Genomic DNA, 72,089 nt, shown 5'->3' with positions numbered 1-72,089 from the left:
GGAAATCAGCACATAGACATGCCCACACATCCACATACTCACATACATGCATATATAAATGGAAGTGCCATTGCCCCAGTCAAATCATCAAGTCATCCCCTACTTGGCTACCTTACTTAGGCAGTGGCACATTACATGCTCAATCATCCAGGCTGAATCCTTTTTCATTCATGCATTAATTCATTCAATTCTTTTTGGATTCCTGATGTGTCAGATTGATATAGTGATAAATATACTGAAATTATAACTTTCTCATTAAAGCTTATTGTCTATTGGTAAAGGCAATATTTATCAAGGATGAGCATTATTTAAGTTAAATTACAGTGCTATGTTATGTGTTATCCAGAAATACTAACAGGAACACTTAGCTAGGGATAACTTTTTCTGGAGTTGGAAATGTCCACTTTAATTGGAGGGTGAGTTGTGTCTATCCAGGTGAGAGTTATGGGTGGGTGCCAAAGAGAAGCAAAACTATGGCACGTTAGAAAGAGAAAAGTAGCTCCGTATGGTGGGATAAAGTGTAGGAAAACAGGACTGGGGTGAAAGAAATAAGAAAGCCTAGATGATAAATGATGCAGGAGAGGGGCCTATCCAGTTTGTGGGCCATATAAGGTCTGCAAAGTCATTTGATCTGACCCTGTTAGGGCAACTCTAGGCAGGGCTTGAAATTGAATAAATCTATAGCAAGCTTCTATTTTTTTTTTCTCAGAGGAAAGCTATATTTAATGGGAAAAACTAAAAGATATGGCAAAATCATATAATTACCTAAACAAATTACCTCCTTGAGAAGCGATTTGCTAGGAGCTTTATATAAAGTGTTAGCAAATTGTCTAGAAAATAGAAAATGAGGAGCTGGATGATATTTCTTGCTTACAATATATGTATTTATACATTGTCTGTTGCAGGCTAATTTTCAAGTTGATAGTTTTGTATGGCCTGAGAATGACGTTATAAGTATCCAAATGATCCCTGGTAGAAAAAAGGTTCCCCATCCCTATCATGTAAATTATATTGAGATCCTCCAAATTGAAGTGGGAAACCATTGAAGGATCTGGAGTAAATGAGTATTATGATCAGATGTCTTAAGAGTGATCAATCTGATTTAAGAGTAAGCTGTAGACTGAAGCATGGAAATTTTAAAAGCAAGAAGAGCATCCATAAAGACTCCCCAGTAATCACTGCAAGAAATAATGAACAATGAAAAGTGTATGGACTTTCTTATTGAAGAAGAGAACGCAAATCCTACACGTCTTTAGGATCTAGACTCAAACTTAGATATGAAGTCCTGGTAAGAATTCTGTGTGGGCCAACTGTGAAACCTACCAGATGCAATAGAGTAAAAGTTTGCAAATTGAACCACTTTATTATCTAACATCAGGTTTACAGATTGACCTCTACACAGCACATAATGGAACAGGCCAGAGTTGCATGCAATGATTTTGAAAGCCAAATTGACATTCAAACCACAGTCCACAAAGTGAGTCAGGGTATAGATTCTGACCCTAACATGTTGTCTAGTTGCTAAAGAGGGAGATTTAAATAAGAACTGGAATTTCACTACTTAACACTCACAATGACCAAGATACAACCCACCAATATTCAACTTAGTAAGAACCAGGAAAAAAAATCTGAATTTGAATAAGAAAGTAAAAATTTTTAAAACATCCAAACTAAAATAACCTGTTAGAATTATCTCCTAAGTATTCTAAAGCAAATATAAAAATGCTCCAACAATTACAAATGCTCAAAACAAATGAAAGTTAGAATTTTCAAGCAAATGATTAGAAGAAATAAAAGAAATACACATAGACAGATTTCTTATTACTCAAAAGACAGAAAGTAACAAATGCTGGAAATGATGTGGAGAAAGGGGAACTCTCATACACCGTGGGTGGGAATGTAAATTAGTGCAGCCACGGTGGAAAACAGTGTGGAAATTTCTTTGAAAACTAGAAAGACAATTGCCATATGATCCAGCAAAACCACAACTAGATGAAGACATGAACACATTATATATACAAAAAAAATTGTATCACCATATTTATAGCAGCATTGTTCACTATAGCCAAAATAAGGAATCAATCAAAGTGTCCATCATCAGATGAATGGATAAAGAAAATGTGGCATAAATAATGGGATATTACTCAGTTACAAAAAGAATGAAATTGTGCATTTTTGCATCAAAATGGTTGCAATGGGAGGACATATTGTTGAGTGAAATAAGCTGGAAACAAAGATGAATAATGCAAGTTTGTCATTGTATGTGCAAACTAAACCTAAAAAAATAAATCAAAAAAGCAAAAACAGAAAGAAATGTCTGTGTGTACCAGTATTCTTGCAAATATAGTTTTACCAAACATTGTTTCATATTTTGTCAAACAAACTGGACCAATCCAGTTGAAAAATGGGCAAAGAACTTCAATAGACAGTTCTCAAAAGAGGAAATATAAATGGTCAACAAATATATGAAAAAATGCTCACTATCACAATCACTTGCCATCAGGGAATGCAAATCAAAACCACAATGAGATATCACCTCACCCTGGTCAGAGTGGCTGAACTGCAAAAGACAGTAACAAGTGCCAGTGAGGGTGTAGAGAAAGAGGAGCACTTACGCTGTTGGTGAGAATGCAAATTAGTTCAGCCATTGTGGAACACAGTTTGGAAATTTCTTAACTGGGTAGATACCCAAAAGACATGAACACATTATACACACCTGCGCCACCATGTTCACAGCAACAGTACAGGTTTCCCACATGGTGGCAGAAATGGAAGCACTTGGACCATCATCTGCTGCTTCCTGGGCACACACTGGCAGGAATGCTTGATCAGAAGCAAAGCAGCCTGGACTCACACCCAGTACTCGGATGTGGGATGCGGTGCCTGAAGTGGGGACTTTAAGCAGCTGTGCCACATGCCCGTCTCCAGAGAGTCATTCTTACCTTAGGAACTGAAGTCCCAGAAAGCCATCAAGCCTAAATAGTCCTGAATTCACCCATAGTGAAGTAGATTGTACAGATTAATGGCTGCTAAAGGATCCCCCTGCTTGCAATATTGATGGAATGATTTCACCATGGTTTGTGCAATGCCCACTTCTCACACTGTGGCTTGGGATGGAAGCTTTGACTATAATTGGGGTTGATGCATTTCCTTGTGAGACAAGATGAGGTGCTTCCTGGCAGAAAGTACATGAATTCCTGCCCATTGGCTCAGTAAGCTGTCCACTGTGCAGGAAGAGACCCTTAAGACACAGAGTTACTGCAAAGAACATAAATGAGAAATCTTAAAAAAAGAAAAAGGTAAGAAAACTCGGATTTGTGGTTGAAGGCACAACCTTGAAAACCCCAGCGATGGCACCTTTTCCTAACCCTGAAAGTCTGAGATTAAATTGCATATGTGCCTAATGGAAATTTTATGTTGTTAATAGGATTAAGGATAAAAGCCTTGGAATGGGGAGCTATTCTTGCATACCCCAGTGAACCCAGTCTAAACATTTGGCTTCTAAAAGGAGAAAGGACAGGCAGAAGGGCTGGACAAGGAGGTGTGACAGGATTCTCTTACTATCTGTTGCATCCTTTGAAGATAAGAAAGGGGGCCATGATCCAAGGACTTCAGTGCCCTCTAGAAGCTGGGGACAGATATCTACTCACAGCCAGCAAGAAAGCAGAGACCTTGATCACAAGGGAGTGAATTCAGACAAAACCTCAACAAGCAGGAAGCAAGTGGACTTGTAGAGCCTCCAGAATAGCCCAGGCCCTGGAGACCCTTGATTTTAGCTTGGTAGACTTCTGATCTACAGAGCAGCAAAATCTAACTGTGTGCTGCCTCAAGTCACAAAGGCTGCAGACAGCTGTTCTTTTGGCTACAGAAAATGAATGCACAGGAAGGCAGTTTAATGGGGTGGAGAAGATACAATGTTGGAAAGCAGTCTGCAAAAGAGTTCCTGTTATGTAAAGATAATAATCTTTCTCATGAATCAACCTGGCCTTTTCGCAGTGAGAATTGACTCTAGAATCAGGGTTATGCCGAAGGTAAGACGAGAGGATACTTACAGTGGAGGTTTAGCACATTTTTTTTTTGACAGGCAGAGTGGACAGTGAGACAGAGAGACAGAGAGAAAGGTCTTCCTTTACTGTTGGTTCACCCCCTAGGGGCCGCTGTGGCCGGCGCGCTGCGGCCAATGTACCACACTGATCCGAAGCCAGGAGCCAGGTGCTTCTCCTGGTCTCCCATGGGGTGCAGGCCCCAAGCACTTGGGCCATCCTCCACTGCACTCCCGGGCCACAGCAGAGAGCTGGCCTGGAAGAGGGGCAACCGGGACAGAATCTGGTGCCCCAACCGAGACTAGAACCCGGTGTGCCGGCGCCGCAGGCGGAGGATTAGCCTAGTGAGCCGCGGCGCCGGCCTAGCATATTTCACTGGCTTCATGGTGCCCTTCATTTCATGGAAGTCAAGAAAAATCCGGATCAATGCAAGATGTGTGATAAAGGATTTCATCTGATTTTATGGGTAACACAATTAAGACATTCTCTAATATCCACTACCAAGCTACATTTTCGAACTTTGAGCAGCAGAGTTTGTCTATGTTAGCAGGAAGTGGGATGAGGGAGAAGATATGAAGAAGAAAAATAGAACTTGCATTGTTTTTTAAATGCTTTGCTTCAAGAGACCCTGACATGGGGCTGGCATTGTGGCACAGTGGGTTAGGCTACCACTTGTAATGCCAATACCCCATATGGGTGCCAGTTCAGGTCCTAATTATGCCATTTCTGATCCAGCTCTCTGCCAATGAACCTGGGAAGGCAGTGGAGGATGGCTCAAGAACTCGGGCCCAGGCTGCACATGTGGGAGACTCAGATGGATTTCTCAGCTACTGGCTTCAGCTTGAACCAGCCCTGATCTAGCCATTTGCAGAATGAACCAGCAGGTGGAAGATTCTCTGTCTCTCTCTCTCTCTCTCTCTCTGTCTCTCTCTCTCTCTCTGTGTCCCCATCACTTTTTATAAATCTGACTTTTATTTATTATTGGAAAGGCAGAGTGGCATGGTGGGGTGGGGGTTGAGGGAGACACAGAGAATCTTCCATCTTCATTCCACAAAGGTTCTGAATGTTACGGACTGGGCCACGCCAAGGCCAGGACTCTGGCACTCCCTCTGGGTTTTCACAGAAGTGGCAGAGGCTCAAGCTGTTGGGCCATCTTTTGCTGCTTTCCCAGACTCATTAGCAGAGAACTGGATCTGAAGCAGAACAGATGGGACTTGAACGGACATTTTGATGTCGGATGCATGTGTCAAGAGCAGCAATTTCACCTGCTGTGCCACAATGCTGTCTCCACCAGTTCTATTATTATTTTTCTTTGTATAAAAATAGACTGACAAATTTTGATGATACAAGATAAAGAGAAATATAGCAGTGTTGCTAAAGAAGTTTGAATTCCTTCTTGCTGACTTCATATTTGTCCTCCAAAATTAATTTTAAAAATTCATCAGGTGACTTTTCATCAGATTCTCCTTCATTTTGTAGAAAATAAAATTTGGGATTACCTTACTTGCAAAACCTGGTATGAATAAATTAATTTACATTCTCTCTCTCTCAATATTGATATCTGTAACTGTTCTTTTATATGGGGCCATAGAAATTTTAAAATCTTGAACAACAAACCACAGGAAGAACCCAGGAATACTTTCCATTTTTATGAGTAAACTAAAGGCAATTATGAGAACAGAGGTAGGAAATGAGAAGTTAAAGGTTTCCACCATAGGCAATTTTTCAAGCATATTTCTAGAGAACTATTGTAAGTGAAAAGTGAGACTCTAGAAACTGGTTAGCATAAAAGGTGTTAGCATGGAGTGTTCAGGAAAAAGCAGCATTGGCCAGGGGCCTTCTGGAAATGTGAATTCTCTCAAGCTCCCACCTAAATCTGCTGAGTCAGAAACTCTGGGCACAGGGTGTCAGTAGGTCCTGCAGGTGGTTCTGATAGACTCCCTGATTTAAACGGGCAGGCCCCTGTCACCTTTGAGGAGTCTTCAGGACATGCTTTGCCCACGGTGGAGAGACTGGTGTTCTCATTGCCCCGAATTTTTTGGTTTGTTTTGAACATACTATGTAACTGGATGCATTTATGTTTTAGTCCAGCAAAATCATCTGGTTTCATTTAAAATTTTTATTTACTTGGGGGGGGGAGATAAACAGAGGGAGAGAAAGAAAGAGAAAGAGAGAGAGGGAGAGAGAGAGAGAGAGAGATCCCATCTGCTGGCTCACTCTCTAAATGCCTGGAATAATTGGGCTGAAGCCGGAGTCGGGAACTCACTCAATCCATGTCTCCCACATGAATGGCATGGCATTCCTCCTATTTGAATACATCTCACGTAAATACTTTGCATTTATTTACACAGAATTTATATACCTTTGTTTGGTACTTAATTGCATATCTTTGTGTTGTTGCTTTCTGCTAGCATCTTTCAGAATCCCAAGTCAAACGAATATTTACAGAATTCATGCACTTAGGAAGAGGAAGAGAATAACTTAAGAAAAATATCCTTTTGACCCAGTAGGAATATTTCTGTGGCTGAAAATATATGCTAGAAACATTTATCATTATGGATGCCTGGAGACATTCATACATGAATTTAATCCTCACTTCATGTATTAGGTATACTATCTACATTTTTCAAAGATTTGTTACCTAAATGAAACTAAAACAATATCACTTGTCCATAGATTACCATGAGAGTTTAATGAAAAAATGCGAAGTACCTACAATGTTGCAATCCAAAAATATTACTTTATTATTGTTGTCATCATTGTTACTAATACTAAAATCCATGCTGTGTGACACAGTCTGTATGACTATTATGACTGTTAGTATACATATATTCTTGTGTTCTTGATAATGGTGCACAAGATATTCTTTTTTTTATTTTTTATTTTTTGACAGGCAGAGTGGACAGTGAGAGAGAGAGACAGAGAGAAAGGTCTTCCTTTGCCATTGGTTCACCCTCCAATGGCTGCCGCGGCCGGCGCGCTGTGGCTGGTGCACCGCGCTGATCCAATGGCAGGAGCCAGGTACTTATCCTGGTTTCCCGTGGGGTGCAGGGCCAAAGGACTTGGGCCATCCTCCACTGCACTCCCTGGCCACAGCAGAGAACTGGCCTGGAAGAGGGGCAACTGGGACAGAATCTGGCGCCCCGATTGGGACTAGAACCCGGTGTGCCGGAGCCGCAAGGCGGAGGATTAGCCTAGTGAGCCGCGGCGCCGGCCTAAGATATTCTAATATGTACTTAGTGCAACTTTTTCTAAATATTGAGGTTGTTCACTGGTAGGGAGGAAAAATTACTCAAGATACCATCAAAACTTTGTTAGCTTAATCTGAATTGTGTTAAAAGCAAGAGAAAGGATAAGAGAGAAAAAGGAAGAAAAATATAGGCAGACCACTGTGAGAAAGCTTAACTAAAAACCAAATTTACAAGATAGGACAGACAATAAAAGTAGTGGAGAAAAATAATGAAGTGATAAAGGCACTCAAATTTGTAGCTTTTGTGACTTTTAACATTAACATTAACTTTCTCATCCATCATCTCATTGATTTTCTTCCCAATTCAATGAATAGATACAAAAGAAAATGAAGGTAAGAGATTTGATCACAAACAGCTAGTGCTTGACCATAGAGATTCTAAATGTTTTTTAAATGGCGTTTACAGGTCAAGAAAGAAATGATTTCTTTTTCTCTCCATTTCGTGGAGATAAATCCAGGGCAAACTAGGAATAAATACCTGCTAATCATCTCAGACAACTTTTTCCCTTGTCCCCTTAATCTCAATATGCAGTTATCACATCTGATTGTGTCCTTTAAACTTATTTCTGCTCATTCCATCCATTATCATCACCCTTATTATTTCCATTTCTTTATTTTATTGTTTTTAAAAATATATTTATTTGAGAGACACAGGGAGAGTGAAAGAGATCAACAGCTAGACAGGGAACCCCCAACCGCGGGTTCACTCCCCAAATGCTCCCAGTGGCTGGGGCTGGGCTGATCTGAAGCTGGGATCCAAGAATTCAATTCAGTTCTCTCTTGTGGGTAACAGGAACAGGAGCCCAAGAACTTGAGCTATCTATCACCCCTGCCTCTGAGTGTCTGCTTTCACAGGGGTTGGAGAGGGGGCATTTAATCCAGGTGGGATTCAGCTGTTTTAAATGGCGTCTTGAGGGCTAGGACAAACACAGGCTCCCCATTGTGATTTTCATCTCGAGTAACTGTCAACACTTCCTAAGCAGGTTCAGGCCCCTCCAAAATATCTTCTTTATTCCCACTAGATTGGTCTTGCTGAACTGGCAAAGCAAGGGTACTATTTCTTCCATCAATCCTTGTCGCATTCCGTATGAAATGCAAACTCCTTGTCATGACACGTAAACCGATTCTTGATAGTAAATCATTTTCTTATAGATTCCCCTTGCTCAAGTAACAGAGAATGAATTAAATGCCCTGGAGTAGCCTGTGTTCTAGAAACCATGTGCTTTACAGAAGCCACGTCCTCCCTTCTCCCACTAACTCTTCTGGGTCCTTCAAGACGCTGCTCAGCTGCAGCCTCAGCGCTCTTCTGCATCACCGCCGGGCCCAACAGAGTGTTCCACCATCCTTGTAAGACAGAATCAGAGTCGTTATTTTTCGTGGCTTTGTTTTCTAATGGGTTCATTCTTTCAACAAGTAGTTACTGAATGCTTGCTGTATTTTAAAATGCTCTCCCTTCTTCTGAGGCAAGCACACACCCATGAACCAGGGCACATTTTTACCTTACAAGGCTCATAACAGAAGGGGAAAGCGCTACCAGCAACCATTTCAATGGACTGTGTTACATGTCTGAAGGGAGATTCAGTGCCTGTCTGATTTTCCCTCAGAAAATGCGCTTACCTGGTAAAGTTCTTCTTGGTGGAATTCATTTGAGAGCAAGAACTTTATCCTATAATTCTTTTTCAGTGCCAGTATCTGTATGTTAATGTTATGGATTGTGTGTTCATGGAGCTAATCAATGAATATGTATCATTTCCAAATACGACTTCCTGGAAAGAAATTATACCACTAATCTCAGTAATTTCTTGATTATTATCATTAGAATATCATTTTCAGATTATTTTAAAATTTAGATTCCAAATTGAAAGAATTTTCTTTGGTAGTTTCAGAGCAAAAAGAAATGGCAAGACCCCTTCCATAATTGAGGACTATAGTAAGGTCTCTGAGAACTTGAATTTGGTACAGTGATCCAACAGCCATGACCCTGCACTACGCTTTCCCTGTCCTCTTTTGTGGTACTAGCTCTAGTCCTACCTCAGGCTCAGGTATTTGCTGATCCATGTGCCAGGAGCACTCTTCCTCTAGATCGGAGATGGGCAACTTCCTCTTTTCCTTAGATAAACCTTCCATAAACATAATGCCCTCGTGTTTTCACTACTCTTTCTTTATTTCCATAAACCACCACCTTTTCCTTCCCATCAGTAACTCAAATTAAATGCTTATTGTTCACTTCATTTTTCTGCCACTTCAATATAAATTCCATGACTGCAGGGACTTTTTTGTAATGTTGAATTTTCATTGACTAGAGCTTGTGGCAAGTGCTGAATTACCATCTGTTGACTGTATTGTTGAAACTGTAGCTAGAGAGAAAGAGACGGCTGAGGATGAGGAATCTGGCAGATACTGAGGGACTGAGAAACAGAGGAAAACACAAGAAACATATAAAAGAATAAGCATGTTGTATTCTCGGGACAGGAAGGTGACATTTGGAATCATTGACATCGAATGAAGCATGATTGATGCATACAGTTGCCTTCTGCAAATACTGAGAGAATAATTAACACATGATTCAGGGTCAAGGCTGTGCTGCAGTGGGTGAAGCAGCCACCTGCGACAAGTGCAGGTTTGAGTCCCGGATGCTCTACTTCCAATCCGGTTCCCTGTTAATGCTCTGGGAATGTCATAGAAGATGAGCCCCTAGCACCCATGTGGGAGACCTGGATGGTGGTCCTGGCTTCTTGCTTTGGTGTGGCCCTATCTCACCAGTTGCAGCCAAATTGGGCAGTAAACCAGCAGATGGAAGATTTTCTCTCTCTCCTTCTCGTTGTAACTCTGCCTTTCATATAAATAAATAAATCAGACTTTAAAAAGCAAGCTCTGCTGTATATAATGAGGTTGTTTTCTCTCCACTTATACTGATTCTCCTTGGTACTAGACCAACAGAGTGTTGTAAATGTCTATTTTTTTTTACTTCTTTTTGTTTTATTTAAGCATCTCAATTCCACAATCCTATCATTTTATTGCTATTCATATTTTGCAAACATTCATTTTTTATTCTTATAATTCTTTTTAAATAATTCAAATCTTTCGTACTGATTTTAAGGTATAGGCCATGGGAATTTTTTTTATAATTCTTTGATCAGGATTTGACACCAAACATTCATGGAATTTAAATGCATGCCCATTATTTAGATAGAAGATGCCCTTGAATACTGAGCCATTATGAAACTTGGACTTGCAGATGAAACGAAGTTTGTTATGCTGCTGAGTCCAGTGAATCACATTGGATCATTAAACACAATATTCAAAATACAGTAAAACAAGAGTTGGTGATGGAAGAACAAACTGTTTGTTCTCATAAACGTGAATGTTTTTCACTGTGTTAGAAAGCTAACTTTATGCCTTGCATTATTCTCTAAATGCAAAGGTTGGTGCAGGTATTTCATTCTTCATACAGAATTTAGCCTGTTTCTTGAGCTGAAAATCATAATCATGTCTTCTCTCCCTTAACATGCCCAGATTAACACATGATGTTTAATTTTGTTTTCAAAAAGCTGAGACAGGAAAATGAGTATTTGAATTTGGCAAAACTCAACAAATTTTCCAACTTCAGTTCTGTTTCTGAAGAGAGCTTTCACTTCTCCACAGTCCGATGGATTTGACTGCAAGGATTACTTGTCATATCCCCTCTGTGTTTATCAGTGACTAAAACCAATAGAGGAGAGGCTGTTAATGTCCCTCTCCTTATCTTCCTGCCAACCACCCATGAAAAGCATCCGTTAGGGACATCACGTAGGAAAGCTTTGTCACTTTTCTGTGACTTGTAACTGAAGGCACATAGCCTCTGGGAAGACTTGTATTTAGTTCTGTTTGCTAAAATTTTCAGAGTAAGAGGTTATCATATTAGAAAATTTAACCTAATAACCTAATTAATATTATCCAAAATAAAGTATATATTTTTATGAAAGGGGTGGCTTTTTGGTGTCATCTTTTCACCATAACAGCAAAATTATAAATTTCTAAGTCAAATGAGCAGGACCTGTTTTTCTCTTTGTCTTACATTAGGTTTGCACATAAAGAATAAATTAGAGGCAGGTGTTGTGCCATGGATTCAGCTGTTGCTTGGGACATCCACATCTTCAGTTTGAGTGCCTGGTGAGAGTCTCTGTTATTCTGTTTCACATCCAGCTCCCTGCTAATGCACCTGGGAAGCAGAAGGTGATGGCTCAAGTACTTGAATCCCTGCCACCAGTGGGGGGGAAAGGTCTTCCATCCGTTGGTTCACCTCCCAAATGGCTGCCACAGCCAGTGCACTGTGCCGATCCAAAGCCAGGAGCCAGGTGCTTCCTCCTGGTCTCCCATGTGGGTGCAGGGCCCAAGCACTTGGGCCATCTTCCACTGCCTTTCTGGGCCACAGCAGAGAGCTGGACTGGAAGAGGAGCCACCGGGACAGAGTCCAGCAACCCGACTGGGACTAGAACCCTGAGTACTGGCGCCGCAGGTGGAGGATTAGCCTAGTGAGCCGTGGTGCCAGCCAGTCTCTCTCTCTCTCTTTCTATCCTCTCTCTCCCTCTCTCTCACTCTCTCAATTTCAAATAAATAAGTTCTAAAAAGATTCTTAGTTTAAAAAATGGTAGTAGGAGAATATAATTTATCTAGACATTAAATGGAAGAGTTGGTGTATAGTAATAGAAGAAAAGAAAGGTTAAATAATACTTGTTACAAGTTATCGAGTTATCTTTTTTTTGTTTTTGTTTTTTGGACAGGCAGAGTGGACAGTGAGAGAAAGAAGAGAGAGGCACAGAGAGAAAGGTCTTCCTTTACCATTGGTTCACCCTCCAATGTCCACTGAGGCTGGCACTCCTTGGCCGGTGTATCGCGCTGATCCGAAGCCAGGAGCCAGGTGCTTCTCCTGGTCTCCCATGGGGTGCAGGGCACAGGCACTTGGGCCATCCTCCACTGCACTCCCGGGCCACAGCAAAGAGCTGGACTAGAAGAGGGACAACTGGGACAGAATCCGGCACCCTGACTGGGACTAGAACCCGGTGTGCCGGCCTCAGGCAGAGGATTAGCCTAGTGAGCCGCGGCGCCGGCCAAGTTATCTGTTTTGGAATCATCATATCAATTCGAGATGAAAAGCAGAGGAAGAAATGAGTATTTCAGAAAATAGTTTCCCTGATCCTACACAAATCAAAGCAGATTTATGAATTGTAATGTTTTTGCACAGAAATATGTGAATTCTATGCTCTCCCATGTTTGTCTTTTATTCCCCTGACATACCATTTTTTTCTTTTCATTATTGCTAGTGATTGGGTGAGACTGTAAGGAATTCCTTACCTAAACAATTCTTTAAGCATTTTTGGCTGCATAAAAACAAATTCTATAAGTACTTTTGATTCTGTAGATGTTGACACATTCAGCATTTAGTTTTTTCTTGTTTTGTATCTATCATCTATCTATCATATCTATCCATCTATTAGCCAGCTAGCTATCATCTCTCTATGTACCATATATCTATCACATCTAGCCATCTATAATCTATATCGATCTATCATCTATCTAATGTATCATCTGTCTATCACTTCTATGTCTATCTTGATTTGGAAATATGAAGGTCAAGGATGCCAGGAGGCTTCAGGAGGAAAAAGTCCTCCAGACTGAAGTTGAGGAAATCAGTAACCAATGAGAAGCACAGCAGAGGGGACAATCCAGGCTCCCACAGTTAGGGAAACTTGCTTTCCGATGTTCCCTTAGAGCTTTCCTAGCACTTGCATTTGAGCTGTATTGGCCGTGCCTCTGTTTCATGTATTCTTATATTGAAGAGGAAAAGCTCTGTGTTGAAAACCTCAATGCATTTCCCAGTCTATCAAAATTAATTGAATGTGGCCAATGAATACCAATACATTGGCGTCATTGTACATGTTCCAGTGGACAAAGAAAATATTTTAGAAACTTCAATATCACTTGACAAGAAATCTGTTTAAATGAAAACGTTGCTAGCACACAGTGGTATAAGAAATATGCTGTTTTCCTTGATTAAGTACACCCACAGTCTTTCATAGAATACCCACAGGAAGCCCAGAAACATAATGGGAAAAGTGCAAAATCTATCGAGTGCTTTATTGGCTCTTTTATTCTCTGAATAGTGGTGGATATAAATACTCTCCTTGGCCTTAGGGCTGCTTTAAAAAATGCTTGTCTATATTAACTCAGTTTGGGGGAAAAAGCATCAGTGACTGCATTAAGCTTTCACAGGCAGAGATTGAAAAATGGTGCAATAATATTCTAAGGAGTTGGTTGAGATCAGAGCTGTTAAGGGAGTGACAGGTGGTGCACACATACCCAGGCCCCGACTCACTGAATTCTCTGCAGCACTTACTCCGCCTACACTGATAACCGCAGCCGTCACATCACACCGGACAGTCCTTCTGCTTCTGATCTGTGGTTGCTGTTAAGAATGCATCATTTTTAGAACCTTTCGAAGAAGTAAAAATGATTAATTTGTACCCTTTCCAGATTTTAAGTGCTATAATAACTGCTGTACCATTGGTGGAAGCATAATTTGTTCATATACCTTAAGCTTATCGGCAATGCCATCCTTTGTGTGCCTGTGTCTCCTCTGCAGATTCAGCTGCCCTCCGAGAGCGGGGAAGCTGGCTGGTCCATCTCTGTGTCCATAGCACTCAGCCCATGGGAAATACAGTATTTGATACATGAAGAAAAAGTAGGACCTTATCAGTGATAAAAATAAATATCTTTACTGGAATTTTAGCAGGAAAACATCCTGTGACTGTGTCCTTGTCTTCAGGTATTTCAGAACCCAGTGAGGTTTCACACTGAATTTCTGGGGACACAACCCTATTTGCACATACTTCCCAAGCCCTGAGCTGCTGGAATTGCAGTTTCAAAGTGGGTGAAGTGAGAGGTGGTGGAGCAGGTCAGGTTGGGACAGGTGTCACCTACCAGAAAAATGGATGTAAGAGCCTTACAAAATTGTTTTCAGGTTTACAGAATATTTCTGGGAATATAAGAGAAAAAAGGAGGTGGGGCACATTGGTGTGCAGCAGGTTAAACTGCCGCCAATGATTGCTGTATTCTACATCGGAGTGTCAGTCGGAGCTCTGGCTGCCCTGCTTCCAATCCAGGTTCTTGCTAATACACCTGGGAAGGCAGCAGGAGATGGCCCAAGAACTTGATCCCTTGCAGCCAATGTGAAAGACCTGGATGGAGTTCCTGCTCCTGGCTTTGACCTGGCCCAGCCCTGGATGTTGTGGCTATTTAGGGAATGGACCAGTGCATGGAAGAGAGAGAGAGAGAGATGTGTGTTTTTGCAGTGTGATTCGTGTATTACAAACAATGAGTTGAACAGGAATTGTACAGAATTGAATGATCCCCAAAAGGCCCAGCAGATTGAACTGCTGGGCCATTTTCATTGGAAAGAGCTCCCTCTAGGGAAAAAAAATCAGTTTCCTGGAAAATTATGAGTGCATCCTAGACAGACTTCTTGCTTACTCCAAAATTAAATTGCTCTCTGGAGTTTGTGTACCTTCCAAGACAATTATGTCAGTGCTGGGTCCAAGGGGCAGAAAGAGCTGTTAATCCTACCCCACTCCTCCCTCCATGTCACCCACCACACTCTCCCTCCCTATGGATCCTGTCAGGTTGATGCAGCTGATGGGCTGGGTGGTTGTCCTTAGGATTAGGGATTGGCAGATGATGCCAAGACATTTTTGTCACCAAGTCTTTCAAATGGGCGTTTTCTTATTTTTTTTTTTCAGAGCAATTCATTTGAACTGATCTTTTTCTTCTATCTTTTTTATTTTCACATTTTTTTTCTTTTTCTTTATGGTCATGTGGAATGTGTTGAATTTTTTCAGATCCCTGAGCTCCTGCCAGTCAGAATTATTTACAGGCCATTTCATGTTCCCGGAAACAGCCTAACTATATATATTAGTACCTGGAAAGCATGTCAGAGATGTATTTTAGCTACAGATCTTTGGAAAGCAGGAATAGATTGGCTGAGCAGAATATACACTGTATTATGTTATATTATATTACATATTATGTTATGTCATGTCATGTCATGTCATGTCATGTCATATCTCTGTCTGAAATCCTTGCCTCATCAATCCAGAACTTGCTGTGTGCACAGAAGTGAGGTAAGAGACTATAGGAACATTAGATTCATCTGGAGGGAATTCAAACTACACACTTTGTGTAATATTCTCCCCATTATTTCAGACTTTGCTCTCATGAGGATGAGAGTTGGTTTCATCACATAAAACCTCCTAACATGGCCTTCCCCTGAACAGCCACTCCTCTGAGGAGTCTTGTGAATGGAAGGACACCTGGAGGAGCTCAGCTGGAGGTGGGGGTGGGCCTGGGTCTGTTTATGTCCTTGGTCAAAGGCATGCTGGGGAACAGACTCGTTGGAAGAGGAAGGCAAGACAGCGACCAAGGACCTCCTTTTACATGGCTAGAGCCGTATCTGGTAAGACTGTCATAAAACGTCTACTACCAAACATCATTTGTGGAAAGCTAAGAGTTGCCAATACTTTGAGAGCCATTTAGTCTGTATATATGAAATACATGACATTTGCTCACCTTGTATAAATTAAAAATATAACAAGTGAAAGGTAGCAATTTTAATTTTTATAAAAATTATCTATTAAAATATTTTCCAAATATCTACATAGTCATTCAGACATTTCTAATTTTATGATTTAAGCTTAGCACCACCTTTTCATTCACAAGCTAACACTGTCCTTTCTGTAGTGCATTGTGTCAACATAATCAACTGATATGAAACTTTGATCAAACCCAAAAGCTGAAAATACTTTATACAGGACACTGTTTAATATATTGGCATATACCACATTCACCAGTAAAGATTTTCATCTTTTTTGGTAAGATAATTATTTAATATTTCCCAATAGTTATTAAGGATTTATGAATCATTTACAGCAAAATGATGAAAAGGTTATCTTATTGATCATGTATAAAAATATACTTAGAAGGCTTTTATTTAATATATATATAAATTTCATATGTACAGCTTTTGGAATACAACAGTTCTTCCCCCCATACTCGCCCTCCCACTCCCACTCCCGTCCCACCTTCTATTCCCTCTCCCATTATATTATTCATTAAGGTTAATTTTTAATCATTTTTATATACAAAAGATCAACTCTATACTAAGTAACTATATTAACAGTTTGCACCCACACAGACACACAAAGTATAAAGTACTGTTTGAAGACAAGTTTTACCATTAATTCTCATAGCAGAGTTCATTAAGGACAGAGGTCCTACATGTGGAGTGCACAGTGACTCCTGTTGTTGATTTAACAATATTGCTCATATATATTAAATAAAGCCTGCCATTAATCTCAGGTGGTAAAAGTAACAGCAGGTAGGAAATGATATGAATTGAAATTTTACTCCTAAAGGAATGCTTCACAATGAGGCTAACTGCACAATGCTCATGTATGGGCATAACTGCAGCGGTATTCACAAAATTAGAGATTACAGCCAAGGTCACTTCCTAACATTTCCTTGATAAGTACGTCACTATTCTTGGGTTTATTCATGTTTATTTTTTTTATTTTTTTAGGGTTTATTCATGTTTAAATATAAATGCTCATGTTCTCAGATGGTCTTGTACTCATTTCTCCTTTTCATATTATAATACTGTGTACCATGTTATTTCTAAAAGGATGAAAAAGATATCCATTCACAGGGAAATAATTATATCAACAGACGGCTCTCCAAACTTCCAATTAACTGGCTGGACAAATGGGAAGAAAATATTACTTTAATCATTATGCTAAGAAATGCATAATGTTCCTATTTCCTTTATCATTACCAATGAAGTCTAATTTTTTGTTTCTAAATTTTTATCTTCTGACATGCTTAGTGATTGATTCAACTTGTTAGCAAATCATACATTATAATTTGATTCTTTAAAACTATTTTTGAAGCCATCTTCTATTCTTAGCTCACGGTAACATTAGCTAATACCATACAACTTCTACAGAATGGAAATTTCACACACTCCAGAAAATTCTCATCACCAGGCTAACGAATTGGCTTAATACTGGAAAGAATATATACAATATATACGACTGTCATGACTGAAGTATTCAGAGATGGTTCTCAGGCAAGGCTTGGTCCAGGGGTTCAGTCCAGGGATCCCAAGGATTCAGATTCTCTAATTCGTGTTGGTCTAAATTCTGCAGCGGCACCTTCATATCAAGCTCTTGTAGTTACTATGGAACAGAGTTAACGCTTCCTTTCCCCACAAAATTTTGTGAGCACTTATTGTCATTTGCATTATTTCTGATTGGAAATGGAAATAACTACCATGGCATGGAGGCTGATGACCATGGGGGCCATCCCTACACGTGTGAAAGAAATCAATTCTACCAGAATCTTACAGCTATCAAGACGTAGGAGTGTAGTTTCTTAAAAGAACACGGGGTATCATTCAGCAGAGAAAGTAGCCCAAACCCACCAGTGTCCTGGCCCACTCTCCTTTAATGAGCCTGTCTTCCAGGCTACTGGAAGCTCTCAGGTAATTATACCTCACACACTACAATCTCACTTGCAAGCATCCTACGTGCTGAGGGTTGTCTCTCCCTTAGTGTTAACAGTGTCTGTTACCAATAATCCAGCTCTCAGCTGATTCTGTTAACAGGTCCACAATCCTTGAATCTTGTTACCCTTTTGTTTCTCATATCTTGTGACTTTCCTTCCCTTTCTTTATTTGCCTTCTATAGGAAATTATTATTGATAATCCTCTATATAAATCTTTGACTTCATCACAATTCATCCTTTGTGGTAATGATCTGAGAAAATCTTCATCTTGATTAAATGCAGCTCTACTCCTATAATACACCTACACCTTCTCAGCCTAATATGGCTGGAGAACAGCACAACACTGAATTATCTCATCTCAAATATATGATGATTAAATCAAAACAACATAACGGAGTTCTGCAATATATTTTTTTGTTCATTCGTTCTCTTGTTTTCCCTATCTTTTACAAAATTTTATCAATTTATTTGAGAGAAAAAAAGGCAGAGTCTGAGAGAGAGAGAGAGAGAGAGAGAGAGAGAGAGAAGGGAGAGATAGAGCTTCCATCTCCTCATTCACTTTTCAAATGCTTGCAAATGGCCAGGACTGGGCCAGGTTGAAACTGGGAGCCAGAAACACAGTTTATGTCTCCCACATGGGTGACAGGGAGTCCACGACCTGAATCATTACCTGCTATCTCGTGGGGTGTGCATTAGCAAAGAACCAGAATCAGGAACTGGATCTGACACTCAAACTCAGGCGCTCTGGTAGGGGATACAGGTGTCTCACCTGGCATCCTATCATTATGCCAGATGCCAGCTCCTCTCTAGGTTTCCTTCTGTTTAATATTTTTTCCTTCCTTAAGCCTTTAACACTTTTCTCCCCCACCTCATGGACATGCATGATCAGTCTTCAATAAGTTCATGGAAAATGTACTACTATGAAAAAAAAAAAAAACAAACATTTTTGCACCAAAATAATAGTTACCTAATTCCATTTTCCATGAACTTTTTGAAATTCTCTCATATTCCTACAATGTTTTGGTCCTTTTAAAACACTGGAATCAGGGGCAGCGCTGTAGCTCAGTGGGTTATATGCCCTGTCCTGAAGCGTGGACGCTGGTTCGAGACCCAGCTGCTCCACTTCTGCTCCAGCTCTCTGCTACAGCCTGGGAAAGCAGTATAAGATGGCCCAAGTCCTTGGGCCCCTGCACCCACGTGGGAGACCTGGAAGAAGCTCCTGGCTCCTGGCTTCAAATCGGCACAGCTCCTGCCGTTGTGGCCAATTGAGAAGTGAACCAGTAGATGCAAGACATCTCTCTCTAGCTCTCTGCTTCTCCTCTCTCTGTGTAACACTTTCAAATAAATAAATAAATCTTTAAAAAAAAAAAAACCACAGGAATCAATTATTTTTACGAAAATTTCAGTGACAAGTTTACTACTTTAAATAAACACCTTAAAGATCAGTTAGGATAAAAGTCAAAATCTTTCAATGGCCTTAATTCCTTCTCTGAAATCATAGTTTCATCTATGCTGTTTTTCTGTGACTTTTGGAATATACCAGCTGTTCTTACACTTCAAGGCCTTTGAACCTCCTATTTCTTATAGTTGGAGTGGTCTTTCCTCAGCTATGGCTCTGACTCACTTCCTCACTGCCTTCATTGAAATGTAACCAACTCAGTGAGATCAATTTCAAGGCCCATTTAGAAATGAGATCCAGCCATAATCCTTCACATTTCCACACTTTCTCGTTCTATGCTTGGTTGACTTTTTGAATAGTATTTGTCATAGATGATAGGTAGATACTAGAAAGATGGAGTTGATAGATACAGATATAGGTAGACAGTTGATAGATACACAGATAAACAAACAGACATGCACTTATGTGCACCTAACCCACACCCAGATATAAATAAGCACCAAAGAGATAGAGATTTTTGGCAATTCTGTTCAATACAAAGTCCTCAGCATTTAATACAGCACTCAACAAAAGGCTGCAATGAATATTTTTGGAAAATAATTATAATTTGCTTCTTTTGTGTAGAGTTCATGTTTCATTTTCAATGTGATGATGCAAGGGAGCTTCAAAAATTCATGGCAAATATGTATTATGAGGAACTTAGACATGGTTTTCAAATACTTTTGTAAATAAATAAGTTCATTTCTAAATTATTTTTTCTTTAAAATTTTTAAAGTGCCTTCATAATTAGAAAATAGCGAACATTATTGGAAGTCCCTTCTACTAACTCAGATCTACTAAAGCAGGTTGTTCTCTAATACATAAGTTGGAAATGCAGAGGAGTAGACATTTTCTCTTCCATCACAAGATTTATGACCAAGTATAACACATGTCATATTAACAAGGACTAACACGTAACTTTATTTAAGTTTGATATGACATGGAGCCATCATAAATGAAGACCCAAAGACACTTAAAATCTCTTGGTTTTTATGGGTAGTCATGCAGAAATAATATTGGAAGACTAAAGGGTATGACTTAATGGTAACAAATTGAGGAAGGCAGACATGTGACCCAGGAGTTGAGAAGATGCTTAGAATGACCCATCCCGTATCCAACTGCCTGGGGTCCATAGCAGCCTTTGACTCCACTTCCAGCTTCCTGCTGATGTGGACACTGGAAGGCAGTGGTGATGGTTTAAGTACTTGGGTTCCTGCCATCCATGTAGGAGAACCAGATTGATTTCTGGTGTCTTGGCTTTGGTCTGGCCCTGCCACAGCCATTACAGGCATTTGGAGGGTAAACCAGCTAATGAATGATCTCTGTCTCTCTCTGTCTCTGCCTTTCAACTAAAGAATTACATTTAAAATACAACAAATCAAAAACAAAAATAATTAAGGGGGGATTATCATATCCTGTTTATTCAGATTATTCTTTGCATCTCTGTGTCTTTGTTCCTTTATTCTAGGGATAGGAAGAGTCCATGAGGGATTAAAGACCCATTATAGAGGAACATCGGAAAATTCTTTTCTGAAAATTCATTTCTACTGGGGAGAATGATGGGAGAAGGTCAGAGAGCTTTCTGCTTCTGGCAGTTCCTCAATTGTCAGTGTGAGTATTTGTGGCAGCTCTCCTGAACCCCATCAGCATATACATTATCATCCTGATTCTTGACTGTGTTGGCATTCAGTTCCATTATTCCTTTCTCCAGTTCTATCTTTTGCCACAGATCTGGACTTAGCTGGGAATATACTACTGTCACATGTACAGTCTTCCCCTCTTGTTCTCACTTCACTGAGCACTTGGAGTAGTAAGATCGCCAGAGATGTAAGGGGTTGATAGGGTAGAGAAAGTGGTGCAAGTCATGGCAACTGGGTTCATGTGGAGTGTGAAGATTTGATAAGGGTGAGACATCTTATACAGGAATCAGCTCTGCTCACATCAGTAAATTAAGATTATAAAGATGGAACATTATTGTCCCTGTTCTGCCGAATGTCAACCCCACTTGTTAATATGCAATCTCTCTACAATTTATATGAGGACTCTGCAAAATTGATTCAGAGGAACCTCCTTGTGATCTGAGCATGACTGTCAAATGTGTCTCTAGAGTATTTTTTTGCTGGCAGCATCTGCTGCTTTTTGAAGACTTAATGGCTTGAACACAGCCTCCTCTTTTCCTTTCCATTAGTATCATTCACATTTTGAGCAATTAAGTTTCTTGTGATGCCTCTCACAGATGAGTTATGAAGTGATGATGAGCTATGAAGTGATCAATTCAGAGACAGACATTGGAGAGGGGCAAATGCTTGAGAATAAGGAAGATTTATCTCTAGAAATACATCTTATCTACTGTTTCCTATCATTTTTCTCTGCAGAGTGGCAAGATAAGTTTTCACAGCCAAACTGTGAATAAAGATTATTACCCATAAGAACAATACAAGCACAGTTTTATTATAATGCCATATTCATTTATTTTCCATTTGGTTTTTGCAAAATAATATAATAAAGTTGGAGAGTGTCTAGTTCAAGAAAATAGAGATAGCAAAAGAAATTCATACATTTGGTTATCTGAAAAAAACCACAATTTTTATTTTTAAATATAACAATTTTATTGGAGAGTAGAGAGAAAACTAGTGCTAAGAAATTTCTTAAGCAAATTTTACAGATGAATGCTATAGGATTATCTAATTTATCTGAATGAAAGGAAATACTATTACAATTAGATAATAAGTCATATGACATAAATCATATATCTGGGCTTTCTGTTAGGTTTAACAAATACCTGACAAATATATCTGAAACTCACTAATTAGAAAACAAAGAAGTATAGCTGGGTATATAATATAAAGACTCCAGAAATAATAAATCTATTTTGTAATCCATAGCCTGAGTCAGAAGTACTACCTTCTACATGCACATTACATTGTAGTTCAGGGTTCTCTGCATAGGGAGAATTATAATTTAGGGATGTTCCATGTATATCTAAGATGCCATATGTATGTAATATCAGTATAATATAACCACAAAGAAAACAGGCAGAGCTAAAAGGAAAATGAAAATTGCTTAAAAAGACTTAAAAGAAAAAATACTATGATTTGATCCTTGGATTTAAATGTTAGAAACACATTAATTTATGGAACGTAAGTTTTGGAACTAGAGAGAAAATGAATTAAAGGAAGCTCTGTAGGAAGGAAGAATGGCATAAGGAGAAGGCGCATGAAGATGTTCTGGTTCAATTCAGGGGAGAAAGTATCTGTGAGACGCAAGATCAGGTGATTGTAAGCAGAATCCGATAGCTGTCGAAGAGGAACACAGCCAAAACTTCACACTGGTTGAGAATGGAGTCTGTGGGATAAGAAAACGAGGATCTTCTTTTAGCAATGCTAGAGCTCCTCTATGTTCCCATGGTCCTTTCAGCCTGACTACCCCCAGGAACTCACCTGAATCAGGAGGCATCCCTTTTCCAACAGACCCTGGAAAAGTCAAATTCAGTGAAGAAAAAAATGGAAAATCTACTTTGGAAATACAAGGTATCAGGCCTGCCACCGTGGCTTACTTGGTTAATTCTCCGCCTGCGGCACAAGCATCGCATATAAGTCCCAAGTTCTAGTCCCAGTTGGGGCGCTATTTCTGTCCCGGTTGCTCCTCTTCCAGTCCAGCTCTCTGCTGTGGCCCAAAAAGGCAGTGGAGGATGGCCCAAGTGCTTGGGCCCTTCACCAGCATGGGAGACCAGGAGGAAGCACCTGGCTCCTGGCTTCGGATCGACGCAGCACCGGCCGTAGTGGCCATTTGTGGGGGTGAACCAACGGAAGGAAGACCTTTCTCTCTGTTTCTCTCTCACACAGTCTAACTCTCTGTCAAATAAAAAATTAATATTCAAACTCAAAAAAAAGGAAATACAAGGTGTAATTAATCATTGGAAAATTACTATTCCCTACTTCAGCTTAAATTAATTTATTTCAAATTTGAGATAAATTTGTAAAAAATATATACAGTCAAATAAGCAGAATGATTTTAATTAAAAATTAAGAAAAAGGAAATTGCAAATATGTGAAATAATTCATTGAAATAATGCATATTACACCAATAATTGTGTTTATCTATATGAAAGGGAAGTGAATGAGTTCTATATTAAAAGAAAAACATAGACCAATTGAGTAGTTTGATTGTTAAAGGATTGGTGAATGATGCAGCATACAAAACCTGCAGAGGAATGAGGAACTCTATTCCACATTATTGGTAGTAAGTTTTTGTAGTCTAAATAGAATAGAGAAACAGCTTGATTAGTTATCACTAGGTATTTGTCTTATTTAGACTAATAGCATGATCATTGGCTGCCTGTGTGTGAAGCCTGTAATCGTCCAATACTCTGCTCTCTGTTTTTTGTAAAGCACTTCTAAGTTAGACTTTGGTTTGTTAGCATCCTAAATTAGGTTGCAGTCCAATATGTAGAATGTCAAAGCACTGGGCACTCTGTCCAATGGCAGTGTTCAGAAGCTTGGAGCTTGGTAACACTCCCTGTCATCATCATAATGGACTCATTTGGTCACAAGTCCTGAGGTTAGGTCAGTTGCATGACTCCTGTTTTTTCCATTCTAGTCAAAGCGAGACTAATGTACACTGGATGGTGGCACACAAATCTTTAAGACTCTTGAGGGGACAGAGTTGACCAGAGAGATGACTGTGATGATTAGCAGGAAGGTGATTCCAGGAGATTACAGTGCAATGCTTCACAAGAACGCAACGGAGCTCAACTGATCAAATTGAAAAAAATCAAATCTCCGGCTATGTAAGTAGTTTAACAGTATTTGAGTCTGGTTGGTCACAATCTTTAGGAATTTGTGGTGATTAAGGATTATTATCCACTGTAGAATGATCTGATTTGCCTAGGAATCTTTTCTTAAATTGTTTGTTTGAAAGGCAGAGAGAAAGACACACACAGAGAAATCTTCCATCTGGTGGTTTACTCCCCAAAATTCCACAACAGCCAGGGCTAATTCTGGAACTCGATCCAGTGGCAGGGACTCAACCACTTGAGCCATCACCTACTTCCTTCTGGGGTCTGCATAGGCAGAAGTTGGGGTCAGAAACAGAGCTAGGATTGCAGCCCAGTCACTGTGAAATAGAATGCAGAGAACCCAAGAAGCATCTTAACAGCTGCACCAAATGCCCAGCCAAAGAGGCAACCGTGTTTGTCATCAGCTTGGAAACACAAGCATAGTGACCTAGACACCTACTTGAGGAAGCCTTAAGCTTAGAAAACTTGGGGGCAAGTTAGCCACCACTTAGAATGCCTTCAAACTGTCATCCAGTATCACAAATACATTGTGTACTCCTTTTCCAAAAAGAATTTCTTCAATGCATTTGTTGGCAATGCCTAAAGAAAAAGTGGTATTACCACCTTTTGAATTAAACTTTAAACAATAGCATAATAAGTGGAAAGATACGTGCATTTAGATTTGTTCAGTGCCATATGCAAGTCCCTAGGAAATCTAAAGATGCCTGATAATATTCAGTAACTACTTTTGTTGAACACATATGCTGTCATACACCTTCTGGAGGGTGACTTCTACCTATACAAAACCCTAGGAATTCCAGTTAGTCAAAAAGTCTGACTTTCTCTCAATTTATGCATTAGTTTCAAATTCCACACAGTTGGCACCTCATTACCACCAAGAGTGAGCCTTCATTTGGAGTTTTTCTCCAGCTGACATTAGCTTATTTTTATCTGTTTCAGGGTTAATGCTAATTTCTACTGATGGTCATTTTGGCTTCTATTTATAGCAAGTATTGTATAGACCAATAGGAGAAGCGATTCAGAAGGCAGGAGGGAATCAAGCTAGAAAATAAGATCCAAACTAGTGGGGAGGCAGAACAAAGCAGGCAAACTCTCCTCAGATCCAATATGGATCCTCAGGGAATGGAATAGAGGGCTACATAATAGCATTTGAGCTTAGATCAGTTAAATCTGTCAGCCTATTTCTCAGCACACTTCTTGAAACAAGGTCTGGGAAGAAATTGACTTTTCTGTGGCAGGCTGTAAGGGTGTATAACCACATTTTGTGAAAAGGGACCATGCAGAATTAACCCAGTTATATTATACAAGCAATTACTTGACCCCACATAGATAGCCCCCAGGTTTTGGGTTCATGATTCTGGGAAGCATAATAAACTTTCCACAAGCATCATCCAGATAGGATTTGGTTAGAGTTTTGTTATCAGCTTAAAAGGTAGGGATATGACTTTCACTGAGTGTAAGAAAGTAAGTGACAGGATTGTGACAGCAAGAAACAAAAGAACAATGATAAGTTTTTCATGATGGCAGAGAAGGGAAGACTTGGTTGTTGATCTTTGGAACGTTGTACACATCCATGATTCCATCTACTTCTGGGAAAGATTTACCTAGTCAGCTGCACCTTATGACTTCAACAGCGTACATTTTCAAGAGTCCGGATCTGCTTTCTTGAGATGTATGTGATCAAGTTCCCAAGTATTGAAGTTTTAATGAGGTAGGGTTGGTAAGAAACTTTTTATCAGAATTTATAAGACTGAAAAATATGAATGCTTAAAAAGTTCATGGAAAATCAAATTAAATGATGGTTTTAAAAAGAATTGTTTTATTTACTTGAAAAAGAGAGAGAATAAAAGAGAGAGAGAACGAGAGAGAGAAATCATCTTGGTTCACTCCCCAAATAGCTGCAATGGCGAGGGCTGGGACAGGCTGAAGCCAAGAACTGTATAACATGATAATATGTTCTTAGTCCATAAGCCTTCCAGTAACTGTTTCATAAGGAGTAAATCTATATTTCCCAATGGGAGTGGATCTAATTGCCATCGGGGCCTATAGGAATACCTTTGGCCAAACCAATACAATCAATTCAATTAACTTTTTCAATTTTTAAATGCCATTTGTCCATTTGACCTTTACAGAAGAGTGAGAGTAACCGGGATAATGATAATGTCATTATTATGTTTGTAACACCTTACCTAACTGCTTTATAACTTGTCCATAAAATAGCTTGCCTATCAGTGAAGATTTCTCCAGCAATGTCCCATAAATGAAATACCTTTGTTATTAATTTGGTAACCATTGTCCTAGCACAAGTTTTCCTGCTGGAGAACCTACAAACTATTAAAAGACTGTGTTAAAACCCATTGAAGATGAAAATTGAATGAAACCCATCTGTAAATGCTCAAATCATAGATCATGTAGCAAAAATATACCATCTGCAGTTCCAATTATCTTGCTAGAATTATATGTTTGACAAACAATACATTAATTATAACCATTTTTATCAATTTTACAAGTGTCACTAAACCAGTTATTTGTATCACTTTGTTCCGTGATGAATTATGGAAAGTAAGCCCTTTAATTTTTAAGCATTTTATCAAAGTACAATATACATCCCAAGAAATGCACGTGAGTGTACAAATGAATGAGGTTTTTGCCATCTGATCACACTCATATCCAGCACTCAAACTAAGAAAGGGTTAATGATACCTCGAGAGTTCTAACTATTCTCCACATTTCTATTGTTTTGAACATGTGAAAGTGTATCATCATGTATGTGGTATGATTCAGTGAAACACAATTTATAACTATATTTCAAATTATACGACATCCACATAGTATTTATACTCTCTATATTCACTATTAAAAACAAGAATGCATGTGGTATTTTTCTTTTAGGGTAAGACTTATTTCACTTAGAATAATGGTCTCCAGTTGCATCCATTTCACTTTAAATGTCAGGATTTCATTCTTTTACAGCTGAGTAGCATTCCATCATGTATATATACCACATTTTCTTTACCCAATTAGCTGGACATCTAAGTTGATTCCATTTCTTAGCTATTGTGAATCGAGCTGCAATAAACATGGGATTTCAGGTCACTCTTCAATATGCTGCTTCCATTTTCTTTGGATATATTTCCAAGAGTGTGTTGGCTGGGTCATATGGTAGATTTTTTTTTTTTTTCAGTTTTAGAAGGGATCACCATACTATTCTTACATAATAATTGTGCTAGCTATTTTCCACTAGCAGTGCATTAGGGTACCTTGTTCACTACATCCTTGCCAGCAATTGTTATTAATTTTTTTTTGATGACAGCCCTTCTTACTAAGGTGAGGTGTGGTTTATATTTGCATTTCCCTGATGGCTAGTGATCCTGAGCATTTTTTCATGTGTCTGTTGGCCCTTTGGATTTCCTCCTTTGAAAAATGACTGTTCGTATCTTTTTCCCATTTATTGACTTGATTGCTTTTTGTTGTTGTTGAGTTCCTTGAGGTTCTTGTATAGTTTGGATATTAACCCTTTATTGGATGTTTGTGAATATTGTCTTTCTATCTGTTACTTCTTCACTTTGTTGCTTGTTTCCTTTCCTGTGCAGAATCTTCTTAGCTTGATGTAATCCCGGTTATCTATTGTTACTTTTATTGCCTCCGTTTCTGGTGTTTTATCCAAGAAGTCTTTGCCTACACCAGTGTCTTAGAGCATTTTCCCCATGCTTCCCTCCAGTAATTTAGTGGTTTTAGGTCTTAGGTTTAGATCCTTGATCCATTGTGAATTGATTCTTGTATAGGCTATAAAGTATGGGTCTTGTTTCATACTTTTGTGTGTGGAAGTTCATCATTTCATAACACTTGTTGAAGAGACTGTCCTTTCTCCAGAGAATGATTTTAGCTCATTTATTAAAGATTAGTTGGTTGTGGTAGGTTATTTTCTGGGGTTTCTACTCTGTTGCATTGGTTTAAATGTCTAATTTGTGCCAGAACCAGACTGTTTTGATTATAACAGCCCTATAGTATGCTTTAAAATTTGGTATTGTGATGCCTTTGGCTTTGTTTAAATTTTTTAGAATTGCTTTTGTTTTCCAGGGTGTTTTCTGTTTCCATATGAACATTAGTATTTTTTTCTAGATATTTGAAGAATTTCCTTTGTGTTTTGATTGGAACCACATTGAATCTGCAAATTGCTTTGGGTAGTATGGACATTTTGATAAAGCTGATTCTTACAATCCATGATCATGGAAAATGTTTCTATTTTGTTGTGTCTCTTTTATAATTTTCATTAACATTTTGTAATTTCAGTTGTGGAGAGCTTTCACATCCTTTGCTAAATTGATCCCAAGGTATTTAATTGCTTTGTAATGACTGTGAATGAGACTGAACTTGTAACTTCTTTGTCAACCAGAGCACTGTAAGTGTATAAGAATGTTACTGATTTTTGTAAGTTGATTTTGTATCCTAAAATTTTATCAAATTTTGTTTATGAATTCTAATAGTGGAGTTTTTGATTCCTCAAATAAAGAATTATGTTATCTTAAAATAGGAATATTTTTGTCATCTTTTTTTCCAATTTGTATGCCTTTGATTATTTTTCTGACTAATGGATCTGACTAAAACTTCCAGAATTATATTGAATGATAGTGATGCAAAAGGGCACCATGTATGGATTTCATTTGTGATTGCCTATCATCACATTTCAGTACCAGCTTTACTAAACATGAAATTTACCACAGAATTTTCTGGGTATTCAGTTAGTTCATGTTTTACTTGATAATGGTTTTGTAAGTCAGTCAGTTTAGTCATTAGAGTTTTGGAATCCTTAGTGCCATGGTTTGATCTTAAAGTTATCAGAAACCTATACTTATGAGAATTCTTTCCTTGAGTCTTTCATAAGATGAAACACTTTCGGTTATAATTGCTTGCAATAGCTTTCATGCAAGTATCAGAGTAAAATAATTAACTGTCTATGGATGACAAGACTTAAAATGGCCATAATTAAAGGTTTGACGAGAGATCATTATAAGGCAATTGACAAAGAAATTTCATTATTTCTGTGACAGACAATATTTAAGATAACAACTATAATTATGACTGATGGGTTATATTAGAACCATCAGATTTCTAGGAATTTCATGTAATATATAAAGTACATTAACAATGTATCCATACAATGTGAATTAAAGAAGTTTCAGTATTACATGTTATTTGACAATGGTTTCCATGCACTTTAACATATCAAATATGCTGAATTATTTTAATTTCCTTCTGCCTCTATTTTTATAAATCAGGGATCCATCTGCAAGCTCCCTATACCAGTTTGAGGTCAAAAGATTTAACTTATATCTCGATTTGGGGAAGTTTATCAATATCAAAAGTTCAAAACACTTGATTAAAATGGCATCACAAATCACTTTTAAGTAACACTATTCATGTAACCAAAGTGATAATCAAAAGAGAGACTTCAAAGGCTACAGAAAATTATGTAGCTCATTTTTCACTTTTGTACTTTTTTTAAAGTATACGTGTTAACACACCAAAAAAGGCTAATGATCAATTTATTTATCTTTTAGCCATTTTTACCTTATTTAAATGTTAAGTAATTAGATTTTGTAAAAAAATAATTAAAAGATAAATTTATTTTGGTGCAAAAAATTGGAAAAATATTCATAGATTTTTCACAACACATATTTTCCAATTATTATACAACCCTGTATATGAATCCTTTTGTTTGATTTAGTTTTAAAATGTGCTTGACATACATGAATAAGTGTATTTCTTCTAACAACATTTATTCTTAGGTAGAATGTATAGTTCTGTATTTTTAAACCTCAAAAAAAGATGGCATAAACCTACATAACTAATCAACCCAGATATAAATTAAAAATTGTGTGTGTGCATATTTGATGTCCAAAACTCTGAATATAGACCTTTTCTGATTAAACAGAATTTCACTAGTTTTTATTTACTGAAGATTATCACAGATCATGTAAACTTGAAATATTTTAGTTCAGTTTCCATCACTTTAACAGTTTAAAGGATAGTTAGTTTATATATGCATATATTTTCTTTGAAGCCAACTAAATAGAGGGCTCTAATTTTAACCAATTAACTTTGGCAGTACCACCCAGAGGTGGAACAATGCCACCTACACCAGCATCCATCGTGTGTTTATAATGAGGCAGAAAACCCAAGAGTTCTTGTTTAGCACACATGCCAGTGGAAACAGGGAGACAATGATTTGAGCTGTGAGGTAAAGGAATTTATCTGAGCTGGCCAAGCCAGGAGCAATGTTGTCTAGTGACCAAAACCCAGGATCTGTCCCTGTCAAAAGAAAATCCCCAAAGCTGAATTGTGGTACTTGATTCCCAGGAAACAGTGAACACCAACCACATTGCTCTTTCGTCCCCGTCATTTGTGTTTAGATTAAAATTATGCTTTTATGATTTTAAATATATAACAGCTTTGATAAGCATCCTTTTTCTAGGTCATCAACCCCAGACACAAATGGATGTTAATGATCATAAAAAAAAAAAAAAACCCTTCACTTTCTTTTTACCAACAAATTTACAAATTTATTTGTCAAAGATTTACTTAAGTCACATGAACCAAAAGGCATTTGAACTAATTCAGCAATTTTAATTTATGTGAGCACTCATTGATCTGTAAGTCAATTCAAAATACAATTCTTTATGGTATTTTATCATGTAAATATTATATGTAACTAATGCAACACATATAACACACACACGTACACATCAAATCTTACCTAACTTTGTTGTTCTACATCATCCATTAATGGAAAACTAGTCCAGGCTTCCACCATTGGCTCCACCCTGCCACGTAGCAGACAGTGAAACAGAGGAGCTACCTAAGGCCGTGCAGCTGGGGCCATGATGAGAGAGGAGGGGCTATGAAGTCAGTTAAGCGCTCTTAGAATTTTCTTTTTATGATTCCATAAAAAGTACACAACTTAACACAGCACAAATCGTAGCAGATGCTAAACAAAGAACAGGCACCAAAGGTCGGAGTACAGTAGAACCAGGGTCCTGGAAGGACTCAGCAAGTGTTCTCACCACCGTGAAACCCAGTCCTGCCTCAAATAGTGAGATTGGGGATTTACCCCAACAGAACCCATAGAGGGTTAGACAGGACCCACATAGGGGCATACAAAGTCAAGGAGGGAGATAAAGTGGCCTTTTGAGATTACTCACCTGGAGACATTTTTCTACTGCAAACAAAAGAGAGGGAGGTAGGGAGGGAGGGAAGGAGGGAGGGAAGGAGGGAGGGACAGAGACAGAGACAGAGACAGAGAGAGAAATACCACTGTACCAGAGGTGAAAGCCTTGGAGAATCACGGAGCTACATGCTTGGCAGCTGCTTTATTCACAGGCTGTGTCCAGCTCTCTGACTGGGGCTGGTGTACCACTGGCAAACATTTAGGAAGGACTTCCTGTTCTGCCAGCAGTGCCATTGTGTTACCAAAGGCATTTGGTGTATTTTTTCTTTTGTCTTTTGGTGTATTTGTATTTGTAGGCTGGAAGACCAATCACCAAATCCAGGTTATTTTGCAGAGAGAAAGCTATTACAAGGAGATCAGGTAAGGAGTCTGATAAGGGGCCTGGGGAAAGATTTTATGGATTAGGTCGGAAGGGGCTTGTATGTAAAAATGCTGGCAAATCAAGTTCTGATTAGAGGGACTCAGAATCAATCAGGACAGTGTCGATGAAAACAAACAGGATCTGAAAAAAAGTTTAATATGAGGTTTATTCAGGGTAGAACATGAGTGACCTATTCGTGGGAAACCCAAGCCCAACAACTTACAATGAGTCTTTGGAAGTATTCCAAAGTGGTCAAATTCGCATCCAAATTTCAATACACAATGTGCATACTTTGGTTTGGCTTGAAAAGTAGCTTTGGGCTACCAGGGGAAAATTTCTCAATGGTTAGAGATTACTTCCTTTAGGATATGATTGTCTACAAGCACTGTCAGAGACACGAGGGTTTTGTCTCTGAAAAGAGGCTGCTGACAAGAAGGGTGCTCGTTGTCTTTAAGGAGGACATTTTTAGGGATGCATGACGAGGTAGAAAAACAGAGCAAAGGAGTCATCCAGTTTGCTGCAGGTGGCTAAGACAAAACATACCTTTGTGCATGTGCCCTGTGTCAAACTGACCTGATAGTTAACAAAATAAATAAATAAAAGTGTTCCACCACTTCTCAGACAATGCTCACTAGATGTTTCTTTTGAATCCTACACAGGCAATTTAGGGACAGCTTGTTCTCACTCACACAATACTGTTGAAATCTAATACTGTTGAAACTAGAGACAACAGAGGACCCCCTCTCTCCATGCTTAATGGTAAGCTTCAGGGGCTGTCTAACATACTAATAGCCCATAATTGTCACTTGCCAATACCTATTCAAAGAACACCCCCAATCCCTTTCCTCTGTACCTGTCATGTTCTGTCACTGCTTTGTCCAGTTTGCCCCCAATTAGCCTAACTCCAAAAATTTACACATCTCTTTCTAAATGGAGAGGTTGCTTTGGGCTTCACTGTGATCTGCCACTTCTCCTACAGACCTATAATGAGCAATGAATGTTCTCTTTCTCAGAGTTGAATGGAGAGTTCTTACAACAGTAATCGTCTGAATATGAATGGGAAGACCAGTTGAGTGTACCTGCTCTCACTGACATGCTTTCAGTAGCTGCCTGAGAAAACAGAGCTGAATGGAGAAGTCTGTTATCGCTTTTAATTCTATTTTCCACAAACTGTTTGAAATACACTTATACTTGTTACACTGTGTTGTTTAGGAAATAATTACAAAGGAAAAATATATGTATGTATGGTCAGTAGATATGCATCTTTTTTTAAAAAAAATATTTTGGACCCACAGTTCCTTAAATCCAAGGACCTGGAACCCACACAGATGGTAGGCAAGCTATAAATAACATACATGCCGATATAGACATACAGAAACATACACAGACATCTATAGACGTACACACAGAGACAAAGATCCTATCACCTCCATTTTAAATTGTTAATCAGGGGCTATGTATAATAATGCAAAACCTGCTAGTTTCTAGAAGAATAGTTAGATCTGAACTGTGTTTCTGGACAAAAGAAAAAAAATAACCTTTCTAGGTTAAAAGCAAGCTCCCAAACAATGCCTTGAATGAAAAACCTCAGGCCCCAGTCTCCCAGCCAATCTCTCTTAGCTTAACTCACTGAATCGAGAGAGTGGTAGAGATGGCTCTACAGGATTCTAATCGCTGGACTCATGAGATAATAGATGACACTTGTGGACAGCATTGTCATGAACAATGTTCTTTAGGAGAATTCTGGGTGCAAGACAGAAAGCCCTGAGACCCACTTTGCCATTATCAAAATCTCTGAAGAGTATGACATTGCTGACCACTGAGGAACTTGGACCTGAGCTGACCTTGTAACTGGACTGGATAAGCACTGCAGCTCCAACTAGCCCCTTATCACCTGGCCAGCGGCCAACATGCTGCTGCGCGTGTCCTTTGTTCCCTTATTCCTGAATTCTGCTTCCCTGTGGCCTCCTAAACATCCCAGAGCACCCTTATTCAGGATGGTGGTAGATCTGGAGACTGGAGGGTCTGCTAACCCTCATATGTCTTTTCTTTACCCTCAGACTTTGTCCCCATTATTTTGGTTTTCAGGAACAAGATGACTAACACTAAGATTTTTGAAAAATACTGAGATTTTTGCTTGCTCCTTTCCAAATAGTTCTCTTCCTTTCTTGTGATGAGTCATCTCCCTCAAATTTGCATTTTCAAATTGACGGCCTTAGGTGGGAGACCATAGAAAATTCACATCTCAAATACACAGAACTTAGATTTCAAACTTAAAAACCATTACTTTCCAAAATAAAGAAATAAATGTGCAGGTAAAAGTCCAGCTTACAGACAGGGAAAACACCTTAAACAAAGGCAAGGCATGTCCTACAGATTTTAGCCCATCAGCTCCTTAGGAATATTTGTAGTAATTTTGTCCTGCTTTCCTGGTGCAGAGGGGCAAGCAGCCTTACAAATGGAAATTTCTTTTATAGATGTAAATTTGGTCTTTCAAAAGCTTCTTAAAATAAGTAGCTGCAAATATTTCTTAGGGCAGACAGGCATATATTGGAGTCTAATCTGGCTTCAAAGATCAGGAAGTCCCAGATCCTGCCTTCCAACGAAAGTACTAAATGCCTCAGAAAATTTCTGGGGTAGCAGAGGAAGCTTTCCCTTGCAAGGGAAAATGTTCACTGTTGTGGTGAACTCAATAATGACCAAGGCCTAAAGAAGGCTAACGAAGCAGAGTTAGTTGTTCTGAGGGCCTAATTTTAGAAGGCATCTGTATTGCTTTCTTTTCATCATGAGGTGGGAAGGTAAGTGAGTTAAAAGGTTAGCAGGCTGAGAGTAGTAGAGAGAGAAGGAGAGAGCATGTGGCTGGAATTAAGGTTGTGCTCATGACCTTGCTTTGATTCCCCGGGAATTCTGATAATGGCAAAGCGCCCTTCAGTCAGTCTGGGGGCAATGTGGAGGTGGTGGCTACTTTTTGCTACAGGCCTGGAGTTCCTGGGAAAGAAACTCCTCAAGACAAGGCCCAGCATCAAGATGCTATCCACAGGGGATTAGGGATCCTGGAGGGCTGGTTGCACCACACCCTCAACTCAGAAGTTAATTTTAATGAAAGCAGGGCAAGGAATACTTGAAGGAAGGAGACTGAGACCATGGTAGAGTAGGATCTGGTAGTATTTAGCACCTGAATTCAAGGCACTGGGTAAGTATTTTAGGAAAATGTCTCCTGTTTTTATTCCAACTCCTTGTCCCATGTGAGATAAGAATTCAAAGCAGAGGCATAAATAATGTGCAAAAATGAGAGCAGGATTTATTTAAAGTTGGGATTGTGAGTGTACAGGTAGGAATGAGGGCAGCCAACCCCAGGAGGAGGTACTCCTGGTGAGAAGGCCGGAGGCAGCCTAGTCCCCCAGGCCATAAGGGCTTGGTTTCAGCATTGAGCTGAATGGGCTTCTTGGTTACTCATTGTTGGGGAAGAGGAAAGTCTCCTTTGGATATCAATTCTGATTCCAAAAACCACTGAAGGAAAAACTGTAGACAAAATAGATTGAGCTGAGTTTATACATGCATGAAAAGATTCATAAATTTAGCAGCATTCAAATCCAGAAGTGGCTCCGAGGCAACAAAGCAGTGAGTTTTTGTAGTGTGAAGGGAGAGGTAAAATGCATAAATAGTTTGCTTTCTCTCTCAAAGAGCAAGTGCCTTACTTGGCATCGTTTTATCAGTCTGTCATTGACTGAACGGTGGTGCTTATGATTGACTGAGCCTCTGCTCTCTGCTACAATAACATTCTCCCAAGTTAGGTTTGAGTTTCTGTGCTAAAAAGAGGGTGCAGCTTGTCATGTAGAAACTTGAAAATATGGAGATAGCCTCAGGCCAATGGCCCCTAGCTTATTTAATGATTCTGCCTCTTTACTACTTAATGTGTTTGGGAGTCTGTACTTTCAAAGCATTTTGCCAGTGTTTTGTGTTGCTAAAGGTTGGAACTAACTCTACTGTAAATAGATCTCAGATTAGCAGGACCATTACTGAGTTGCATAGGTATGGGATTCCCAGAGTTGAGTCTGTGGTAGGGATAAGAAACTCTTGAATTGTTCTGCATAGCAAAAGTGTGCACTTCAAAGAAATGAAAGGGATGTAGAGGAGGAACAAGATGGGAGAGAGAATCTTCTAAAAATTGATATCTATTTTTTTATTAAACTGCTTCTCTGCACTAGAATCCTTTATAATACCTCACATTTTCAGGAAACATCTGCAGTAACAGTACCTATTGGGCAGATTTTTTTCTGGAATGTCCCTATGTACTTCTTTTTTAATTGATTAATTTATTTTTTAAGGAATACAAATTTTATAAGTACAGATTAGGAATATAGTTATTCTTCCCAACCACACTCCCACTCCTCCGCCTCTTCCCTCTCCCCTTCCCAGTCCCATTCTCCATAAAGATTCATTTTCAATGAACTTTGCACACAGAAGACCAACTCTATACTAAGTAAACATTTCAAAAATTTGCACACATACACACACACAAAAAACTGAGAATTAGTTTTACAGTTAACTTCCATAATAACAACTCATTGAGGACAGAGGTCCTGCATGGGGAGTTAGTGCACAGTGACAATTGACACTCTTAATGTTTGTTCTAAACAGCAGACTCATTGACAGTTGCTTTAAGTAACACCCTGTGTATTTCTTGTCTTAGTCCTTGTGAAATTAGGCAGGGAGTTAGGTACTACTAGGTGGTAGCTTTGGGATCCCCAAGGAGGGAAGGCCTATAATACTTCCGGGAATAGAAAGTCCCTACCCGCACTTCCGGGGAAGAAAAGTCCTTGTCAAGGTCCCCATGGTGCCTAAAGGTCAACCAAGGAGGATCAGACCCGCCTCAACCTTTAACCCCTGAATCTATAAAAGGAGCCCTTTCAACTTTTGACACGTGACTTCCCCGGACCCCCGCTCTGTTGGGACTGGTGAACCTCGCCCGGGAGCAGAATCCCAAAAAAGCCTGTCAATTTAATTGATTCGTCTGCCTGGGAAGATTTGTTATGCACCGGACAACAGGAATTTTTACCAGTCCTCCACTGTAACTTTATCCCTTCATTTCTCAATCTAATATGTCCACCTTCCCATGATGCACCTGTGTCTCACTGGGGACCAGCAAGGAAGAGATGCCTTCCTGGCCACATGGAAGTTAAACTCCGTGTTTAGGGACTATATAGATCCCAGAAATTCTCATAAGCCACTCCCCACCACCACATAAAATAGGCTAATAACAGGCGAGATGCCTTATTTTGCTACTTGCCATGCTTGGAGATCCTTCTCAGGCCTCCTCTTTTCCCCCTTACTTCTCATGGGCAACTCTCTGGCCCACTCATGATGTCATCTTTCCATGTGGAGGGGCCCACACTCATGCGTGAATGTATGTTCACTGTGTCTCTATTTTAAATAAATCCTGCTCTCTCTCACTTGGGCACTATGTGGATGCTTGTGCTTTGGATTCTTATCTCTGTGGGACAAGAACCTAGAATACAGATTAAAATACCTATGCCCATGACACTGGTAGAAGGGAAGGGTGAGACCAGCCTCCAAGGCTGAGCCAAGAGTCATGTCACATATGCTTTAAAAGCAGGTGATAAGAACCAAAGAACATTAGAAGCCCTCTGAGCAATACCGCGACTCTGTATGGAGAAGCCATCTTGCATTTTCCTTCTTTCAAACTCAAAACTTAAAGGTGGATACTGTCTTCGCCATGAAAACATATTTTTCTCTTATAAGAGGAAGCAAAATAAAGTATGTATATTTTCTAGTTTATTTTATAGAAAATTGCCCTACTTCCCCTTGAAGTAGGCAGGCATACAGGCTAAAATTGATTAGATTTGTGAACTGGAAGACCAAGCCTTCGCCACGCCCCTGTGTGACCTCATGCCCCTACCTGGCCAGACCTGGGTGCCAACCAGTCAATCAGGTTAATTATCCACTCCCCTTTGGAAGTAGATTAAAAGCCTGGGGCACAGAGTGTCTGGCAGGAGGCGGGCTTGCTGTAGCCCTGTGCCTCCAGGGCTCATGGCCTTCGGGCCATGAGCCCTAGGCTTCCTGGCCTAGATACTCATCCACGTGGCTGGTTCCTGGTGCTCGGTATGAACCCCCATTCACCTCTCTCTCTTAAATAAAGCTCTCACTCTCTTATGAACCTTCCTCACTAAATAAAAGCTTAAAATGTACTATGCTGCCTCGTTTATCTGTGCCAGTATTTAGAATTCTCCTCTAAATATTAGGTAAGAACACTCTTGGGCTTATTAATATCGGGGATTTATTAATAAGCTCATGGTGAAATCATATGGCACCCCAAATTCCGGTAGCATATGTGGCATCCCAGATAGCACTCTGGGAAACTTTAAAGGGCCACATTTTTGTGTAGATATTAGGGGGTCATGTCTGATTTCACCCACACTTATAACAGGTAACCAAAAAAAATTCATACTTAGAAAGGACAGATTTTCTTTTAAAATATCATTGCTAGGCAGATGGTGGAGGCCCTATACAGGAGAGATTATTGCAATAGGAAAAACACTGTGACTACAGACCTGCAAAAGTCTCAAGAATTAGCCAGAGAGAGGCTTTGTTTTATGGAGAAGAAAGGTTTTAAAAGTATCTTGATTGGATGGTAGGTCAAAGAGTGTTTTACCTTGTGGCCAGCTTATTTTCTGGTAGCGGCCCTTAACGGGGGCATAGTGGAAGTTATCTGCTGTTTCCAATTGAGATTGACCTGAGTTCAAGGGCTTGGGGGAAGGAGGGAAGCCAACCAAATTTTGTCTACAAGCATTTTGCTCCCTTTGATCCATATTCTTTCCTTGACCAACCTGCACTAGGCTCCTTCTGAATCCACTGTTCAGTGAGGCTCAGATTTTGGTCTTCTTGTCTACCGCTGCGCTATCTGCTCTTAGGAAGAAGATTCCTGTTACACCAGTTTCAGCAGAACTCCCCATCAACAATATCGATCATCCTCATCGTCTGATCAGTTTCATCATCCTCCACCATCTTCCAAATGATGTCTCATCTCCCTGGCCTGCCTTCAGCTAGAATCCCCATTGACCCTGATGTTCCTTTTAGTAATTCTCCAACTACTGCCCTTGCCTTGCTCTTTGTCTAGAAATGGTCACACGCATAGGCTTGGGTTCCACCTCTCTCTCCCACTGCAACACCTCATAGGACTCCACACCTATAGTGATGGCCTCCTCCTGATTACAGTCTTCTTCACCTCATTTAACATCATGGATTATATTCTGAAGCAGTAAAAAGCAATTCAATTAGTCATTTATGAGCCAAAGAGTGGGCATTTGCATGGTTTCTGTGTTATGATCTTTTCATAAAGAAAGAATGGGGAATGTATGGATGTTGTCCATGTCCTATAGGAAAAGGGAGGGTTTTATTGCAAGTTTGGGATTCCTTTAAACTTCCTTGTTTTCTAGGAGCAGAAGCAGAGGAGTCACATAAATTCAACTTGTCATGGAATAGCTCCTTCTCTAACAACAAGCCTTGAGATAAGAAAGCAATAGTCATTGTACAAATAAGTTAATTTTGTTGGGGTTTATGTAAATCTATGGAAGGTCTCTATAAAGCCTAAAATACAAAAGTTAATTATAGTCCTGATATAAACTAAATATCAATTAGTGATTGTCATTGACTGGAAACAGTATTAACCATATTGAATATATTATTATCTAACTTTTTTGTCACAATTTTACAAAGACAGTATTAATATATCCATTTTACAGAATAAAATACAGAAGCAAAAAGAAGCCATAAGGCAGATGCCTAAAGCCACAGTTTAAACATCAGACTAAATTCTTATTGTTGAAAAGGTGCCTTTTTTGGCTCTGAAATATAAGAAAAAACAAAGTGTTTTTTCCACTCTGACTCACCATTTAAAATAACACTTCCGACATCTGATGTGGAAAAGTACTTCCCCAGTTCCCAATAATTTTCTAGAAAATGCCTGCTGGGAGTCCTATTGCTATAGCTATAGAGACAGATACGTATCCAAGAAAGAGGTGGAGGAAATACCATTCCTGCTAGGGTTGCCGCTCAAACTCATCCCATGAATGGCAACTTGAAATTGCTATTATAGCAAAGCTGCTGCCCAGAAATAGCACCAGCCAAAAATATCAACATGGCTATTTACTGTGTCGCACTGACAACTTATAGCCTATTATAATTCCATTATAATAAAATTACCACGGCTGACACTCCCACTCCCATTGTGCTCCTGATGCCATGAAAATTCCGACTTCTTATAAAGGCCAGAAAATGTCCAGTCACCAAATTCCTGGAAATGTTTGTCCATTCCTGAAAGGGTTTACTCCCTCCTAAGTGTGTACTTTCACTTTGCTAGTAAATCTAATTCCTCTGCTAAGCTTTGTCTATGTCTTGTCCTTGAGTTCTTTCATATGTCAGAGATAAGAACATGAACCTCTTAAATTCTGAACATTATAACACCTCTTTTTTAAATTTATATAAGTTGAACAAATTTCATGTAGTTCATAGTGATATGAAATACATAGTGATAATTCCACTCTATAACTCCTCTTAATTCCAACACTCTAAGACAGAGTCAGATCCCAAAGGTTGAAGGTTCAGTTCCACAAGACCGCTCCCTCCCCATTTCAGATGCCAGTCATAAGTAATAGATCATCAGCTATACTCTGACCAACCAGCTACATCAGGGGTCTTTCTGCCTTCCCCTTGAGTTCAATTCATTTTCTGTCAGTCACAGAGATCAGGGAAACACTTTGCTTACATGTAGCAGCTGAATGATAGGGAAGGTAAGAAAGAATAAAAAAGCCAGATAAGCTACACAATGTGAGGTCTAGAAAAGTCCTAAGCACAGAAATTTCTGTCCTTGTGAAGTTGAGATGACCATTGTCCCAGCACAAGGATATGTTTGACAATTGGGAAGCTCTCTGAACCCTTAAATTTGGAGAACTTTATGGAGGTTTTATTTATTTCCAGTGTCTCTTCCCTCTCTGGAGAATAGGAGAGGGAGAACTGAATGACCTACTCTTATAATCATGTTTATCTCGTTCTGGTGACCAGACCTTAGTCAAGAGCCCACTGTGAGTTATTTCATTAGGGAAAAAAAGGTGTCCAGTAAATTCCAAAGGATTTAGGAACTCTGAGTCAAGAACTGGGGTCAAAGGCCAAATATTACAGCAAAGTAATTTTCCTAGTGCCCCCATCTAGTAGGGTATTAGGAATTGTGACTCAGGAGATTGGGCCAGAATAAAATATTGGGATCAAAGATTCTTCTAGCACCCCTATCACTCAGAAAACTACAAAGGTGTTAGGTGATCTGTGCTCAGGGCTGGAACCAGAGACCAAGATATATGTATTTCCTATTACTATCTCACACTGGCAGTCAAGCTACGTCAAACATTACATTGACCTGTTAGTGAAACTGAACCCCTATACATGGCCTTGAATGCAAATGTTGGATACCACCAGGCCCCTGCCTCTCAGCCTCTCTCCCTTAGTGTAAGGTGTCTTTGTCCTGTGTTGTGTGTGCATGTGTGTGTTGTTGTTGTTGTTGTTTTAACCTTTTTTTAATTGCAAGTTGGCCTCTTACTAAATTTAACTTACTGAATTGAGGGAGTACTGCAGCCATCACTGGACTCATGTGGTCATTTTTTTCTCCAATAATTACCAACTTGATGGCTGGTATGGTCTCAAAGGGTATCTTCTCAGGGAAATTCCAGGCCCATGGCAGGAAGTAATTACCATCTGCATGTTGTCCTCGGAATGGCTAAAGCCAAACACTGCAGACCAACCAGAAACTTAGGTATGAGCTGAACATCCATTCTCAAGACCCAACTTAAATCTATAAGAAGCTTTGTCCCTATCCCCTCCAGGAGCCTGCAACTTGAGCTACAGCAGCCTAGCTCCTAGTTCTGAACATTGCAATAAGTACCTCCTTTCTCCCAGCATCTCAATGCCAGTGATTTGGCTTTCTGCATGTGGGGCAGACATCTCCAGTCTGGGGGTTCTACAGCAACTCCTCCAACCACTTATCGAGACAGTTCCTTACTATTACCAATTCCTTGGCCAAGTTGAGGCATGTGGCACACTCACATGCTTTGTGATCAATTTAGCAGGAAGAACTGAGACTCTGACTATATTTCATATAGAGAAGGTTAAAAATGTTTTCCTCTACTTCAGTGGTTATGGCTTACAAATCACATGTAATATGAGACAGATAATAAGAAAAATGAGTTTTAGGTATATATGCACACACAAGAGTTCACAAAGAATGTCCTTCAAGGCGGTGGCCACGTGACTGAGGTTTCTAGATAGTCTTGGACTAAGAAAAGGAAAAGGTGTGGGTCCTCTGAGTGGGAAAATCAAGTTTGGGAAAAGGAAGGCAGGAAATGAGCAGTAGAGTTGTCTCGTTAGTCAAGCAAGAAGCTTTGTGGGGCTAGTTACCTCTGGCAGTAGCTCTCTTCTTAGTGTGGCGATCTCTTTACAAATGAAGTTTATGGGGTCTGGAAAGGTAAGTTATTATCTGGGTTGAGTAGTCATTGTATTTCTGGAAAAGGGGGCAGCAACTTCCAGAACTAAGGATCCACCTCTTTTTCTCCCCTTATGTGGTCATTTCTGTAGGTTGTCATGGCAATTGTAACCTGTGATGGCAGGAGGGGGAGAGGTTTTTACTCTGTTAATGCATCACAATGAGGGTATAATGGGACTGGAGGAAAGGTAGTGCATAATCTGGACGCCATTTTGGATTTAACTGATTTGAACCAGTTCTGTTATCTTAATCTTGATTTTGTTCAGCTTACATCCTGGTGGATGGAGCTGAGACTTTCCATATACTATATATCAAAAAACACAGGGGCCGGCGCTGTGGCTCACTTTGTTAATCCTCCGCCTGTGGCGCCAGCATCCCATGTGGGTGCCTGGTATTTATCTCCAAATGGTATCTCCAGATGGTATTTCTCTCCAAATTAAAAACACTCTATACTAAAAATATTAATCTGTCAAGTAGGAGAGTTTTACAATTTCAAATAGATCAAAATTGTATACCTACAACAATTGGAAATTAAACAAAAGTTGCAATGTTGTTTTTAAATGGGTGAAATATTTGAGTCCTAATGAATGTCAATGCACACAGCACAAGAATGAGATCTAAGGGCCGGCGCCATGGCTCACTTGACTAATCCTCCGCCTGCGGCACCGGCACCCTGGGTTCTAGTCCCAGTTGGGGCACTGGATCCTGTCCCGGCTGCTCCTCTTCCAGTCCAACTCTCTGCTGTGGCCCAAAAAGGCAGTGGAGGATGGCCCAAGTGCTTGGTCCCTGCACCTGCATGGGAGATCAGGAGGAAACACCTGGCTCCTGGCTGCGGATAGGCGCAGCGCTGGCCATAGCAGCCATTTGGGGAGTGAACCAACATAAGGAAGACCTTTCTCTCTGTCTCTCTCTTTCACTGTTTATGACTCTACCTGTCAAATAATATGTGTGTGTGTATATATATATATATATATATATATCTCAAAATGGTTGCTTATCTTGGAAAATTATCACACTCATTAACTGCTAATAAAATATCAGGAATCATAATAAGATCTTATTATATTTTCATTTATAAATGTCTATGTCTGCGCTACATTACATAAACTGGATTAGCAAATTGCCATGTAAAATTTAGGTATGGGTAGAAGCCGTGAAATTTGCATACCAAATTAAGGTATAATGAGAAAGGAACAGATGATGACTGTTTTTCTGTTTTGATTTTAAATGTTTGCAAATGTGTGAGTCTACGTTGCTACTTATTTGTATGTATTTTCAACATATTTAAACTAAGAACTACATTATCATGTGAAGATATCTAGTGAAGGGAACAACAGACTGACTTCTAAAAATGCCATCCTGTTTATACAGTGTAAATATTCAACATGGGTTATTTTGGTCAAAACAGTTGTATTTTAGAAAACACAGCATTGCAATCCTCTTTACCCTGATCTTCGACTTTATTCTTTTTATTCACTTCTATCGTTCTAACTTAGTGTAACCATTCATCCAGTTAAATAAATTGTCAAATCTCTGCTATAGGGCAGCCCCTGTGTTGTTTCCTAGAAAATGTTACAAAAAAGAAAGAACATTGCACTCTTATTTATTGGACATTCAATATATTCTAATGAATGTAAATTATAGATGGATAGATGGAGGGATGGATGGATGAGTGGAAGCATCAAGCAAATGTGTTTTTTATGACATCCAGTATACAGCACTGCATTCAGTTTTGCTAGTCATGACAGCAATGCCATCCATCTCCTACAGATCTCTGAATTCCCGTTAGAGGTCTCACCCTTTGCACAAAGCTTTCAAAGCTCCTACAAATTACAACCCCACAATAATATGTTACATAATCACTCACTTATCCAGAGTCTCCTTTTTTTATTCTTTAGGCCTTTATCAAATAACCACTCTGTTCCTAGAATTTCTCTAGGCCTTTGGGTCCATGTCATTATGGATTAAGAACTCAATGAAAAATAGACTTTGGGCAAATAATTTGAAACGTAAAGACTATTTAAAGTTTACAGACTGGCCAGCACCGTGGCTCAACAGGCTAATCCTCCGCCTAATGGCGCCGGCACACTGGGTTCTAGTCCCGGTGGGGGCGCCGGATTCTTTCCTGGTTGCCCCTCTTCCAGGCCAGCTCTCTGTTATGGCCCAGGAGTGCAGTGGAGGATGGCCCAAGTGCTTGGGCCCTGCACCCCATGGGAGACGGTGTGCCAGCCATAGCGCACCAGCCGCGGCGGCCATTGGAGGGTGAACCAATGGCAAAAAGGAAGACTTTTCTCTCTGTCTCTCTTTCTCACTGTCCACTCTGCCTGTCAAAAAAAAAAAAAAAGTTTATAGACTATAAAAGCTCAAGTAATTTTGAGGACAAAATATAAAAAAGACCTGAAAAATTGAAGTTAGCTAGAAGTACATAGGATTATGGGTAGGTGTCAGGTTAGCGTGAAAAGATGTTTCCCAAGAACACCAAATAGGAGAAACTTAAAAAGGCAAGATATAAAGAAGGCTTGTGTGTGCTTGGTATTGTGAACAATGGCTAAGGCAAAGGGTTCAAGAAAAGTTTAGACAGGCCGGCGCCGCGGCTCACTAGGCTAATCCTCCGCCTAGCGGCGCCGGCACACCGGGTTCTAGTCCCGGTCGGGGCGCCGGATTCTGTCCCGGTTGCCCCTCTTCCAGGCCAGCCCTCTGCTGTGGCCCGGGAGTGCAGTGGAGGATGGCCCAGGTGCTTGGGCCCTGCACCCCATGGGAGACCAGGAAAAGCACCTGGCTCCTGGCTCCTGCCATCGGATCAGCGCGGTGCGCCGGCCGCAGCGCGCCGGCCGCGGCAGCCATTGGAGGGTGAACCAACGGCAAAGGAAGACCTTTCTCTCTGTCTCTCTCTCTCACTGTCCACTCTGCCTGTCAAAAAATAAAAAAATAAAAAAATAAAAAAAAAAAAAAAGAAAAGTTTAGACAAATAGGTTAAGCTTAGGTGACACAAAGCTTAGCTCTACCACCTCCTCCAACATGGAAACTCCATACAAGTTCCATGAAGAAAGGAGTCTTGCCTGCTTAGGTTAATTCTGCATCACCCTTTCCTAGTACAGTGTCTGACAAGTTGCAAGTTTCCCATGGACATTGTCAAGTGAGGAATAAAATACTTTTAATATTGTTGGAACTGAACAATACTTAGATTGAAATATTTCATTTTGACAGACATACTCATATTTTTAGGTATAGGCATATATAGCTATAAAGATCGATTTTGACATCTAATTTCTGTTTTGGTTCAGTCTCCTACTTGTAAATTTGCTTCTTATGGTGTTTTAAAATCTCTTAAACAAAATTAATGTAATTATCTTGTTTCTGACAGATAAGTATATTAAAATCTGATATACATTGACTATACATCTAATATGTGGTTGACTATTTAAATATCCTCATATATATTTTGTATATTTGTTATTTAGAAAACCTTTTACTCTCATTCACATTAAATCTCAAAGTAAGGGGCCGGGACTGTGGCGGGTAAAGCCACAACCTGAAGCACCAGCATCCCATATGGGTGCTGGTTTGAGTCCTGGCTGCTCCACTTCCGATCCAGCTCTCTGCTATGGCCTGGAAAATCAGTGGAATATGGCCCAAATCCTTGGGCCCTAGCACCAGTGTGGGAGACCCAGAGGAGGCTCCTGGCTCGTGACTTAGGATCAGCTTAACACCCCAGCTATTGCAGCCATTTGGGGAGTGAACCAGCAGATGGAAGACCTCTCTCTCTCTCTCTCTCTCTCTCTGCCTCAGCCTCAGCCTCTCTGTAGCTCTGCCTTTCAAATAAATGAATAAATCTTTTTAAAAATTTTCAAGGTAAAATATTAAAACAATGTCCCTTAAGAACTTCATTACAACTTGTTGTTCTCTATCATGGAACCAACATTTCTTTCCTTTTAAAAGCTAAATTTATTTATTTTGTGTCTAAATGTTTCATGTGAAGGTTTGACATAATATGCAGCATTGTGCTCATATTCACAATTGTTTTACTTAAGATTTATATACCTGTATGCCATCATAGAAACATTCATTGCCTACAATAGATTCCAGAATTCAACAACTCAGAAAAATCTTACATTTTAAAAATAATTACTTGCTTATTTGAAAAGCAGAGTTACAGAGAGATAGAGACAGAGACTTCCACCCATTGATTCACTCCCCAAATGGCTGCAACAGCCAAGGCTATGCCAGGCTGAAGCCAGGAGCTGGAGCTGCAGAGCAGCTCTCCCCCCTGGATGAAAGCGCACAAGAACTTAGGTCATCTTTCACTGCCTTCTTGGGTGCATCAGCAAGAAGCCGGATCGGAGGTGGAGCAGCTAAGATGCCAACATGAGCCCATATGGGAGGTTGGCATAGCAAATGGTGGCTTAACCCGCTATACCACAACAAGGTCCTCTATAATACACTCTTAATCTGAGATTCCTTGCTCATCTTCAGGAGCACCTGGCCACAAAGACATTGTTTGTAAAACACTGCCTGCATGTCTTTGTATGTTATAGTCAACATGGAAATTTACCATATCTTTTATCACATTCTTGAACAGATTTATCACCTTTTACCAAAAGGTTAAGAACCATTGTCATGACAAAAGATATACTTTCCTCTGATGCTTTATAAATGCACAAAACTTTGCTTTAGAAAATTGACTCCCCCTCACCCAATATGTTCTTAAAGCTATTTTTTTTTATTTATTTGACAGAGTTATAGACAGTGAGAGAGAGAGACAGAGAGAAAGGTCTTCCTTCCGTTGGTTCACTGTCCAAATGGCCACCATGGCCAGCACAGTGCCGATCTGAGGCCAGGGGCCAGGTGCCTCTTTCTGGTCTCCCATGTGGATGCAGGGACCCAAGCACCTGGGCCATCCTCCACTGCCCTCCTGGGCCACAGCAGAGAGTTGGACTGGAAGAGGAGCAACTGGGACTAGAACCCGGCACCCACATGGGATGCTGGCACCATGGGCGGAGGATTAATCAAGTGAGCCATGGCACCAGCCCCAAAGCTAATTTCTTAATAAGACTAGAGCAAAACATGATGATATTGAACCAGTGAAGCGAATTCCACATTTAGAATATCCTGCTATCATATTGCATTGGTAATGTACAGAAGTGTTCATCCCTTTGGCTTTTAATTAATAGTATTTTCCAGTTGGGTCAGATAACAATGATCTTGAACCAGATGTTTTAGACAAATGACTTGCATCAGCTTATCCATATTCCCCAGGGGCACTTAACCGCGAGAAAGTCATTAGTAATGACCTGTCAGGTCCACTTAGAGTAGTCTTAAATAATTGACAGGTTGTCTATTCTGCAGAGCCATCTTTGTAATTCCAGTCTGTATTCACTTCCTTCTCTTGATTCTCAGATTCCTTTTTTCTTGACAAAATACAAGCACCTTGCTCCTATCTTGTTTTTTTCAAAAGGCTTTCAGAAGCTTTTAGAAAACTACATGGATGGCCCATTAACCACAGAGCTGTTCTCTGCAGTCTATGTTAGAAAGTGAGTTTGAGTGGTGGATATAAGAAAATGTTTACTTCTTCCACACTTCAGGTTGTATAGTTTGAGCTCTATAGTGATAAGGTGGAGAAAATTAGTCAGATTACCTGTAACAGAGTGTCTACAAATGATCGTATACTGGTAATATTTCAACTGCTTGAAGTGTTTTTATAGATAGACAGAAATTACCCTTTAAAAGGATTTGCAAACTGAAAGTCTTTAAAAAAAGATTTATTTATTTTATTTGAAAGGCAGAGGGATGGGGGTCGGGATGAGGAGAGAGAAGAGAAAGAGAGAGAGAGAGAGGAAGAGGGAATCTTCCACCTGCTGGTTTACTCCCCAAACGGCTACAACAGCCATTGCTGAATCAGGCTGAAGCTAGGAACCTGGAAATCAATCCAGATCTCTTACATGGGTGGCAGGCGTCAAAGTACCCTTGTTATCATTTCCTGCTTTCAGGGGCATTAACAGAGTTCTGGATCTGAAGTACAGAAGCTGGGACTCAAACTTTCATCCCAACATGGGATGCCGTTGTCCCAGGCAGCAGCTTAACCTGCTATTCCACAATGCAGACCCCAAAACCTAACATCTCAGTTGCTCGGTTTGTAAATATTCTGCAAAGCAATGAAGCTGTAGTGGGTCAAAATTTGCAGCGCTGTCATAACTGTTACATATAAATCTAACTATTAAACAGGGCTACTTAAATTCCTTGCCACAATGTCAGTGGATGTGAAAGAAAAAGAACACATTCATGTGTGACAGCAAACCATAGCGATGCCATCTTCCTCACGTGGCTTTGACCTCTCTCCCTAACTCAGAAGGACACGAACCACCTGCTGATCTAGCTGGCACTGCTCCCAGGTCATAAGGCTTAAGTGCTGTAATAACTCTTTTTGATAAAGTCAGAAAGCCCACAAGAATGCCTAAGAGGTTAGCTCCTAAAGCATATATGAGGGAGTATAGCATCAGCTCCCTGTGGAATTTGAATGCATGACATTTGCTCCATCTACTTCCTTTTGGGGAAAAAATCTCGCCATAGCTTCCTTTTCTTTAAGTGTTTAGAATTTTATTGATGTACTTAAGTTTATTTATTTGAATGTTTTATTTATATATTTAAGTTTATTTTCATATGTTATTTATGTTTTTAAGTTTATTTGAATATATACACATACATATATAGTCACATGTACATATATTCATATACATACATATGCACATAAAATCTTCCATCCCCTTGTTCACTCCTGAAATGTCCAAAACAGGTGGGGCTTTGGTCAGGTGAAATCCAGGATCCTGAACTAAATCCAGGTCTCCCACATGGATGTCAGGTAACCAAGTCCCTGAGTCATCACCTGTTGCCTCCTAGATGTGAATCAGCAGGAATCTGAATCATAAGTGGAGCTTGGACTTGAACACAGACTCTGACTTGTAATATGTTTTCCAAGTGGCACTCTAAACACTAAAGCAAACTCCCAGCCCTTTCTACAGTATTGTTGATCAGATTGCCCACCTGCCTTGATATGGTAGTCTGTAAATTGCTCCAGATGAGCTCCCTGTTCTTGTAGGGAATGTCCTTACTCATTCTTTGTTCTCTGGATTCCATCTCAGTTCCGGCTTTGCATGCTCTGGCCATCATTGGACAACATGTATCAATAAATCAGGTCAGTAATTTGGTGGTGGTTCAGGTCAACAATTAGCCAATCTTAGCTATTCATGGGATATCTGGCAGAGCTTCCTTTTTCTTCAAACATGACCTATATTTTAATTATAAGAATTAAATAATGCAAGGAAGGACAGAGGAAATTATGTAAATAATGAAATATAAAATGTTTAAGGTAATATACATATCTCCACTTTGGTAGTTTTTACATGTTATAATACATGTGTTTTCTTGAAAAATAGAACCATATTCAATTATTCTTTTTCCTTTTTTTTTTTTTTTTTTTTGACAGGCAGAGTGGACAGTCAGAGAGAGAGACAGAGAGAAAGGTCTTCCTTTTGCCATTGGTTCACCACCTGAATGGCAGATGCAGCAGGTGCGCTGCCACCTGAATTCAGCGCCTGAATTCAGGGGACAGACTTCAGCGTCCCGACCGGGACTAGAACCCGGTGTGCCGGCGCCTCAGGCGGAGGATTGCCTACTGAGCAGTGGCGCTGGCCTGCTTTTTCCATTTTTTAAAAGAAACGCATTTGATTATTCAGAATGGGTTTATATTTACCAGAAAAAATTGATAAAATAATGCAGAATGTTTTCAGAACAATCTCACCCAGTTTCCTACATTATTTGCACCCTAGCCACCTGGCTGAGGGAGTGACACATCTGATTCTTCTTTCCATGAGAGAGTACCCACCCCCGCTTTCCCATTCCATACTTACCCTTCTTTGGATGGAAGTTCTTACGTGCAGCGTGAAGGGTTGAGGAGAATTTGTCTCCCCAAAATTCACACAGAAGTTTAAACCCTGTGGTCTTAGTGGTAAAAGCTGGTGGATTAGGGGTCTTAGTGGTAACAGTTGATGGTAAGAGTTGATGGAGAGTTGATCTAATTGTGCAACAGAGAGCTGGATCTGGTAGGAGGTCTTCAGGACGTGGGAGTAGGGGATTCCCTCAGAGGGTTGTCCTTGAGGGATGATTGATTATTTGAATTCAAGTTCTGCCTGGCTATTCCTTCTGCTTTCTAGCTTACCATGTGATTGCTCCTCCATACCTGCCATGAACAGCCTCTAGAGACGGTGGGCAATGGGCCACCTGTAAACTGTAAGCTGAAATAAACCTTTCCTTTCAAAGAAGTTAAACTCATGAAACAGACTAATACACACAGCTACAATGTAGAGGTTAGTTCTCTCTCCTTGAGAATAAGTTAGTAGTATAAATTTTGTACTTCTGCTGCAATTCAGGTTTTTCTTTTTTTCTCTATGTATATATTCAATGATTTCTTATGCCAGTGTACATTCATGGATATGGATTGTATATTTTAGATACAATCCAAAACTATTGGGCTACTCCTAATATTTGAACTGGGGCCAATCTTTCGGTTGGCTCCTGTGTCCCTTTGTTTTAACTTCACTGTCATGGATGTCTTTCTTTTTGTGTGGTGCTTCCATAACGTTCTGGCACTAAAAGGTGTTCCAGGGTCATTTCATATACACAGGGATTTTTGCAAAGTTCACATGCAAAAGTGTTGTATGAAGGGTAGGTATGGTGGCACAGTGGGTTAACCATCTCTTGGGATGCTCACAATCTGTTTCTGTGTGCTGGCTACTGTGGTCCTGACCCAGCTTCCTGCTAATGTGTGTTGGAAGCAGTGGTGGAGGGCTCAAGTACTTAAGTTCCTTGCACCCATGTGAGAGACACAGATGGGACTGCTGGCTCATGGATTTACCCTGGCACAGCCCAGGCTGTTGCAGTCATTTGGGGAGTGAACAGTAGATAGCTTCTCTCTCTCTCTCTCTCTCTCTCTCTCTCTCTCTTTCTCTTTCTCTCACTGTGTCTTTCAAATGAAAAAAATAACTTTTTAAAAATGTGTAATATGAAAGAAGTGCATGGATGTCAAATTTTTTGTAACAAAATTATCTTTTAATTTCACTTTCCACAAACTTTTAGAAGTATTCTCAACTCTTGTGCCATAGAATCAACCATTTTTTCAAGAAGTCCTAATTTTGATGTTTTCATTCATCAACTTATTTGTAAGACATATGCAAGGTTTATTAATTCATGTTTATTTATGTATTTGTTTTACTGTTATGTAGTACCCCATTTATAAATAGTTGATATTTTATGTATTGCTTTTTCTTTCAATGTTTAGATTATGGATAAATGTTTATGAGAAGTAACACTTCAATGGCCATTCTTTAGAGTACATGTAGAAGTGTCTCAAAATTTTAAACCTAGGAGATAAATTACCAGATCATAAATCGTGACTACTTTAATTTTGTTAAAAAGTATCTCGTTGTATTGCAAAAAGGTACAACAATGTGCACCTCTCCTACATTTACAGAATCTAGAGATTCTGTCATTGTTATGAATCTTTGGCATTTTTAGATTTTTTTTCTCTATCTGCTATGTGAAAAGTAATTCTTGTTATTTCATTTTTCAGTTTTCTACTTACTATTTGTTGTATTTCTGTATATGTATTTTAACCATTCCTGCTTTCCCTGCATTTTTTTGCCATTTGCTTAGTAATTTTTGGAGTTAACTATTATTTTAGATATTGGTTACTCATGATTTTGATTGATAGCATTCTTGTAAAATTATCATTTTAATATAGTAATATTTAACAAGCTGTTTATATCATTATATATATATATATAATATATTATTTCCTTGGGTTGGGAGAGGGGATGTTTTCCTATCCCATGGAGACCATAAAGTGTATTTAGATTTTTAGTAAGGGGTATAAGGCTTTGATTTTTAAATGAAAATATTTAAAATAACTAGAACTTATTATACATTGTTTGAGGGTTGAATCACACTTTTTCTTCATTATTGAAATCCAGTTTGCTTAATACAATATTTTTAAAATACTTTATTCTTAACTCATTTATATGTGTGTTAATTCTGTGTATACTAAATTCGTGTATACATATTTCTCTGTCTGAGGGTTCTTTGCAATGCTACCTACAAATACTTGTCTATTATTCCAATATAACAATTTAATTATTATAGCTTTACAATAGTTCTTGATAACTGACTGATTTCTTTCTCCTTTAATTTAGCTTGCCTTTTCCTAGCTTTTCATTCTATTGTTTAATTTGTAAAGTATTATTAAATTATACGTTTGGAATTTAATTGGAATTGCAACTTATTTGAAGTTTGAGTAGTGATACCATCCTTGTGATATTGTACTGTGCTGGTACTCTATTGTTACAGAACAAATTACCACTCACTTATCAGCTTAAAGCAATACCATTATTAGCTCACAGTTCCACAGATCAGAAATCTGGCATGGCATGCCTGGTTTCTCCATCAAGGCTGAAGTCAAGGTGTTGCCTGGACTTATCTGGAATCTCCAGGGAAAATCTGCTTCCAAGTTTGTTCTTGTATGTGGAAGAATTAAGCTCGTGCAGGGAAATGAGGTGCCTGTTTATTTATTGGCTGCTGGCTGCTCTCAGCAACTAGAGATTGCCATAATTTCTTGCCACATGGCGTCCACTGTCTGAAAGCCAGCAACAGCTCTGTAAGCCCGCCTCTTGCTTCAGATTTTGGACTCTTCTTTAACTCTAAAGTCATGCTTAAAGTGCTCATGTGATTATCCCTTTTGGATAATATCTTACAAGGTCTTATGATTTGAAATTGTAATTACATCTGCAAAATCCTTTAACATCCCTACATTATGTCTGGTATCATTGGCATTAGTGTAGGTCTAGTACATATTTCCAGATTGTGGTATCCAGGGTTGTTCAAGCCAACTGCCTTAAGACTCCAGGAGATACAGTTGTGGAAGCAACTACAGTGCATCTACGAATCTCATTGAAATCTCTTGAAGGGATGACTCTGATTACTCTTGGAATGTGCAAGGAAGCATCATCCAAATAGACAGAGTGAAGTGCCTACTCTCTTAACATCACCCACAAAACATATGAGATTTAGAACTTGGCAACAGCGTTTGTCCTGACCCTGCATTCACTATTCACTGATAGGATTGCACTATCGTTACATTCTGAATGGTGCTGTTGTTCGCAGGTGCTCCTCTGCTTTTTACTATCTCACAGGGACCCAGGAGAAGGGAAGTGGAGAAATGGCAAAACCCTGAATAGTGTGCATATCGTGAGTCTATCCTTGCTGGTTTCCCTCCAGTTTGCTTTTCTGAGGAATTTGGGAACATTTTGAGCTCTATAGCGTGTCAAGAAATAGGTGATATCAATTGTAAGTCATTGTCTTCTCCTAGCTGTTTATTATGGCTCCAGTCTAAGGCTCTACTTTTACCTTTAAGCTATCTTGTTGCAGGTGCTCTGAGCCAATGTGGTTATGTTTTGTGTCATCACTGTGGTGTAGGTACAAAATAAATGGACTCCAAGTACTATAGGATCATGTGGGTGCATAATGTGACTATGATTTCTAGATACATCCAAGGCAATTATTCAGAAGTTATGATGCTTCTAGAAATAAATGTTTTTATATGAAACATAAGATCAAGGGAAGGAGAGTTGTATATATGGCAAAGATAAAATGAAATTAAAAGATACATTTATTTTGGCACAACAATTTGAAACGCATGTATAGTTTTTTCATCATTGGTGCAAAAATGTTGAAATCTATGTATAAGAAGGGTTTCAAAAACCCTTCTTATACATAGAAAAACCCTTCTTATACATAGATTTCAACATCTATGTTTTTGAAACCCTTCTTATACATAGATTTCAACATTTTTGCACCAAAATACTTACCTTTTAATTTAATTTTCCATGAACCTGTTGAGGTAGCCTTATATTAACTATGTTAATTATTGCATTTGAATCCTTCCAAAATTATCTTGGTGCACCCTCTTAGAGACTGACGTTTTCTACTAGCATATCATAATGTTGTAATTTCCTTAGATACTCCATGAGGTGATGGGGAGCTGTAGCCATGCCAACACCCTTTCAAAGTGTAACCTTTCTTCTAGGTCTTACCAGCCTCCTGGCACTCTCAGGTTATACCATCTTCCCTGTGAATCAAATGAACACTAACAGCAGACTTCAAATCCTCAAACGAAGCATTCCTGGCAGAAGGGTTCTCCCACGGAATAGAACGGCAAGAATTCCCTAGGTTTGGGAGGAGTTTTGAACGAATGTTTCAGACCTTGATCACTCAGCCACTCCAAGTCATCCGGGGACCTGTTCCAGTTCTTGAGACCACCCGTCAGCCCTGATGTTCAAAACTACTAAGTGTTGAATAGTAGTCATAGTGCTTTATGATACCAGCATGATGGTCCTCACGTGATTGGGAGAGTTCCAGGTCTTAATTACAGTACTTCCTGTCCTATGTACCTATCAGTTCATCTTCCTGCATTTTCTTCAGGATGTCCGCAATTTGCTTGTATATGTAATGGATTGACATGATAGGAGGTACTGATAAAGCGAGCTGTGGTTATACAGAGCTGAGTCAAATAAGGGCAATAGATTGAAAGACAATGGCTGATTTATCCAAAATTATTTCCTTGCAAGCCATCTTCTTTGAAACAAGTTTGGTTTCTGGGAGAGGAGGATCATTTGTGAACTTTTTCCATAAAACTTGGCAAAATCCAGTGTGAAGGGTAATTAGTCCTGGTAGAATGCTGACATGGCAGAGCAGGATTGAAAGATGTTTGTGCATTTTATCACAAAGCTGCAATTGTAAGATTTGGGCCACAGACCCTGGACACCTCAGGAAAGGTTCCAGAGTTACCCCAACCATGACTGCTGAAGAGAGGACACAGGGTGAAGGCCAAGCTTCCTCCACATCCTACAGCTGTGAGTATAAAGCTTGCCAGCAGGACAAGGCTTGGTCAGGCTAGAGACTGGCTCATGCCACTCAAAATGATGCTGTTAGTGCCAGCACTGTCACACCCTATATAGACACCAGCTCAAGTCCTGGCTGCTCTATTTCTGATTCAGTTCCCTGCTAATGCACCTGGGAAACAGCAGACGATGCTTCAAGCCCTTGGGCCCCTGCACCCACTTGGGAGACCTGGAGGAATCTTCTCGCTCCTGGATTTCGCCTGGCCCAGCCCCAGTCGTTGGGGCACTTTGGGGAGTGAACCACTGGATGGAGGATCTCTCTCTCTTTCTCTCTCTCTGTCTCTCTCATCCCCACCCTGTGTCTGTGCCTATGTGTTTGTGTCTCCTTGTCTCTCTCTCTGTAACTCTGCCTTTCAAATAAATGAATAAATCTTTTAAAAATAAGTCATGTTATTTATAAAACCTCAAGGGCCAATGTGCCTCTCCTAAATTCTGAAAATGCATCCCTGATAAATCCTGATAGATTTTAATTTACTGCATTATAGTCACAAACAGGGTCTTATAACCTGTATGCTTTGGAGTTTTTTAAGTGCAGTGGGAAAAACCACCTGCAAACTACTGCTTCAGGTTTGAAATCTTCCTCATGCTGGTAGGTCGTCACTGTTATTTACTTAAGAAATGATTATGCTTCTGTTTGATGCTATTGTAAATGCAGTTACTTCCTTGATTTCATTCATTTATTGGAAATTAATAATAAAACAAGAGAAATAAATATGCTTGTACTTCATTTAGAATTTCTCATCTATTTTCACAAACAGTGTCACAACTTGATCTTCCTTTACTGTAATTGTCAAAAGTTAATTTTAATGTTTTTGCATATTGCTAAAGTGGCATGAACGGATGTCCCACTTTTTTCAACATATGAAAAAATCTATAAAGAACAGAGCCTACTGCCAATTTTAATTTTAACAAAACTATGAAAAACCAACTAGACCTCATGACAACATCTTAAACTATTATTTTAATTCATATATTAATTATTAATCTATTCAACATTTGGTCATTAATTCCTTTATAATAAGGCATCCATTTTGTCTGCATTCTAAATTACTAATTATAGTCCTTCAAAATGTTTTATTTTGAGTGATTGAAATCTCTGCTAAATGAGAATTGTGTCACTTTCTATTTTCAATTTTTGTTTAGAATAATACTTTAATAACAGACTCCAAAAGAAAAGGAAATTGGTGAAAAAGATGATAAAGAATCAAATGGACTGATTATAAGCATGCTAAAAGAAATCAAAAGAACACAGAGAGAGTACTGAATGAAATCAAGAAAACAATGCATGCTATGAATAAGAAATTTAGTACAGAGATAGGGATCTTTACAAAGAACCAGGCAAAAATATTGGAAATGAAGAAATCAGTAAGTCAAATATAAAACAGAATTGAAAGCCTCAATAAAAGACTGTACCAAGCAGAAAAGAGACTATTCAAACATAAAGAAAAGTCTTTTGAAATAACACAATAATGGGGTCAGCGTGTGACATAGCGGGTAAAGCCACCGCCTCCAGTGCTGGCATCCCATAAGCGCACTGGTTGGAGTTCCAGCTGCTCCACTTCTGATCCAGCTCCCTGCTAATGCACCTGGGAGAGCAGCAATGTATGACACAGGTGTTTGGACCCCTGCACCCACATGGGAGATCCAGAAGAAGCTCCTGGCTCCTGACTTCATACTGACCCAGCTCCAGCCATTGCAGCCATTTAGGGAGTGAACCAGAGGATGGAAGATTCTCTCTCTCTCTCTCTCTCTCAGGTAGGGGTCTTTTTTTCATACTTTTTCATGCATAGATGAAATTTTGCAACAATTTTGTTGAAGAGACTGTCCTTTCTCCAGGGGATGATTTTAGATCATTTGTCAGAGATTAGTTGATTGTGGATGTGTGGATTAATTTCTGGGGTTTCCATTCTGCTCCATTTATCCACATGCCTATTTTGGGGCCAGTAGTATTCTGTAGTATACCTTGAAATCTAGTTTTGTGATTCCTAGGGCTTTATTTTTGTTGTTTTAGATCGTTTTATCTATTTGGGATCTCTGGTATTTCCATATGAATTTTAGCATCATTTTTCTCTATTTTAGAAGAGTATCTTTGGTATTTTGATAGGGATCATATTGAATCTGTAGATTGCATTGGATACTTAATATATATGTTTGTCAACATAGCTAAGTTTTAATTGTTTTATATATAGTTTAAAGTAAGAAATATTAAAATATTTCACTATTTCAAATATTTCATATTTAGGAGTCAAGCTATGAAGGTAGGGGCTATTAATACAAGATTTATTGTATTTATTGCATTTGTGGTAGAGTGACACACAGAGAGGATGAGACAGGGAGGGAGAGAGAGGGAAAGAGAGAGAGGGGGAGAGAGAGAGAGAGAGGAAGGAGGGGGGAAGCTCCAATTTGCTGGTTCACTCCCCAGATGACCAGTAACTTCATCTGGGTCTCGTATTTGGGTGTCAGGGGCCCAGGCGTTTGGGCCATCTGCTGCTTCCCCAGGAGCATTAGCAGGGAGCTGGATTGGAAGCAGAGGAGTTGGGACCAGCACCCCCGCAGGAGATGACAGCATGCCAGTCAGCACATTAACAAGTTGTGCCACAGCACAGGCCACAACATGGGGAACTTGGAGCTGAGATAACACATCTGTATTTCTATAGGTTCCAGAGTTACAGAACTTAAGATCTAAGTACTGTACATTTTTAAGCAAAATTCTTTTTTCTCTTGAAAGTTATTTTATAAGCACAGGCTTAACTGTCCTATTAAAAAAAGATTCAACAAGTAAAAAATAGAAAGACGGCCATCCTGCAGAAGTGTAATCAAACAATCATCACATCCCAAGATGTCCATTTCACTCCTAAAACTTGCGTTTATTTTTATACTCTAAGTATTAGTTACCACAAACCAGAGTAAATGTGTTATTTGTCCTTTGGAGCCTGGCTTATTTCATAGTGGTCTCCACTTGCATCCATTTTACTACAAATGAAGGGATTTCATTCCATAGCTCAGCACTGAAGCCCTTCTGTCCTGTACTTTTCTGGGTCCTTCTTATGGATTCGGTATCTGTATTGCAATTGTTCTATTTGAATATTCTATATAAATTCTGGTAAATCATATGTGTACAGAAATCTATCCATTTCCTCTAGACTTTCCAATTCATTGGTTTATAGCTGTTTGTAGTAATTTCTGATGATTCTTTTTATTTCCGTAGTATCCGTTGTAACACTTCCTTTTCCATCTTCACTGTAGATGATCCTATCCAGACTCATGTTCCTAAAGATGCTGATAGTCACAAACACATACCTCCAACCCAAACTTATTTTGCATTGCATGTAGGCTTCACTCTTGGAATTCAACCTTTCGTGTTTTCCAATCATTTAAGAGCAGATATAGTTGAAATTGAGCTCTTAATAATTATTACCCCTCCCAATCTTCCATATCACATTAAAGAGCGTTTACAGATACACAATTGTTTCAGTGATAACCTTCTCATTCCTGCTTGATTTGTCAATCACTTGTAATTCCACCTGTTCAAAAAGGAAGTACCCCTGTCACTCCTCTAAATATGAGTCTATCTCCACCGTTCACAATTCCATCACATTGGCCCAAATCACAATCATTCTGCCTTTGGACTATTGAGCTAAGTTACTATTGGTCTCCTAAATTCTGAAAAAAGAAATATTTTATAATACAGTTTTAAAAATACTTTGAATTTCTTATAATTAGTATTCCAGTGGATTCTCATTAAAAATTTTAGTGAGAGCCAAACTCCTCATGGCTTAGGTCATGTATGATACAGCCCTTGATTGTCTGTGGACGCTGGGGGAGCTTTACTGCCCCCTGCCTTCTCCCCCTAAGACGTAACCTTACAGCTTTCCGTTAATTTCTTCTCATTTCTACTCTTGAAGCCTAGAGCCAGCCCCTCTGTCTGGAATGTCTCTTTTCTCATCACCCTCTCAGCTTTTGCCACCTGTGGTCCCTAGCCCCTATCTAAAGCCCAGTTTCTTCATGCTGTAGTTCCCTCTACCATCACTACCTCACTTACGCTTATTTAGTGATACTCTACCACTTGGAACTTTTGCTTCATAGTCATCCTTCACTTGCCATGATTTTCCAACCTCTGTTCTATATGGAGATGTCTGATCTAGGAGGAAAAGGATCCAGCTCGTCCAACCTGATGCTCTATTGCCAGTGCCTAGCAGAGTACTTGGCATACAGTAAGTGACAAAAATAAATGAACACCTGAAATGAACAAGCAAAACCAAGAGCATTCAAAAGGTTGACACCTTGTCTGGAACTTCTGAAGGAAATAGAGAGATTTCAAAATGGTGGAAAGTTCTAATTTTCAATTTCTTGTTGCAAAGAACATAAAATTTCTTTACCTACATTATATTTGTCTGTAATTCAGTTATATATATTTAGAGAGAGAAAGGAAATTGACAAGACAGTGACTTATATCCCAATATAGATTAAAAGCTACCATGAGATACCATCTTTTGTGTGTGTCTATTATTTTCCCATAAACTAAACTTCAAAAAATATACTTATTAGTCCAAAAGATCACAATATTCCTAGACTTGTTGGAAAATTGTTTGTCTAAATGTTTTGACATTATGCATTGTTACCAATATGTCATTGGACCACAAATGAACACTGTGTATTTTAATGTTCACATTTGTAGAATGCTGTTGAAGGAATAAGAAAAAAGCATTCTTACTTTAAATTTTATGTCTTTAATGAACTGATGAAAAAAGTTAAATATTCATTAGAGAATTTTTCTTCTTTTTAGGAGTTTTTTTACATTTTAAATTTTTTGTAACTTTTATTTAATAAATATAAATTTCCAAAGTACAACTTTTGAATTGTAGCAGCTTTTTCCCCATATAAACACCTTCCCACCTACAACCATCCCATCTCCCACTCCCTCTCCCATCCCATTCACATCAAGATTCATTTTCAATTATCTTTATATACAGAAGATCAATTAGTATATACTAAATAAAGATTTCAACAGTTTGCACCCACACAGAAACACAAAGTATAAAATACTGTTTCAGTATGCGTTATATCGTTAATTCACATAGTACAACACATTAAGGACAGAGATTCTACATGGGAAGTAGATGCACAGTGACTCCTGTTGTTGATTTAACAATTGACACCCTTATTTATGATGTAAGTAATCTCCCTAGGCTTTTGTCATGAGCTGCCTAGACTATGGAAGCCTCTTGAGTTCGCCAACTCCAATCTTATTTAGACAAGGCCATAGTCAAAGTGGAAGTTCTCTCCTCCCTTCAGAGAAAGGTACTCAGGAGTTTTTTCTTTCATTCTCTTTTATACTTAATTTGTATTAAGATTATGTATATATTTTGTGGATCATTAATATCTCCAATTCCTTTTTGGCTTCCTGTTAAACTTTGTCTCTAGCACATAGGAAGTTTTTTTTTCTTTTTTTTATTTAGTAAATACAAATTTTCATAGATACAGCCTTTTCTGTCTTTATGATTAACTGCAATGAGCATCCCTATTTTAAGATTAAATGTTCATCTTTATTTTTTCAAATATTTTAATATTTTCTTTTTTGAAGTTATTTTACTTTTATATATTATTCGACAGCACTGAAAAGGAATGACAAATTCTGCTAAAATCATGAATCTGAATGTTGGCATGGGCAGTCTTTAGGAAAATGTCTGAGATAAAGTCGAGTTTTTGAGCTCTATGAAGGAAAAATAATGCAGTATTTATGATATAGGCAGCTTACAGATTCAGCTGACAACTGATGGCTCCAAGCAGAGGAATTCTGTGGAGATGCATGTGGATTTATTACGCCTGTGTGTCCGAATGGCTGGCTGCTTTCTCCAGCTTATCTTTCATCACTAAAATACATTTTCCTGCTTATTGCTTGCTTTTAGATGGGCAGCAGTTGAGCAGAAAATAGAGAAACATGTTCAGTTGTTTGCTGGTAATGTGGAGAGAGGATGCACAGCTATTTTGAAATATGATAAAAGTCACTTTAAAATTCAAGGGCTAAAATGGGTACTTCTGCAATCCTCCAGATGTCTCTGGACGGAGCGTTATTTTAACTTCATCCTGGAGAGTTAAAAATTTGAACATGCAATTGACAATTTCAAAAATTTACATAAAGTGGACCATTGTGATTTTATATGGAATTTCTTTTTTTTTTTTTTAACTTTTATTTAATGAATATACGTTTCCAAAGTACGAATAATGGATTACTATGGCTTCCCCCCCATACCGTCCCTCCCACCCACAACCCTCCCCTTTCCCACTCCCTCTCCCCTTCCATTCACATCAAGATTCATTTTCGATTATCTTAATATACAGAAGATCAGCTTAGTATACATTAAGTAAGGATTTCAACAGTTTGCTCCCACACAGAAACATAAAGTGAAAAATAATAGATGATTTTTTTAAATGATGATGAAATCAGATCAGACCTATTGTCATGTTTAATCCCAGTGAGAGTCAAGTTGGGAATTGATAATTTCTTTTCTTTTCTTTCTTTTTTTTTTTTTTTTTTTTTTTTTTTTTTTTTTACAGAGGATCAGTTTAGTATGCATTAAGTAAAGATTTCAACAGTTTGCACCCCCATAGAAACACAAAGTGAAATATATTATTTGAGTACTCGTTATAGCATTAAATCTCAATGCACAGCACATTAAGGACAGAGATCCTACATGAGGAGTAAGTGCACAGTGACTCCTGTTGTTGACTTTACCAATTGACACTCCTGTCTATGGCATCAGTAATCTCCCTATGCTCCAGTCATGAGTTTCCAAGGCTATGGAAGCCCCTTGAGTTCTCCGACTCTTATCTTGTTTAGACAAGGTCATAGTCAAAGTGGAGGTTCTCTCCTCCCTTCAGAGAAAGGTACCTCCTTCTTTGAGGACCTGTTCTTTCCACTGAGATCTCACTCACAGAGATCTTTTGCCAGAGTGTCTTGGCTTTCCATGCCTGAAATACTCTCATGGGCTTTTCAGCCAGATCTGAATGCCTTTAGGGCTGATTCTGAGGCCAGAGTGCTATTTAGGGCATCTGCCATTCTATGAGTCTGCTAAGTATCTCACTTCCCATGTTGGATCACTCTCCCCTTTGTTTATTCTATCGGTTAGTGTTAGCAGGTACTAGACTTGCTTATGTGCTCCCTTTGACTCTTAGTCCTTTCATTATGATCAATTGCGAACTGAAATTGATCACTTGGACTAGTGAGATGGCATTGGTACATGCCACCTTGATGGGATTAAATTGGAGTCCCCTGGTATGTTTCTAACTCTACCATTTGGGGCAAGTCAGCTTGAGCATGTCCCAAATTATATATCTCTTCCCTCTCTTATTCCTACTCTTATGTTTAACAGGGATCACATTTCAGTTAAATTTCAACACTTAAGAATAACTGTGTATTAATTACAGAATTAAATCAGTCATATTAAGTAGAACAGACAAAAAAACTACTAAGAGGGATAATGTATTAAGTTGTTCATTAACAGTCAGGGCTATGCTGATCAAGTCACCGTTTCCCATAGTGTCCCTTTCACTTCAACAAGTTTCCTTTTTGGTGTTCAGTCAGTTGTCACCGATCAGGGAGAACATATGGTATTTGTCCCTTTGGGACTGGCTTATTTCACTCAGCATGATGTGTTCCAGATTCCTCCATTTTGTTGCAAATGACTGGATTTCATTGTTTCTTCCTGTGGTATAGTATTCTAAAGAGTACATATCCCATAATTTCTTTATCCAGTCTACCGTTGATGGGCATTTAGGTTGGTTCCAGGTCTTAGCTATTGTGAATTGTGCTGCAATAAACATTAGGCTGCAGACCGCTTTTTTGTTTGCCAATTTAAATTCCTTTGGGTAAATTCCAAGGAGTGGGATGGCTGGGTTGAACGGTAGGGTTATCTTCAGGTTTCTGAGGAATCTCCAGACTGATTTCCATAGTGGCTTGACCAGTTTGCATTCCCACCAACAGTGGGTTAGTGTCCCTTTTTCCCCACATCCTCGCCAGCATCTGTTGTTGGTAGATTTCTGAATGTGAGCCATTCTAACTGGGGTGAGGTGGAACCTCATTGTGGTTTTGATTTGCATTTCTCTGATTGCTAATGACCTTGAACATTTTTTCATGTGCCTGTTGGCCATTTGGATTTCCTCTTTTGAAAAATGTCTATTGAGGTCCTTGGCCCATCTCTTAATTGGGTTGTTGGTTTTGTTTTTGTGGAGTTTCTTGATCTCTTTGTAGATTCTGGTTATTAACCCTTTATCTGTTGCATAGTTTGCAAATATTTTTTCCCATTCTGACGGTTGTCTCTTCACTCTCCTGACTGTTTCTTTTGCAGTACAGAAACTTCTCAATTTGATGCAATCCCAATAGTTGATTTTGGCTTTGACTGTCTGTGCCTCCCGGGTCTTTTCCAGAAACTCTTTGCCTGTGCCAATATCTTGAAGGGTTTCTCCAATGTTCTCTAGTAACTTGATGGTGTCAGGTCGTAGATTTAGGTCTTTAATCCATGTTGAGTGGATTTTTGTGTAAGGTGTAAGGTAGGGGTCTTGCTTCATGATTCTGCACGTGGAAATCCAATTTTCCCAGCACCATTTATTGAATAGACTGTCCTTGCTCAAGGAATTAGTTTTAGATCCTTGATCAAATATAAGTTGGCTGTAGATGTTTGGGTTGATTTCTGGTATTTCAATTCTGTTCCATTGGTCTATCCTTCTGTTTCTGTACCAGTACCATGCTGTTTTGATTACAACTGCCCTGTAGTATGTCCTGAAATCTGGTATTGTGATGCCTCCGGCTTTGTTTTTGTTGTACAAGATTGCTTTAGCTATTCGAGGTCTCTTGTGCCTCCATATAAATTTCAGCACCAATTTTTCCAGATCTAAGAAGAAGGTCTTTGGTATCTTGATTGGTATTGCATTGAATCTATAAATTGCTTTTGGGAGAATGGACATTTTGATGATATTGATTCTTCCAATCCATGAGCATGGAAGATTTTTCCATTTCTTGGTATCCTCTTCTATTTCTTTCTTTAAGGTTTTGTAATTTTCATCGTAGAGATCTTTAACGTCCTTGGTTAAGTTTATTCCAAGGTATTTGATTGTTTTTGTAGCTATTGTGAATGGGATTGATCTTAGAAGTTCTTCCTCAGCCATGGCATTGTCTGTGTATACAAAGGCTGTTGATTTTTGTGCATTGATTTTATACCCTGCTACTTTGCCAAACTCTTCTATGAGTTCCAATAGTCTCTTGGTAGAGTTCTTTGGGTCCCCTAAATAAAGAATCATGTCATCTGCAAAGAGGGATAGTTTGAGTTCTTCCTTCCCAATTTGTATCCCTTTAATTTCTTTTTCTTGCCTAATAGCTCTGGCTAGAACCTCCAGAACTATATTGAATAGCAGTGGTGAGAGTGGACATCCCTGTCTGGTCCCAGATCTCAGTGGAAATGCTTCCAACTTTTCCCCATTCAATAGGATGTTGGCTGTGGGTTTTTCATAGATTGCTTTGATTGTATTGAGGAATGTTCCTTCCAAACCCAGTTTGCTTAGAGTTTTCATCATGAACGGGTGTTGTATTTTATCAAATGCTTTCTCGGCATCTATTGAGAGAATCATATGGTTTTTCTTCTGCAGTCTGTTAATGTGGTGTATCACATTGATTGTCTTGCGCACATTAAACCATCCCTGCATACCAGGGATAAATCCCACTTGGTCTGGGTGGATGATCTTTCTGATGTGTTGTTGCATTCTATTGGCGAGAATTTTATTGAGGATTTTTGCATCTATGTTCATCAGGGATATTGGTCTGTAATTCTCTTTCAGTGCTGCATCTTTTCCCGGCTTAGGAATTAAGGTGATGCTGGCTTCATAGAAAGAATTTGGGAGGATTCCCTCTTCTTCAATTGTTCTGAATAGTTTGAGAAGAATTGGAGTTAGTTCTTCTTTAAATGTCTGGTAGAATTCAGCAGTGAATCCATCTGGTCCTGGGCTTTTCTTTGTTGGGAGGGCCTTTATTACTGTTTCAATTTCTGTCTCAGTTATGGGTCTGTTTAGGTTTTCGATGTCTTCCTGGTTCAATTTAGGTAGGTTGCATGTGTCCAGGAATCTATCCATTTCTGATAGGTTTCCCTGTTTGCTGGCATACAAGTCCTTGTAGTAATTTCTGATGATTCTTTTTATTTCTGTGGTGTCTGTTGTTACATTTCCTTTTTCATCTCTGATTTTATTGATTTGGGTCTTTTCTCTTCTTTTTTTAGTTAGTTGGGCCAATGGGGTGTCAATTTTGTTTATTTTTTCAAAAAACCAGCTCCTCGTTTGGCTGATTTTTTGTAATGTTTTTCTTGATTCAATCCTGTTGATTTCTTCTCTGATTTTAATTATTTCTCTTCTCCTACTAGATTTGGGTCTGGTTTGCTGTAGGTTTTCTAGATCCTTGAGGTGAATAGAAAGCTGATCTATTTGGTGCCTTTCCAATTTCTTGATGTAGGCACCTATTGATATAAACTTTCCTCTTAACACTGCTTTTGCTGCGTCCCATAAGTTTTGGTATGTTGTGCTGTTATCCTCATTTACTTCCAGAAAGTTTTTGATTTCTCTTTTGATTTCTTCTATGACCCATTGTTCATTCAGGAGCATGTTGTTCAATCTCCATGTGTTTGCGTATGCTCTAGGGATTCCTGAGTTGTTCATTTCCAACTTCATTCCTTTATGGTCTGAGAAGCTGCATGGTATGATTCTAATTCTTTTGAATTTGCTGAGACTTGCTTTATGGCCTAGTATGTGGTCAATCCTAGAGAAGGTTCCATGTACTGCTGAGAAGAATGTATAATCTTTAGCTGTAGGATTGAAAGTTCTGTATATATCTGTTAGATCCATTTGGGCTATAGTGTCGTTTAAATCTACTGTATCCTTGTTGATCTTCTGTCCTATTGATCTGTCTATTTCTGAGAGTGGAGTATTGAAGTCCCCCAGTACTATTGTATTGGGGTCTAAGTCTCCCTTTAAGTCCGTTAACAAATCTTTTAGATAAACCGGTGCCCTGTAGTTAGGTGCATATACATTGATAATTGTTATATCTTCCTGTTGAATTGATCCCTTAATCATTATGTAGTGTCCCTCTTTGTCTCTCTTAATGGTTTTTGTGGTAAAGTTTATGGTGTCTGATATTAAGATGGCTACGCCTGCTCTTTTTTCATTTCTGTTGGCATGGTATATCTTTTTCCAGCCTTTCACTTTCAGTCTGTATGGATCTTTGTTGGAAAGATGTGTTTCTTGTAAGCAGCAAATAGATGGGTTTTGTTTTTTAACCCAATCAGCCAAACGGTGTCTTTTAACTGGACAGTTCAGGCCATTCACGTTCAATGTGACTAATGATAAGTGGTAACTTTGCCCTGCCATTTGCCAAAGATAAGTTCTAATATATGCTTTGAATTCCCTGTGATCTTTTGCTGTGAGCTTTCCTTCCTTGGTTTCCTTCCTTTACCTTCTTTCATATTGATGACCGTGTTTCTTTGTTTCTGTGTGTAACACATCTTTAAGCATCTTTTGCAGGGCTGGACGAGTGGCAACAAATTCTTTCAATTTCTGTTTGTTATGAAAAGTCTTTATTTCACCTTCATTCACAAATGATAGCTTTGCAGGATATAATATTCTGGGCTGGCAGTTGTTCTCTCTTAGTACCTGGGCTATATCTTGCCATTCCCTCCTAGCTTGTAGAGTTTCTGATGAGAAGTCAGCTGTGAGTCTGATTGGAGATCCTCTGAGAGTAATCTGACGTTTCTCTCTTGCACATTTTAGGATCTTTTCTTTATGTTTCACTGTGGAGAGTTTAATTACAACATGCCGTGGTGAGGGTCTCTTTTGGTCGTGTTTATTAGGGGTTCTGTGAGCTTCCTGTACTAGGATTTCTCTGTCCTTCTCCAAACCTGGGAAATTTTCTGCTAATATCTCACTAAAAAGGCCTTCTAATCCTTTCTCCCTCTCCATGCCTTCAGGAACTCCTAGAACCCGAATGTTGGGTTTTTTAATAGTATCCTGAAGATTCCCGACAATATGTTTTAGATTCCTAATTTCCTCTTCTTTTCTTTGGTCTGACTGTATCCTTTCCTGTTCTCTGTCTTCTAAGTCCGATATTCTCTCTTCTGCTTCTCCCATTCTGTTTGTAAGGCTCTCTATTGTGTTTTTCATTTGATCTATTGAATTCTTCACTTCAGTCACTATCCCAGTTTCCTGTTGTACTAGTTGTTTCGTTTCATTTTGATTCCTCCTTAATATTTCATTTTCACGAGAGAGATTTTCTATCTTGTCCATTAAGGATTTCTGTAGTTCAAGAATTTGTTTTTGAGAACTTCTTAATGTTCTTATCAATTTTTTGAGATCTGCTTCTTGCATTTCTTCTATGTCATCATCCTCATAATCTTGAATTGGGGTGTCTTTTTCATTTGAGGGCTTCATGGTGACTTCCTTGTTTTTATTACCTTGGTTTTTGCGTTTGTTATTTGTCATATTGGAGATATTTGGTTTCTTCACTGTGGTGCTTTTTCTTGTTATACTATGACTCTAGATTAAGTGGACTATCTGTTTTTGATGGAGCCTTAGGGCTTGAGATGGGTGTGGCCTGAGAGCTCTGTTTGGTGTGCCAAAGGTGACACTCCCAGGTTAGGCGTGGTAAACCTCTCTCTCTCTCTCTCTCTCTCTTTTTTTTGATTCAACAGGGAAGTTATTCTGCACAGCTGAACAAAGTTGGAGGTAGTTAGCAGGCAAATGATATACCCACAGGAGCCAGAGATCAGAAGCTCTTTCCCAAGGACCACACAGGGAATCTGTTCGGCCCTTAGAGTGGGCTCAAATTCTCCTTCAGTCTCCCACTGGGTTGCCAAAGTTACGGAATTGTAGCGTCTCTGGAGAGTGCTCACGTGAATTCCGTGAGTTCTCTCCCCCACCGTCTCTTTTTTCACAGTCTCAGTTCAGTAGCACCATAAATTTACTAAGTCCTAATCTCCTGTTAATTCGCCCCACCCAGAGTCAGGTTTTACTGCTAGGCTCAGGGCCGGTGCAGACCTGAGGTCGCTCTGCTTATGACGTATGTCCAAGATGGCGCCTGCTCTTTGTCTTGCTCGCCCTTGAGAGGTGAGCAGAGAGAGAGAAACCCGTGTCCATACCAGTCACCTTTTTTTTTTTTCCCTCTCTCTCTCTTCCAGTTAGCTTGGTGAAGTCCCCCCCGCCCCGGGGGTCGTTCCCTCTAGTCTCCTCTCTCTGCTTGCCTGCCGGTGTCTCGGGTTATTGAGGTTCGGCTCACCTCGCGTTCCAGTGCTGGTGTGTTGAGTCTGCCGCTGATGTCCCGAACTGTGGGCTCCCACGCTCTCCACGCAGGTCTGCTCCCCTTCCAGCGCCGATGTGTGGACTAGGAGCCCTGGACTTCCCAAGTCTCCCCGCTGTTGCACTCCCCTTCGAGCACTTGCCTTTATATGGAATTTCTAATGAAATTTCCTACTCACCTTTCCTCTCCCTTATGAACCTTTTGTTTGCCAATTCTTCACAAGGCCATGAATTATTATGACTGCCTTATTCAAAATAATAAATTCAGTTTATCTGGTAAAGGCAGATGCTAAAGCTAGATTCAGTAATTATCACATAAAATGGAGCTATACATATGTATGACTTTATCAGGTAATACCAGGTACTGAATATTTATCCTCAAGCCACAATGGCTTCATATTATAAATTTATGACTTCTTAGTATGCACTATACAGGATGCTTCTAGCATTTGAAATGGGCAAATCCTACCTCCTTCTTTTTTCTGTGGTTATGATGGCTGTTTACATGTATTTGAATATGTACACATATATTTATGTGTTCATTTATATTACCTTTAGCATGTAAACCACAATTACACAGAGCTGGTGGTCCTGCAGGTAAAAAAATAAAGAAAGAAAGAAACTTCAAAAACTGCATGAAATTGAAGATATTCCTTCAAAAAAATCATTTGTGTCTGGAGGTTAACAACCATGCAAATGAAAAAGGTCAAACAGAGGCCCAGAGCACCTCCATTGGTCATGACTTCAAGGCATAGCATCTTAAATATTTCATATCGTCTTCCAGACAATAAATATAGAAAAAAAATTGTAGAATCTTATATAACATCAGGTAGTATTTCTTTACATGTATTTTCAAAGGGCAAAATAGTTTTGCTTTTAATAAAAGTTTATTTATTTGAAAGTCAGAGTTACAGAGAGAGGGAGAGATCTTCCATCTGCTGTTTCACTCCCCAAATGGCCAAAATGTCTGGAGTTGGGCAGGTCCAAAGCCAAGAGCCAGGAGCTTCTTTCAGGTCTCCCACATGTTAGTGCAGGGGCCCAAACACTTAGGCCATCTTCTGCTGCTATCCCAGGCACATTAGCAGGGAGCTGGATCAGAAGTGGAGCAGCCGGGAGTCTAACTGGTACTTGTATGGGATGCCAGTGTCACAGGCAGCAGCTTAACCCACTACACCTCAACATTGGCCCCAGAATAGTTTTGCTTTAAAATACAAATGCAGGCACTTCTGAGTCATAATACCTGAGGTAGGGAAGGACTGCATTAGGAATGGCTTTTTTTTCTCCTATAGATGAGGATTTAGAATCACTGGGAACAAGACATTTTTAGAGAGTTCTATGCACTGGCTGGATAAATTCCAAAGCATCTAGCACCAAAGGGAAGATAACTAGTGCTCATTTTTACTCTTGTCCTTAAAATTCCGACGCCCTCATTCCTTGTTTTCAGCTGATGACCTCATTTCTTATCTCACAGAGAGAGCAGAAAACAGAGACAAGCCCTCCAAGTTGTCACTGTGCACCCAGCTTCCCACCTGCTCTGTGCTCTTCCACTCTGCCTTCTACCCAGCTGCCAGGGAACTTGAACCTCATCCCTCCAGCCTCTCCAGCCATTCTGTCCTCCATCCCTGGCATCAAGTGTTTCACTTGCATAATTCTTTTCTTTTAATTTTTTATTTGACTGTGAGAGACAGAGAGGGAGAATGCGCATCTATGTGCTCACTCCCCAAATGCCCATAACAGCCAGGGTTAGGCCAAGCTGAAACCCCTGGTTCACTCACGGCCAAGGCAGCGACCCACCTGCTTGAACGACCAAGTACTACCTCCAAGGATCTGCAGTACCAGGAAGCTGGACTCGGAATTGGAGTCCTGACTTGAACCTTGGCACCTGGTGAGGTATGTGGCTCACCCTCTCTGGTGCCTCCTCGTGATCACCCATACCTTTGAAAGGTGACTTGCTCATGCATGGTTCCGTTCTCAGATAGTGAATCTTTTCTGTTGATCTTCTTTTCTTCATGGTGTCAATTAGACTTACAAAAAAACATTTATACTGTGACCTTCAAATTTATATTTCCATCCCATATCTCTCTGTTAATATTCAGATTCACAGATTGAAGCTTGTGCTGCCTCACTGTGATATTGTCTCTTCAAGTCTCATGGCTTCAAGTGCTGCGAGTAAGCTGGTGATTCTCAAATCCATGCATCACACCTGAGCCTCCACCCAGGATTCTACACCGTCTACTGACATCCCCATACCTGAGTTATCCTGAAGATTAACACAAGGGAAACAGGACTCCTGATTATTCCTGCAATCCCTTCCACGCTCCCGCATCTCTGTAGATTGGACATGTTCTTAATTCTTCTCTTTTTCTCCATTTCAGTGTCACAGGAAATCTTACCAGCTCTACTGTCAAGTACTAGGGGCGTATCTGGATATTATAAAACCTGAACCTTTTCTGTTTGGGTGGGTCCCTTCAAGAAACAACATGCAAAATTTTGAAAATAAGATTAGGTACATATGTGAATATTTATTTGCATTAAGAATCAGAGTATGGCCGGGGCCTGGCTCACTAGGCTAATCCTCCGCCTGCAGCACCAGCGCCCCGGGTTCTAGTCCCAGTCGGGGCGCCAGATTCTGTCCCGGTTGCCCCTCTTCCAGGCCAGCTCTCTGCTGTGGCCCGGGAGTGCAGTGGAGGATGGCCCAAGTGCTTGGGCCCTGCACCCCATGGGAGACCAGGAGAAGCACCTGGCTCCTGGCTTCAGATCGGCGCAGTGCGCCAGCCGCAGCACTCTGGCTGCAGTGGCCATTGGAGGGTGAACCTACGGCAAAGGAAGACCTTTCTCTCTGTCTCTCTTCTCACAGTCTAATTCTGCCTGTCAAAAAACAAACAAACAAACAAACAAACAAAAACAAAAAACAAAAAACAAAACAAAACAAAACCAAAAAAAACCACGAATCATAATATGATATAAGATTTTAAAAGCTGACAAGAAACACAGGTAATTATTTTATTTTATTAAGGAACTACCTGATATATCTTCTTTAAAAATTTGTTTATTTGATAGAACGAGAGATAGAGAGAGAGAGAGAGAGAATCTTCCATCTGATGATGCACTCCCCAAATGACCACAACAGCCAGGTCTCTGGACCAGGCCAAAGCCAAGAGCCAGGAACTCCATCCAGGTCTCCCACTGGGGTGGCAAGGGCCCAAGTACTGGGGTGATCTTCTGCTGCCTCCCAAGGCACATTAGCAGAAAATTGGGTAGGAACTAGAATGGAACGGACATGAACCAGCACTCTGATAGGGGATGTTGGCATCCTAAGCAACTACTTAACCTGCTGTGCCACAATACTGGTTCCACTGACACAACTTGATAGCAATTGTTTCTTACAAATTTTGGCTTCATGCTTATTAATAATTTACAGTGTTGATTTTAAAGAGAAGAAAACAGTTCACTCTTCCTCAAAATAATTGAATTTAAAATTATCTTTTGCTTCAAAATT

At 39.4% G+C, this 72,089-nt stretch overlaps 1 long non-coding RNA gene across 1 annotated transcript; it reads left to right on the top strand.

Annotated features, from left to right (window-relative positions):
• The first annotated feature begins 23,886 nt into the window (after positions 1–23,886).
• Positions 23,887–56,222, top strand: LOC127489124 (uncharacterized). The gene is made up of 4 exons (XR_011378107.1): positions 23,887–24,113; positions 31,647–31,710; positions 39,169–49,449; positions 54,391–56,222. It is a non-coding gene; the product is annotated as an uncharacterized lncRNA (long non-coding RNA).
• The last annotated feature ends 15,867 nt before the right edge of the window (positions 56,223–72,089 follow it).

Source organism: Oryctolagus cuniculus, chromosome 8 (assembly GCF_964237555.1).
Source record: "Oryctolagus cuniculus chromosome 8, mOryCun1.1, whole genome shotgun sequence".
Taxonomy (NCBI): domain Eukaryota; kingdom Metazoa; phylum Chordata; class Mammalia; order Lagomorpha; family Leporidae; genus Oryctolagus; species Oryctolagus cuniculus.
Note: the sequence above shows the minus strand (reverse complement) of the source record. Positions and strands in the feature narration are given on the sequence as shown.